The sequence below is a fragment of the Brachycentrus maculatus genome, unplaced genomic scaffold, assembly GCF_059751285.1.
Source record: "Brachycentrus maculatus isolate JH-2025_06_01 unplaced genomic scaffold, ASM5975128v1 h1tg000173l, whole genome shotgun sequence".
In the NCBI taxonomy this organism is placed as follows: Eukaryota; Metazoa; Arthropoda; class Insecta; order Trichoptera; family Brachycentridae; genus Brachycentrus; species Brachycentrus maculatus.
Window position 1 is genome coordinate 77,531 of NW_028280926.1, and position 72,089 is coordinate 149,619.

A 72,089-nucleotide genomic window follows, 5' to 3' on the forward strand; every position below is an offset into this window, starting at 1 on the left:
ATTACGGGTATGTCATTAATCACGCCATACAAGTAAACACATGTAACATTTTTTTATTTACTTAAGTATCACAAACAAATAAGCTCTGGCAACAAATGCGTTGGTAATTTGAGTCTGGCGTAGCTACCTTGCCACAAAGGCGGCAATCAGAATCCATTTTTCTTGGGGTGCTACGAAGACAGTGTGACAGAACACTCCCCTGTTCTTTGACTAAATTACTTTTATTTCTCGGGGTGGTTGCAATCATTAACACCGATTTATAAGGGTTCAGTTGTGTACAAAAGCGATATGACAAATGTGTTAATGCAAAAGCAAACAGAAATAACGATATTTACGTATTTCTGTTTATTTATATCTAATTTGATTTTTATAAAACATAATGAGTGTGTCCTAATACTTTTGAATTGAATTGATATTATTTTATATAAATTGTTGAAATTTTCTAAATAATTGTCAGACTCGCACTCCTCTATGGCTCTGAATGCTGGAGGAAGTATAACACCTACTCTAGGCAACTAGAAACAGCTGAAATGCGAATTCTAGGTGGTCAGGTAAGTCTAGTCGTTTAAGAGTGATTTAAAAGTGACAAACTTTTTAAAAACAATAAATAAATTATGTTATGTAAATTAAGCGTTATAATAATTAAGTGTGTAATAATAGTTCATATTAGTGTTATTTAAGATAATTAAATAAATAAATAAAATGACTGACCACTACACTACTAAAAATTTCGGATTTCGTATTTACCTTTTAATTGATACCTTCTTTCACATGTAAGTCCTCGGCACCATCTGTGGTTGAGTTGAGTAAGTTTTTATTTTATTTAGCAGACACCGTCTTGAAATGTGTATAAGATTCTTCTCGAATTATTTTACGTACTAGGTGACGCCCAAAATACATATTTTTTTATGAAACTTATTTTTGGTCACAATATTTGGATGTGTATAAATTGAAAAAGCCTATTTTTCTTCTTTATCAATATTGAAATATCAACGCAGATAACTCCTTTGAGATCAAACCCAGATATGTAAACAAAGATTTTGACACACTCAAAATATTGTTAAATATTTCGTTGTTCAATATCACACAAAGAATATTCTTCAATTCTCAAAAAAAAAACAATTAAACGTTGTATGGGTCTTGACCGTTGTCCTTTAGTTGATATGTTACGTATGAATTGCAACACCTGCGAACAATCATTTGTCACTTTTTATGTACCCGTTTAAATGCATCTAGGTAATAAAAGTACGGTAGGTAGATACCTAAATATATCAAATTCGGACCCTTCGCTTGACCCTAATTCGGCCCTTTCATTGACCCTATTTTTAAGTGTTTTGTCACCTTTTGTTGCCTTTTTGTACCGTTTTACCGCCAAAATAAACATGCGTGTCGTATTTAATGCCAGATATTTGATACGCTGGATATTGTACGGTTACTTTGGAATCCCCAATTAGGTACTTTGTATTGTAAGGAACGATTTTAATAACCGGTCAACATTAAATTGTCGCAATTTATACGGTGACAGCCCTTTCGATAACGCTGGTTCACATTCATGCCACAAGTCGATAAAGGTCGTAACTTTACAAGCGATTCGGAATCATATTCTTGACACTTTCTTTAAATTAAGTACATGTACCTACATTGTACATGTACCTACATGTATTAAGTACAGGGAGTAAACGTCAGAGGACGCCCACGCCGCCAATACCTAAGCGACTTATACGAAGACATGGGCTGCTCGACGTATGAGGAGCTGAAGAGGACTTCCGAAAATAGGCGAGAATGGTGAAAGAGATGTCATCTGCTGCTACAGATTAATTCGCAGGATTGAGACCAGAGAGAGGGACATGTATATTAAATAAAATAAATGAATGCTGTTTTCACCTTGTCTATAAAATATTGAATTCAATTAAACTGTGTATAAAAATCACATTTAAAAAATTATTCCTTATGTATTTCCACTAACCATCTAACTATTAGGCCGCTTCTCCACAGGGGTAGGCAGACAGAATAGAATACTACATCAATCTGCCTTTGCTAACAATCTTCGCCTGTTCCACATTCACGCTTATTCTCACACACACCCGCCGATTATTCCGACTCCTGATCTAACTACTTTTAAGTATTTAAATTACTTGATCTTGCCAAGTTTTACACGGTCTGCTTTTTCTTCTATTATCAACCACATTCGCATCATAAATTTGTTTTATTGTTCTTTCATCACTCATTCGATTCACATACCCAAACCATCTCAACATGAAGAAGAATAAAGAAGTCTGGGCATTTACGGAGCTGACGACCGTTATAGGCTGGTTTAAGTGATCACTTTACCTACGTGTAACATTCACCAATTCTACCCATTATTGACAACCACACTACTCAAATTCTTGGAAGTTCTATATATATGAACCAATTAAGAAACCTTGTTCTTGAATCACTAGAGACATATATTGGTGAGATGTAAAGAAGCTTTTTACTTAGCATAAACTCTTATATTAGTATGTGAGGTCCGAATCCTGGATTATAATCACACACATGAGAAACGCCAGAAAATAGCATTTTCATTTTTATTATTAAGCTTATAATTTGACCAGATAATTTATTTACAATATTTTGAGTGTGTCCAAATACTTGTTCACAAAATCTGGATTATCTCCAATTACAGGAGTTATTTTCATATTATTTGAAATAATATGATAATAATTTTTTTTTTAAATAACTCCTGTAACTGGAGAAAATCCAGATTTTGTGAACAAGTATTTGGACACACTCAAAATGTCGTGAATACTTTTCTTAATTTCATCGATAATGCTTATCTCAACCTCGCTTTCATTCCTTATATCACCATTCGAACACTATCATATCGTGGGTATACTGGCAAAAAACTTTAAGCATCTTTAAATCTTTGTTTTAATAATCCCTGTTATTGAAAACTAGTCTGGATAAAATACCCGCTACAAAACTTAAAGTTGAATGTACCTTTAAAACCACATAGATATGATATCAGCGAAAAAAACCTATCAGCGAAAGCCAAACTGGCAGTGCACAACGGAGTCCTGGTTCCAACTCTAATGTATGTAAGTGAAACATGGAGTTGGCAAAAGAAGGATGAAAGTAGACTGAATGCAGTCAAAATGCGATCTCTCAGAAGAATGTGCGACAAAACGATGTATGATAGATGTGCGAATACTGAAATAAGGAAGGAATGCAAAGCTGAGATAAGCATTATCGATAAAATTAAGAATGGTGTGTTGAGATGGTTTGGACATGTAGAACAAATGAGTGAGGAAAGAACGGTAAAACAAATTTATGAGGCGAATGTAAGCGGAAAAAAGAGCAGAGGAAGACCGAGAAAACATGGCACGATCAGGTATGCCAAATACTTGAAAGTGGTCAGGTTAGGAGTCGTAACAATCGGCGGGTATCTATGAAGAAATGCATGAACATGGAAGAGGCGAAGAATGTTTACAAAGACAGAGTGGTGTGGCGTTCTATTCTCTCTGCCTACCCCTGCGGGGAAGCGGCGTGATGGTTAGTTAGATATGATATTTCAAACTACTTAGTGTATTTTGCCAGTTTATAGAACGTTGAAAACTTACTAATACTGCATTGTTACTTAATATTGCATATTTTCAAGGTAACGTTTTTTACCAGTGCACCCACGACATATTGTCAAAACGAATTAACTTTTTTATTTGCTTTCAACAAACTTATATTTCTTTGTAGGTTAAATTGGGTTTTAATAAATGACAAGTTGTTTTTTAAATAATTTTTTTAAAAGTTCCATAAAAATACTACATGATATGCACCCTACCGATTATGCAAAGAAAAATTAAGTCCATTCGAACGCTAAGCGCTCACCATTGTCCGCCTTTATATCATGTTTACACAAAGATTGGTGACACCAATAAATAACATTTTCTGGTTTTATTCACTTGCTACATTAACAAGACGTTCATCTTCATTTACCTCAATTCATCCCGTGAAAAGAATTTATAAAATATTACACTTTAACTCGTAAATTTGCTTGAAATTCGAGTGCATATAAATTGTAGACATTATCTTTTGTGACTTTATTATTCGTCTAGGATTAATAGGTCAGTAAAAAAAGTGTGAGAATTTGATATGGACATTGGGTGACCGATAAAATTATTGCTTTTATAAAGAAAGAAAAAAAACGTTTAAAACATTTTATTGCTTTATTTAAATATTTTAAAAAATAAAACAACTAACCATCACACTGCCTCCCCATAGGGGTAGGCAGAGAGAATAGAAAGCCACACCAATCTATCTTTGCAAACAATCGACTCTTCCACATTCATGTATCTCCTCATACATACCCACTAATTATTCCGACTCATGATCTGACCACGCCCAAGTTATTTCGGTCTTCTTTTGCTTCTATTTCAAACCATATTCGCCACATAAATTTTTTCTACTGTTCTTTCATTATTCTATAAATATGCCCAAACCATCTCAACACATCCTCCTTTATTGATCAATACGGCTGTCCAAACTTAAAACACAGCAAGGGACATTTTTTTTAAATACTCTTTTTTTCATTTTTGGAATAAGTAGTTATCTACTTAGTCTACTTACTTGCTATTTAATCTACTTAGTCCAAAAATGCAAAGAAACGTTTTTCTTAAAAAATGTCCCTCACTGAGTTTTAAGTTCAAAATATCCCTTGCAGCCGAATAATGCTTATCTCAGTCTTGCACTATTTTTCTTATACCACAATTTAAACATCTATTATACATATTTTTGACTCACAATAAATAACGCAAAATAAATCAATTTTTTCAGTTTTCTTTTAATACATAATTTTAAATAAATAATGTTTTAATACATCGATAGCTTAAATAATCAATAAAACAAATTATGAAAAGTATTAAGTGGAACTCCATTTCAATCAACCCCTAAACTCAACGACGAATTTGATATAGGGGTGTTATTTCACTCCTGAATGGTTTCTCCGTTCGCCGATAGATGCCACTAATAGTTTCAAATCAATGAATTTAAAATTACCTTTTACAAAATGTATTTCATAGATGTGAAGAATAACAATGAAGCTAGCAGTCCTCATCACAATAGACGTATTACGGAATTGACAGATCCTCGGATGTATAATGAAGGAAGAATAAGAATTATCGATCATTTGAGATAATAACTCCGCAACTCAAAATTCTTGATAACTTTGTCATGTAAACAAGTCGCTTCTCATTTTTAGAATAATTACATGAAATTAAATACTCAAATTTATTTTGCCCCCCCTGGGAATCGAATCAGAACCTACTCAGCATGGTATACAAACATGCTAACCATTACACAGTAAACGTGATCAAAATTTGTGTATCTTTTTATTCATGCTAATATTTAAAAAAAATATATATCTCTAAGAATTATTCACTAGTTTTAGTAAAAAAACAACTTTTAAAAGTAAATTTCAGATCAAAATAAGTGTAAATATGAGATCAAACATCGGTTGCGCTTAAAGTAAATAAATCGCATATCTATAGGTAACGTACAGTCCCCCTACAAGACACCCTCCTAAATTGTATATAATAAATTCCATTACATACTTTAAAGTATTAGGGTCTAACTAAAAAATTCCCCTCTTATTTTTGGTTGCTTAAAAAAAAAAAGTGTCAGGTTATACAATGCCAAAAACTAGAAACGCAACGGACAGTGTTTTAGTCGAACTTCAGATGATTGGGGAATTTTTAACCATACATGCTTTGGTTTGTTTAATAAAAAATGTTTTTAATGAAATTTGACTTAGTAAATACCACTTATTCTTAAATCTTTTGTAACACGTGTTTTGATGCATTCCGTTTAATTTTTAACACCGTATGTGAATCTAGGTCTAAATTTTATGTTGAGTTATGTCCTTGGGACATTATTTTTTTTATTAGTGGGAATATGGCGAATATCGGCGGGTATGTATGAGGAGATGCATGAATGTGGAAGAGGCGAAGAATGGTTGCAAGGACAGAGTGGTGTGGCGCTCTATTCTCTCTGCCTACCCCTGCGGGGAAGCGGCGTGATGGTTAGTTAGTTAGTTAGTTATGGCGAATAGTGTTAAAATCATGTGTCACAAAAGATTTTCAGAAATAGTGGTATTTTACCAAATAAAATTCTAATTAAATTAGGATAGATATTACAAAACAGTGACTGCAGAACAATTGATGCGAATAAAAGTTTGTCTAAATCACACATTATTTTTTACTAAGAGACATTGTTTTTACAGCCTTATAGTTTTCTGTGTGAGCATTCCATTCACAAAGCGATAAGTCAACATTTTAGTATGACACCGTTTATTCAGAGTATCTTTAATATATTATTACATTAAAACCAATATTTTTAGCTTTTCCACTTTATTTTTATTTGACCAGCGACCGGGTTTCGTCGTTACCGGCATCATCAGACTGGTCACAGTAAAAATAAAGTGGAAAAGCTAAAAATATTGGTTTTAATCTAATAATATATTAAAATGCAATTCCATCACGAAGTGTCACTGGATAATATAAATCTATTAAAACAGTGTATCTTTATTATTACATTTAAATTCACTTTTTTAGAATCGACTTGACGTAGGTTTTTCGTCCCATGACTTGAAATATCAATGAAAATTCATAGGTTAACACAATATTAAAATAAAAATAAAATGTTTTTATCATTCAATCAGATACTTAAAAATTTATTGAAGGTGTATCAACTTGATATAAATCATTTATTGTTTTTAAACAAAAGAAGATGAAAGTCTTTTGACTCTTGACCTGACCACTTTCAAGTATTTTAAATACATATTTAACCATGTCAAGTTTTCCTCGGCAACCTCTGCTTCCATTATCAACCACAATCGCCTCATAAATTTGTTTTAATGTTATTTCTTCACTCATTCGATTCACTCTCAACACACCTTTCTTAATATAGTAGATTGGCAATTATTCTATAAGACGAGTTTCAGTAACCTACTTTTCTAAAATGTCTCATATTTTTTAAAATTATTTTTTATTTAAAACGATGTAAATGGATAACGAGAAAATGACTAAGAAAGTATATGTGGCAAATTTGAGTGGGAGAATAGAACGAGGACGGCCGAATAAGACTTGGCACTATCAGATCAATCAGAACCTAAAATCTTGCGGTGTCAAAAGTCTGCGTAATCGCGGGAGCATGTATGCCTAGATGTATGGATGTGAAGGAAGCGAAGAGTGTATGTCAGGACAGAAGAATTTGGCGTTCCATCCTCTCTGCCTATCCCTGCGGAGAAACGGCGTGATGATAGTAGTAGTAGTAGTAATAGTAGTTATTTTATTTTTTGGAAACCATAAATAACAAACTTTTCTTTACGACTTACGGCACAAAAATCATAAAGAAATACATATTAAATCAATGTATTTGAACAAAATAACATACCTGCTTTTAGTAACATTTTTTTTGGTCACACGGTAGTCAAATTAGTGGCTATTTCATTTTCAACTATTAAATGCAACTTAATAGATCCGTTATTTAAACGTTTAAAACGAACATTAAACAAACTTTGTATCTTTGTAGCGTAAGCGAACAATACAAAACATAAAAAAGTTGATTTAATATCGTGAAGTTATGACTTAACACGTACTGTAACTTGGATTTAAGTACTTGTGAAAAAACCTTGTAAATGTGACATAGTTAGTTTTTGAATTGAGTACAAATTTGAGGTGGTGATTGACCAGCACAAAAGTAAAATGTATCTTTATAGTCAAGGGTTGCCAAAGAGGAAAAAAGATACCTTTGTAACATGAATTTATTACTATGCAAATCCGTTGTGGGAATCCGTTTTTTTTTATGTCGTAAAGTACCTTTCTATGGTCGACTCATAGATCTAGTAATAAAGGGATGCGACAAACTTATCGGGTAGGCACTTGTATGTGATGCAATAATAATAATAATTAAATAAATTTCTACGTATCTGTGAGATATTTTTATTATGTTGACATCTTAAAAGGGATAAAGGAGAATATGGAAGTCTGTGTATTTGCAGGGTTTAAGTGATCACTTTATACACGTTTAAGATTCACAATTCTACCCATGATTGACAACCACACTACTCTAAATTTCTGAATTCTCTAGAACAGATTTGTGAACAAGAATTTTTACACACACAATATGTTGTAAATGAAACAACTGGTTAAATTATAAGCTGCGTAAAAATTGAATACCATGTTTTCAGGAGTCTCCCGATATATGAAATAATTTGGGAAGGATTTTGGATACATTAAAAAAAAGCTTACTCAACTCAATCATTAATGTTGCCGAGAGTTTTCTCATGAAAAGAAGTGTAAATAATATGATAGATGTAGGTAAGAACGAGGGAAAAAGGAAGGAAAGGGTGGTTAGATGAAAAATTCGAAAAATTCATTACAAACACAGAGATCAATTGGAAATAAATATTCTTTGAATTTATTTTGCACTAGGCGGAAATCGAGCCAGCAATGCCAGTTTTGCAGTCAAGTGTCTACCCAACTACGCCACGACACCTGCCTAGTTGTCTTATACAGTAAAAATGTTTCAATTTTTACTTCATAAGTACATGTAGCGCTAGATGTCGCATTGAACTTACTATATTGCAATATTGAATATATACAAGTTCCAAAAATTACTTGTCATGGATGTATAAACATGAACAGAATGATAAACGTTCCGCGTGTGATCTATTTGCCCAGTTGATGATAGATGGTAAGCCGTGTAAATGACCAAGACTTCCATACATTTAATTAAATATACCAGCCTGTATACTGTAGCCTGTATATTTCCTAAATATTATGTTAGTGCAGTTAGGGTCATTGTATGTTATTTCATTGCGCTTGTCTTTCAGCAGTGAGATGAGTATGTAAGTGAGATGTAATAAGATGCACTGAATATAAACATACGGGAATAGAACCTAAATAACTCGTCTTGATGCCGACTGCCGACGCCTCGCTCTCCCACGACGTCTCGCCTATGTCAACGTAAACAAACGTCGCGGCGCCCTTAGAACTGTCGTATGCTCGTGGAAACCAACATATGGTGGAAAACGAGATGTTGACATTACGCAATATACCTGGGTGGGTCTATGATATCCTGGTATATGATTTTTACTTTGAATCGTTATTTTTAAAATAATATTAAGGACGATTTCTTATTAATATCATGAATTCCTTTTTACAGGCTTGTCTGCAAGAATATTAAGGGTAGCAAATAATATATAATAAAGACTTCCACTAAAAGTATAATACTATAACTACCCATTACCCGTAAGTACATTGGTGCATAGGGTACTGCATCAAATTAATGGAAGATATGTATAATTCATCGGTAATTATACAAAGGCAATGTGATTGTTCAGCGCTACAAATACTATTCCAGGAATATATTTAATAAATATTAGAGTAAAAAACACTTTATATTTATTTTTAACTTCCCGTGGTAATCGAACCCGGAACCTCCAGCTACTACGCAGGATATACTTTTAAAAAAAATCAACTCATGATAAATATCAATAATCCATAAAATAATACTCAAATCGCATTAAAACACCTCCCAGCTAAATGACATACAGATCGCTAATAACACACTAAATAAAATACTTTATATCGTTATCCATAGAAACATAAAATAAAGGAATTATGTTTTAAAAAATCCTGTCAATAGTATGTAGGTAGGATAGAACACGGTGTAGTTATTATTGTTACTGCTTCATATAAACGCAGTGTTATCTCGATCGATTACACATGAAGGAAAGGTGATCAGCCCTCCACTTCAGGTACCACTCCAGTGTAATATTGAATAAATATTAGAGTGAAAAAATCACTTATATTTATTAAACCCCCCTGGGAATCGAACCCGGGACCTCCAGAACGGTAGCCGAGCATGCTGACCATTACACTACGGAGGCGGACAGGCGGAAATATACTTACGTAAGAATTCATGCAGTTGTCAGATGTCCTGATAATTAAATAAGTATTCCCTCTTATCTTGCGGTGATGTATGGAAAGATAATTGCGATATATGCGCCCCAAGGGTCACTCCATCAACCTTATTGTATTACGCAATGATCCAGTCTTCTGGAAAACGTCTGCTAATTAAATAACTCGATTTCCATTAAAGACGGCGTAAATGTATTTTTTTAGATGAAAATATATATTATTTAAAAGCATAATATTTAAATTGAATAACAATATACAAATTCAGGAGTCGGAAAAATCCGCTTGTACATATGTATGAGAAGATGTATGAATGTGGAAGAGGCGAAAATTGTGTGCAATTGCGGATTGTTGTGGCGTTCTATTCTCTCTGCCTATCTCTTCGGAGAAGTGGCGTAGTGGTTAATCAGTTTATATATTTTTTTTAAGTAAAACTAAAACTTTGTTTTTAACCACTATTGTTTTAATATACTTTTTTTAAACGGTTTTTTGATTTTTTTTGATCTGATCGTACTAAGTATTTTTCGGCGGTCGTCGTTCTGTTCTGCTCACATTCGCCAAATATACTTTCTCAGTCATTCTCTCGTTATCCATTCGTTCCACGTGTACATAACACTTTAAAGAACCTATTACTATATTGTGTATATTAATAACGATGAATGATAAGGAGAGTGTTTTTACAACATTTTGAGTGTGTCCAAATACTTGTTCACAAAATCTGGATTATCTCCAATTACAGGAGTTATTTTCATATTATTTTTATACAATAAAAAGCTTCTTTTCATCTCACCAATAGATGACTCTAGTGAAGTTCTAGTGATTCAATAACGATGTTTCAAAATTGGTTCATATATACAGAACTTCTAAGAATTTGAGTAGTGTGGTTGTCAATAATGGGTAGAATTGGTGAATGCTACACGTGTATAAAGTGATAATTTTAACCAGCCTATGACGGTAGTCAGCCCCGTAAATGCTCAGACTTCCATATTCTTCTTCATCTTCGATGAGATGTCAAAAAATAATAAGAGTGTTTTTAACTTATTATAAGCTTGTAACTGTAATTACGAAACAATAATAATAAAAAGTTCCATTATGCGAAAACGGTAAACCGCGAAACGTTGATGAAACTCAGCCATCTGTAAATTCACTCAATACGTACAGAAATTGGACAAATCTGCGATAAATTAACGAAGTACTGAAGTACCTACTTCTTAATTCCCACATTTTTATCAATTTTCTGTCCAGCGCCGGCGGTGTGTCGATAGGGTGCCAGCGCGTCAACCACCACAATGGCCATCAGAAATATGTGAAAACATGATTTATCCGAGGGTGCAACTATTTGCCAAATAATAGACTTTACCCCAAAACGAGAAAAAACGTGATTGAAAATGTATTGGCGACACTTCAAAAAACAAGAGGGGGAGATAAGTTTGATGGAAGCATTTTTAATGACACGTTTTAGACATGCCATTGTGATTTTCGACCTCTGTGACATTGCTTTAATAAACTGTACTAATAAAAGGATGTTTTTTTATAAATTATATTAAAAAAATATCCTCGCGTTGTTGAACTCATTAATTTACGATAAATGCTCTGTGGTTTTTGAGCCACCCCTTACATTTTTTTTGTATTTGAGGTAAATTTACTAGTGGTTTTTTACGGCATTTTTATGAAGTGTAGATTTATTCACTTAAACCACTTTTGTTGGATTCCTATTGTGATTTTTATAAATGATGTGATTTTTGAATGACGGAATTTAATATAAATAAAACTTTTATCTTTTTAAACTTTTTTCATCACCGGGAATATTGCCTATATTGTTATGAAGCAATATCTTCTAGCCAACAAAAAAACTGCCTTATAGTAGTAGTCAAGTTTTTACTTTATACAACGATTTGGAATTACTGGGAAGATAGCTGTTGTATATGTGAGAAGTTGTAGCATGAACCATTTTATAAAAAAATATATTTTATATTGATTAAAATGTAAATTATTGAATATAAAGAGCATATAGGGAGCAGGATCAGGTAAGAAGTTGATGAGAAGGGAGAAATTATCAAAGAAACAGATGATACAATACAGTTAGGTATTCGAGAAAGATCGTAATGATTCTGAAGATTTTTAAGGGGTTATTCGCAAACATAGAATTCAATCGCTTGCCGGACGACCACCGGAGGGGTTACACGTCTCTTCACGCCCGATTTTACTTTAATAATATAAATTGGATATTTTGTTTTTTAGAATATATATGTATATAGAAAAAATATTTTTATAATTCTTATTAACTCCTTACCTCTCAATAACTCTTTTATTTTCAAAACCATGAATTTATTTAGTAAAAATCTTGTTTTTTCAATGCATAAAAGGTGTTTTAAGAAAAAAACAATTACGTAAAATACTACTTGAATGAATTGGAGTAATGGTTATTTTTTAAATTTTATTTGATGTTAGAAAGCGTGTTTTTTTAGAGATATAAAATTATTAATATGCACGTTTCATTACTATAGTAGCCATGTTCGAATATATAATACATGGTTTCCATTTCACCCTTTACTTTTGTAACAAGTCATCGTTAATGGTAATATTGTTATTTGATCGTGAGCCCACGCGGAAACAATAGCTTAATGATAGCAATTACATTCCATGACTAGACTCCATCTCTCCGCGAGGTAAGTAAGCACTTTAGCTAATTACAGTGCGAATGTTGTACGTGTATGGAGTACTCTGTAGCGGGGAGAGTATTCCTGAAACGCATTTGTAGTATATCATATATATCTAACTCAATAATCATCTATCTAATTACATCTATGATTTAACGACCAATAAAGGTTTTTTAAATATTCAGTAATTTCATATTGTTATCCGGTCTTTTTTTTAAGTAAGGTATCAATTATTTATCTGCTTGTACTGCAACCGCAAGTTACGATGAGATATAGAAATAAGTAAATGCATATCTGAGATTGATTTGAATTTTAAACACATATATAATTGTATACGTTATATATATATATATACATATATATATATATATATATATATATATATATATATATATATATATATATATATATATATATATATATATATATATATATATATATATATATATATATATATATATATATATATATATATATATATATATATGTATATATATATTTATATAAATATACATATATATATATATATATATATATATATATATATATATATATATATATATATATATATATATAAATACATATATATATAAATATAAAAATATATATAAACGTCGTTTTATTTGTTAAATAAAAAATAAACCACTTGTTTTTTTACTATTTGAGTTTCATATTTTATTTCGACTAGTTTCGGAAGCTACAGATGCTTCCTTTGATCTATGGTTATAAATAAAAACTTAATTTATAAATTTTTAGTGACCTTTAAAATGCTGAGAATATATCGCTCACTCCTTTCAAGAACGTCATAAATCAAAAATCGTCAATTTTAAGTTGTGCATGTTTTCGGAATGCCCAGAAAATGAACTATATCCCAGCAAAAGAGGCATATTTTTAACTTAATATTTACCCGCTACAGGGCAGAAAGTGTTGTTTTTGCATTTTGAACAAAAGGTATTGTTTAATTATTTTTTTAAACACACTGAATATTTTTCAAATGCAGAAAAAACATTCAGGTTTTACCTAAAAAGATCTGATGCACAGTAAAAAGTTCATCAAGTGGCTTGATATTTATTTTTAATACATTGTATTATATTTTTAAACTTTAAAAACGTTCTCCTGAAAAATCAAGTTTTTTGATTTATGACGTTCTTGAAAGGAGTGAGCGATATGTATCGACTCGAGCATTATTGCAAAAAAGTCATTTTACCATACAAAAAATCTGAGCACTAAAACGGTTAGTATTGGAAATATTTGTTAACAAAAAAACGCTACTTCTCATTAAAAATATTAAAGGTATTACTCTCTCTTTTTCCAGGCTTTATTTGTAAAATCTATATCTACGTATCTTGATCGCGATCCGAAGAATCCGCACTCAAGCCCTTTCCTCCCTTGTTCTAGGTATTATTTACTCTACACATTTGTATTTATAACTATCAATACATTTTGCAATTTACTAAACTAACATCATTTGACATCAGGCGAAGTACATCGCATGCACTATTTAATTACACTCAAAACTATTGCTGCATTTACGGAATTACTGCATTTCTTAGAAAAGTTGGGGTAAAAGTCAAGTAGCTCTTATTGGATGTTTGATTTTATTAGTCATTAAACTAGTCACGTCAATGCTAGTTATGTTAGACCCATACAATCTTTTAGATTTTATTTTAAAAATAACTTCTTATTGAAGATAATCCAGATTTGTGAACAAGTATTTGGACACACTCAAAATGTTGTATTATAAGTTTTTAACTAATATTTCTTGTTGGAACTGCATTTTGTATGATAAAATAAAAGTATATAGAATAAAATAACAACTTTTTAATTTTCCCACATGAAATTTGACAATATCTGATGATGTCTTTTATGTTGAGACCCGGTTGTTGGTTAAATAAAATTAATGTGGAAAAAATACATCGTTGTTATTTTATTCTGTAAAATGCAGTTCCACCAAGAAATGTCAGTACAAAACTTAAATCTAATAAAACTATATACTTTTTACCACATTAATTTTATTTGACCAGCGATTGTATTTTGTCGTAACAGACATCATAATCAGACGACGACATCACAAGTCTGATGATAAATGAAGTAAATTTAATAAAAAAAACATAGTTAAATAGTTCCCATTTCCAGCAGGTACATAAATAATTATTTAGGTAAGTACCTACATTAAGGGAAAAAGACCCGAAATGTTAAGCCGATGACATTTCATTATCCTGCGTTTCGGAAGCCCTCTTCTGGTGACATCTTCACGCTCGGGCGGTCACGTGACAGAGAAACAATTTTCTATTCCACACGCGACTTATTAGTGCCGATTAGATTCGTACCCTCTCCGCTCCTGTATGCCACAATGCGCGTCCCTGATTGGTCCGAATAATGCATCACGCATTTAATTATATTTCAATATCTGCTTACAAATGACATCTGTTAAAATGTGGTTACCTATCGATTTGTGCGTCATTTATTTGATTGTGTAATTATCTTCGTAATAGGAATAATAAGTGTGTGTTCCAAAATAATTGGATGAGGATTCTCGAGGAAAAAAAATATGCAGATCATTCGATTGATTTTCTTCATTCGTGGATAATTTTATCGACAATGCTGAAATTATTTATGAATTATGGCTATAAGGAATGTAATTGAAAAGATTAGGAAGAGCTCTTTGCAGTGGTATGGACATGTGGAGCGAATGGATAGCGAGAGAATGACTAAGAAAATATATGTGGCGAATGTGAAAGGGAAAACAGAACGTGGACGACCGAAAAAGACTTGGCAAGATCAGATCAATCAGAACCTAAAAGTCTGCGTAATCGGAGGGCATGTATGACTAGATGTATGGATGTGAAGGAGGCGAGGAGTGTATGTCAGGACAGAAGAGTGTGGCGTTCCATCTTCTCTGCCTACCCCTGCGGGGAAACGGCGTGATGGTAGTAGTAGTAGTTGAAAGCATTAACTTTGTGGATCATAGTGATATATTATTTTCAGAAAGAAAAAGACTTTGTTTAATGTGAGTGGATAAAAAAAAATGTATTTTTATTTTTGAAAATAATATTTTGAATAATTATTAATTGTTTTGGGATTGTAGTAATATCCATCGATTTTTAATTCAAGTTTTACTTAGTTAATACCACTATTTCTTAAAATGTATTATAATACGCGTTTCGATGCATTTCACATCATTTTCAAACACAGTATATGAAGCTAAGTCAAAATTTTAGAGTTCTTCAAAGTCTCAAGGACACAGCTCTAAAATTTAGATTTAGCTTCATATACGGTGTTTGAAAATGATGCGGAATGCATCGAAATATGTGTCACAATGGATTTAAAGAAATAGTGGTATTTACCAAGTAATACATGAATTAAGAAGGGATATTCGATAGCCGGCAATAATAATTTCTTTAAGGCCCAGGTAACATTTAACGTTATTGAATTTTTGCATTAAAAAATCGTTTTTGTATTGTAAAAATTAGTTTTTCTTCGAAATAAATATATTGTTTTGAAAAAAGAGTTATTAAAATAATTTAAAAATGTTAAAAAAATTGAATTCTATTATATGTTCTTTAAATAAAATTCCGATGAGACACGTCTGGTTCCTCGCGCGTTCCAGTCGTGTATTGAATTGTATATTTGCGAGTACTCCTTTTACATGTAAAATAGATTTTAAGCTTGGTGAGCATATTAAAGTACTGGACTACAGCTCTGACATCGCTCACTCCTTTCAAGAACGTCATAAATAAAAAAACGTGATTTTTCAGGAGAACGTTTTTTAAGTTTGAAAATAGAATACAATTTATTAAAAATGAATATCAAGCCACTTATTGAACTTTTTACTGTGCAACAGATCTTTTTAGGTTAAACCTGAATGTTTTTTCTCCATTTTAAAAATAACTTGTTTATTTAAAAAAAATTAAACAATACCTTTTCTTCAAAATACAAAAACAACACTTTCTGCCCTGTAGCGGGTAAATGTTAAGTTAAAAATATGCCTCTCTTGCTGGAATATAGTGCATTTTTTGGGCATTTCGAAAACATGTATAACTGAAAATTCACGATTTTTGATTTATGACGTTCTTGAAAGGAGTGAGCGACATATACCCTTATGACAACACTTACTTTCAGAGTATACTTTTATTGAAATTAATATTTTGAAAATTCGAGGATAAAAAACAATATTGTTTAAATCGCCCTTAACCGATGATACAATGAAGTAACATTTGTTTCTCCTATTATTTCTGACCGGTTCATTCATTAAATCATCCCTAAAATGATATTCCCCTTGTCTCATAGTATTGTAAATGACAAGCATCACATATTAAAGACATTGAGTGGACACGAACACGGATCGCTAGAGGTCGCCCTCTCGCGCCACACACCCCGTGTCATCCCCGACAGGCCACGCGACCACACCCGCACCTAAAGGGTTAACTCATGCCGTGTAAATTCTTTTTGTATCTATTAGAACTTGCACTGTAATCTTTTGTATTTTAACTAAACAAATAAGATCTGGTCGGAATGGCAGTAAAAAGATAAAGCATTAACTTCTTTGTATAAATAACTTTAAGGCGTCATCCTATAATATTGACCATCGCAAGTTTTTGCGAATTTCACTCGCCTTACTCGCAATAATATAATTCATTACGCGTCCGGCTGCGTTGAGAGCTAGACGTCAGGTCACGCCCATTTTCTTTTTAGAATACACATTGTTGTTGGATGTTTTTGTTTGTTTTTTAGAATATGTATTGAAATAAATGTAATTATTATTTTTAACTCCTACCCATTCAATAATTCTTTGCTTTTCAAAACCACATATTTTTTTCAAAGAAAAACAAATTTCTCCAATTAAAAAAACGGTATTTTAAAGAAGAAAACACGTCAAATATAAAGAATAATTAGGTTGCTATTTAACGAATACTAGGCCCCACATACGTTAAATCGACGAATTTTCTACACCTAGGTAACATTTGATTTCACCTCCGTAGTGTAATGGTCAGCACGATCGGCTACCGTTCTGGAGGTCCCGGGTTGGATTCCCAGGGCGGGGGTCAAATAAATACAAGTGTTTTTATCACTCTCATTTTGATTCAATACTACCCCGGACTGGTACCTGAAGCAGAGGGCTAATCACCCTTCCTTCGTGAGTTAACGATCAAGATATCACTGCGATTATATGATGCAGTGCCCTATGTACATCGGGTGCGAACAAGAGCTCGAAGAAGAAGACATATAAATTCATAAAAAAACAGTGACTTATTGTGACAATAAACCTCAGTTTTTGTTGTTGTTTAGTTTCTAAAGGATATTGACTTAATATATGAATGCATTAAAAAAAAAACGATTTCACAATAATATAATTTCTTGCGAAAACTTGTATGTCGTCCACTGACCTATGCGAGCGGATGTTTGTCATATTAACGAGTGTACTTGCTAAGAAAGCTACCACCTGTTGTTGATGACTAAAGATTCAAGTTTAAACTTGAGTGGTTGCGTGTAAATTTTGCACACGCGTGCGATTAATTATATACTTTTGCAAGCCCTATTAACCTTTCCTCGGTACAAGTAATTCTTGCAGTAAAAATGCGTTAAGAAAGCAAGTTTTTACAAGTAGTGTAAGACAAACCAAACCTGTTTTGATTGTAAATATATATAAAATCCTTATCCGCACCCAAATGGTGCATAGGGCACTGTCATATAAATGCAGTGTTATCTTGATCGTTTATACATGAAGGAAAGGTGATCAGCCCTCCGCTTCAGGTACCAGTCCATGGTAATTTTGAATAAATATTACAGTGAAAAAACACTAATATTTATTGTACCCCCCTTGGGAATCGAACCCGGAACCTCCAGAACGGTAGCCGAGCGTGCTGACCATTACAGTACGGAGGCGGACTTACTTATAACTCGATATGATTGTAAATAGTATTACGAAAATCATAAATTTAAATTTGATAATTGATAAATTAATGATTGAAATGACATTTATTTTGTAAAAATCCGAAATGCATTAATATAAACATGTGAGAGTATATAAAATAAATTAAAAACTTATTTACAAACTAACACACCGCTTTTCCGCAGGGGTAAGCGGTTAGAATACAACCCCACACCATTCTGTCTTTGCAAACAATCTTCGCTTCTTCCACATTCATGCATCCCGTCATACACTCGGTCTTCCTCTTTTTCTATTACCAACCACATTCGCCTCATAAATTTGTTTAACCAATATATCTTCATATTATTATTTGACATCTCATCAAAGATGAAGAAGAATATGGAAGTCTGGGCATTTACGGGGCTGACGACCGTGATAGGCTGGTTTGAGTGATCACTTTACACACGTGTAACATTCGTTAATTCTACCCATTATTGACAACCACACTACTCAAATTCTTGGAAGTTCTATATATATGAACCAATTTTTGAAACATTATTCTTGAATCACTAGAATTTCACTAGCGACATCTATTGGTGAGATGAAAAGAAGCTTTTAATTAAGCAGAAACTTTTTTATTAGTATGTGAGGTCCGAATACTGGATTTTGTAAACAAGTATTTGGATACACTCAAAATGTTGTATCTTCACTCATTCGATTATCTTCCCCAAACTATCTCAATAAACCTTCCTTAAATTCATCGATAATGCTTATCTCAGCCTTTCATTATTTCCTTATACCAACATCCATTATACATAAAGTGACCGTATACGTCCCGTTTTGAACGGGACCGTCTAGTTTTCAAATAGCCTGTCCCGTCGTCCCCGTGACAATAAATATACGTGTTTTCTTGAATATTTTATTTTATTTACTTTTTTTAAGTTTTTTTTTTACAAAATACACGTTTAAATAATACAAAATAGTTGGTAAATAAACAATACATTTCAAATATAACGTTTCTTCCTCTCTAATAAAGTAGATACTTGTGTTTAGTGAGGGAGTTCGGTTTACATTTTTTTTATAAACATAGTAAATTTAAATTAAAATTAAAAATAAACAAGGTAAATTTAAAAAAAAATATATATTCTTTGTTGCTTGAAAGGTTCGATATTTTTTATAGATTTTAAGTTATCCGGAAGTTTATTTAAAAAAAATACCTACGTACGTATAATAGTTTGACGCTGCTGTTGGTCTACATCTGTGCAATATTAAATTATTAGAAAATCTAGGGTTACGTGAAATTTGCACGTCAATTGTTTTTCTTTAAAAGTTTGAAAGATACAGGCTTTATCAAAAATTTCTTCAATTGTTGGTACATTAAGTTCTTTGAATACTAGTTTTGAAGGGTAAGTTCTGTGCTTTTTAAGAATTATTTTTGCAACATATGTACATATGTACATACTACAAAAATTGGTAGATGTCCCCTTTTAAGGAAAAAAATAATATAAATAATAATATAAAATAATTTAAATCAGATTAAGCATGCAAAGTTTTACAGTGCATTAGATCGCATTTCGATTGCATTAAGTCTACATTCATCCTTCTTAAGCCAACTCCATGCTTCACTTCCAAACATCATGTTATGTCTCATATAAATAAGCAAATACCTACCTTTTCATCCAGGCCATATTAACCGCTCCATGAATCCTATTTACCATGGACACGTGTCTACACATATTTGTCTCTGCTGGGAACCAAACCGTGACCAAATACTTATCCAGGTATTTCAAATTTTAGGGTAGGGACCGTGTCGAGGATTAGGGTGGGATGACCACTGGTCGCCTGTCATCAATTGACCACTTCTCTAATGATGTGCGTGAGAAAAGCTTTATGATTTTGGTTGAATTTACCTTAAAGGGTGGTGAAAATTAACCCTATTTTACTGAATGCAAAATAATAAAGAAAATTTTTCTTTCTATTGTGTCATTCCACGCTGATGATTGGCAGTATGTATTTTTTCTTTGTTATGTACTAAGGTGGTGGAATATGATGAATAAGAATTGGTTGGTACTTTGCCTTAGGTTTATTATAAATAATTATTACTAGGTAGCTCTAGTAAGTGACTGGTTTTTAGAAGAGACAAATCTAGAATGCCCTTGCCAGACTTTTCGGGTATGCCCACGATTGCAGCTATGTTGTTGTTACCAAATGCCACTAACATACCCACATTTACAGTGTTTAATAATAGCTATTTCATTAGTTGATTTGGTCACTTTGTGGTAATCAGTAGTAAATACCACAATTTCCCAAAAAATTCCCCAAAATCAATTGTATTATGATACGTGTTTCGATGTATTCTACATCATTTCCAAACACCGTGCTATAGCAACTTAGTATAACATTGGAACCACATTCTTAAGTTTTTTTAGCCAGGATATATACCTTCTCCTTTAGCTGCATTTACTTTCGACTTTGTCTTTTAATATGATATGTATTTCCTAGTATCATTTAATTGTTTAAACTCATGCCTTTAACAAATTGGCTAGTGTTTTTGCCTTGAATTTTTACTTATGAATTTTACTTATGAAATTAAAGTAAATTTAAACATAAAGAGTAAACTCATTCGAAAGTAAGAAAAGGCTTTAAAATTTGTAAGTTAAAGCCTAAGTAGAGACATGATTGTTTTGTTGCATAAGCCATAATAGGTGTCTAGCCTCCCGCTAGTCTGATGAAGTCAGTAACGATGAAACTCAGTCACTGGTCGAATAAAATATACATACGTGAGAAAAAACTGTATTCTTGTTAGTTTATTTTATTCCTTTTATATGTAATAATGGTCATTTCGTAATTCCATGGGGTCAAAAGGGATCAAAAACATCTGGAAAGGACATAAATGGTAAGTCCTATGTACTACTCATAAAGAGATCCCTCTAGAATGTATTGTAGCACAGCGGATAGTGCGCCATCGTACCTGGAGGTACAAATGGACGGACAAACACTTCACGAAACACAAGTGACCGTTTATACCGGGTCACGTGCTAAATATTTGCACTGGGGTGGGACTGGTCACTGTCCGTGCTAGAATAGGGATGTTATTAAAGGGTAAATTGATATTTGTATTGTTGGTTTGTTTTTCTCAGAGAAATATTCGGACTCTATGTAATCGATTTCGTATTGATGTCTTTGCCAGAGTTTGAAGCGTGTTTCCTGCGTAATATGTTATATCGCTCACTCCTTTCAACAACGTCATAAATCAAATATCGACAATTTTCAGTTGTACGTGTTTTCAGAATGCCCAGAAAGTGTACTATATCCCAGCAAAAACGGCATATTTTTAACTTAATATTTACCCGCTACACGGCAGAAAGTGTTGTTTTTATATTTTGAAGAAAATGTATTGTTTAATTTTTTTTTAAATAAACTAACTATTTTTAAAAAAACCTTCAGGTTTTACCTAAAAAGATATGACGTACAGTAAAAAGTTCAAAAAGTGGCTTGATATTTATTTTTAATACATTTCATCAAATTTTGAAACTTTAAAAATGATCTCCTCAAAAATCAAGTTTTTTTGATATTTGACGTTGTTGAAAGGAGTGAGCGATATGTGGAATATCGTAATTAGAAAAATACTGGTAATTATTTTGTAATACTCGTATATTTGAATGACTTTATGTAACTGTTGTGAAAAATTCCCAAATAATTTGGTGACCAAACTCAATTATCGATTGCTGTGATATTAAAAGCGAAAACACTGCCATTTTTCTCACGATCGTAAGTTTATTACCGCGTAATAGGATAAAAGAATCCCTCTAAAATACACACTTATTTCCTGTAATTGCTTGTGGGAAAGTCCAGAATACATCATAGTCAGGATAACGCCACTAATGCCATTTATTAGAGGCACGTTTCACCCACGACCCTACAAACTCCATGGATAACGGATTGTCCTTAGTCCTTGCATTCTGTTTATTCTTTGCCTCCACTTTCTCGGTAAACACTGGATGAAAGGATAAAATAAGAGATCAAAGGGTATGTATTGGCTCAGGTAGAAAAAATATTGTTTTTTTTCTGTGATTCTTTACTTAGTGTCACATTATTGGTTTGTGGATTGTATTTTGAAAGCAAAAATAATCGTTCTCATATCACACAAAACATGTTGGTAAAATTAAGTCATTAAATTCATATATCTTAAATTATTTTCAATAAAAATACATATTTGTTTAAAATATAATCCTTTAAATGAGGCGTACATGGCCATTTTTCTTCTGTGACAATCGTCTAAAAAAAATTGTTTGATGACATTTCAACATAGATGAAAAAAAATAAAAAGATTTGGGAATTTAAAGGACTAACGACATGTAATAAGCTGATTGGAGTGATCGCTTTATAGAAGTGTAACATTTGATCATTGTACCTGTGAATGACAACCAGACTACTCAATTTTCTTAATTTATAATTATGCTTCAATTGACACCTTCTTTCACATGATACTTCTCGGCTCCATCTATGGTTGAGTTGAGTTAGATTTTATTGTAGCAACCACCTTCATGAAATGCATGTAAGATTTTCCGCTAATGAAGATCTCTTTTTTTAATGAAATGAAATTCAATTTTCTCAATTTTTTTAAACTTATACTTTATCCAGTATTTATTGAGAGTGTTGTTACATTTAACAGGTGGCGCTGCCATAAAGATAAGAAAACCAGTTTAAAAATCATATTTTTATCTGTCATAGGTAACTTACGCACGGGCGTATTCGAATGCAACGTTGGTTCAAATTTTCTAATCAATCGGTGAATTACTTTGGAAATTTATGATTTTGAACAAACAACAAATTAATTTTTTTAATTTAGATTTGGAAATAATATTTTTGAAAATTGACATTTACGGTCGCAGTTATTAATTTGAAATTTTATCCGAATGGGTAGGTACGACTATTAGAAAAATATCACCTTTGTCTTTACCAATATCATAAGAATGATAATAAAAATGAAAAATTAAATTTGGTTGTTTTATTCTTATATAAAATGCAGTTTCACTAATTTTATATACTAAGGTGGTGGAAGATGATATTGGAAGATTATAAGTGTGTGATTAGTTTCTGGAATAATCAAATCTAGAATGTCCTTGCCAGACTATACGGGTATCCACACGATTGCGACTATGTTGTAGTCACCAATGTGTCACCATCATTCCCACATTCCTTACAAAAAATAAAAATAAAATCATAAAATTAATTCATGTTGACATTTCACAAACATGCTCTTAGTTTACTAGTGTCTAAAAAACACCATTCGTTGTTTAAATTTCTCATATCAAACAAATATCTGCAAAAAATCGCAATGGCATGTTATAATTGAAGGAAGTAGACACCACTCAAAAATATCGCTAGCAAAATGTGCGATAAAAACTTCCCTTCAAATTAAACTCATATCGGATTTTATTAGATGGCTACATGTTGATAGGAACGACTGGGGAGGGGGATGCTAGTTAAAAAAAGTTGTTTGAATTTTGTAATAGGATCCAATTTGGTTTGCCTAATAGCAGGTGTCACGTTATACCGCAAACTTGTATTCATAATGGGCGAAAAAAATGGAAACAATAAAAAGCAAGTGAAATTCTCGTACGGTAATAGAAACCCGGTTTTACGTTGTGGATTGGTGAAATTATTGTGAACGGCAGAATTTAGCTGCGATTCTCAAACTATCAAAAATGGTAAAATGTTAATTTTTGTTTACATTTTTGACATCTCAAAATAGATGAAGAAAAATATGGAAGTATTTTCTTAAAAACTTACGTAGGTTGTCAAAGGTTGTTTAATTGATCACTTAACACGCGTGTAACATTTACATTTCCACCCATGATTGACAACCATAATACTCTAATTTTGGAAGTCATAAATATAAGTTAAAAAAAAAAGAGTAGTGTCGTTGTCAATCATGGGTAGAATGGTGAATGTTTCACGTGTGTAAAATTATCACTTAACCGACCCATAATGATCGTAGCCCTGTAAATACTCAAACATCCGTATCCTTCTTCATCTATGTTGAGATGTTATACAACTTTCAAATAAAGGCTCTTAAACTTATGATGTTAGATCCTATGTAGGCACTTGATGAGTGGTGTTGTATAAGCCGTGACTAAGACATGATGTAATTCCGAAAAAACTTTTTTGTATTTTTACCTGTTGATAAGAACATATGTAATATAACCAATGTGACGTTGTATACCAGCAGTCGTCACACTTTTCTGGTCAAGGGCCACATGGGACAATGTGAGGTATCACTGCGGGCCGCACACTTATGAATTGGGCATTATGTACGATAGCCGACTGTTACATGCTAGGTTCCAGCTCGAAGCTCCTATACATACTCCTAGCCAACCCCTACCCCTATATAGGCATTTACAGGGCTTATGACCTGTCATTGGCTGGTTTAAGTGGCCAATTGATGCTATTCCCTGAAATAATTAAAAAATATTCTTTGTCTCTATCGAGATTTTAATTACTCAAAATATTGTAAAAATAAAGTTAGTCGCAGTGTTAAAACAGTCAAAGATAATCTCTGTCTTAACTCCAAACAAATATTAATATCGGGTCATGTCAATTGAAAATGTAATTAAGAGTAACATCCGCAATTATCCGAATCATTTTTTATATCGAATTCGGATACGGATATTTTTTTTATTTCGGATATCCGAAAGATTTGGATATGGATAAAGATATCTATATCATCATATTTTTTATGTATTTTTTATACGTAGTTTATAATATCATATTTAATCTACTAAAATTGTTTGCTATATCGCGGGCCGCACAAATATCTGCCGCGGGCCGCAGTTTGACGACCAAGGTTGTATATGATAGAAGGACCTACAACCTGAGAATAAGGAGAGCTGACGCTAACAGTCTACAAAGACGATGAGTTGGGATGGAGCAAGGAAGAAGATGATGAGAACATTTTCTCGAAACTAATCGATTTGAAACTGATAACTTAAATGCCGTCAAATACCAGTGTTTTATTTTTAAAATCAAGTTTTAAATTATTATATTTGTAAGTTGTACGTATGTATGAGTATATATAATTTTGTATAATTTAAATACTTTAGAATCTCTGGGTTGAAATGTAAATAATTTTTGATAAGTTAAATTTTCTTTTATGTCATCTTAAACCTTCTCACATAACTACATCTCACCCATCCCTTGCAATATATACGCTGCTTGTTAAGGGTAGAAAAAATCCGACGTAAAAAATTACAAGGGAAGAGGGTGTCTTTGAAATTAAAAGATTTTACTGACATTTATAGCTTTCTATCGCGATTTTGGGGTTCATAATTTGTTCACATTGAGGGGAAATTGTAATCTTATGCATATTTTTTCATTGCATGCTTTTGCTTTAGTAAGGATAGACTAGTTTTTATATCGTGATCGTTGTAATAATGTCGTAAAAATAATTACTTCAATAATAACAAACAAAAAATATCGTTTTTAATAAAAAATAGTTTTTTTTGTTGTGCATATTTTATAAAGGTGAGTTTATTTATTTTATTTTTCAAATAAAAGGGTCTGTGCTTGACAAAGACATTCTTTATCCAACATAAATGGCTATTGTGAACTCATATTCGTATGTACTGATCACGAGATTATAATATATCACGAGATTATATAAACGAGATCATAATATATCTAGGAGTTCCAAAAATTTGAGTAGTGTAGTTGTCAATCATGGATAGAATGGTGAATGTTGCATGTGTGTAAAGTGATCACATAACCAGCTTATAACAGATCATAGGCCCTGTAAATACCCAGACCATATTCTCTTCATTTATGTTGAGATGGCCAAAAAATGTAAATTAAATTGGTTCTATGAACGAATGAAATATATATGAAATTTTATTAAAAACCGATAACTTTTCAGTAATTGATTCAACATTATGGTAATTAATATATGTATGTCTATTTTAAATTAAATTCTAATACTCGGTTAATACTACTTTTTCTTAAGATCTACTGTGACACGAGTTTCGAAGCATTCTGAATTTTTTTACAGGAATAATTTATATAATATATCTCCAAAGCCAATACGGCGACTTTGTTGATTCGTGACCATCCTCTCAAACAATCGCGAATTTGCGGTCGCTGTGAAACCCTTGGCATTTTTATCGTCAACATAATTCAGGAGTGGCACAATGCGGACACCGCAGCAAGAAGTATCTAAGGACCGCATTATCTGACTGCCCCGAACGCGAGACGTGATAAGTTATCGAAACGTCAGTGTGATCTGCTCGCTCGTAATGTGAGCGAATGAACCACACACTTTCGAGCGTCGTTTGTGGTCAGTTTGAGAAATTTTACGAGGAAAATTTTACGAACTCCTTTCTTATATGAAATTATTATTTGATTAAGTACCGTTGTTAAAATTTACAATCGATAATATTTTATTACTATAAGCAATAATTTTCACGAATATTTCGGGCACCTTAATTCAATGTTACAATAAACTGTTACATTGTATTACGACAACTTCAAATCTACAAGTACATTGTATTTGAACTTTCAACTTATTTCACGTTAATTAAAAAAAAATCTATATACGAGTTTGTAACAATGTTCATATACTGATGTATTTTTTTTTAATTTGTAGCATCTACTTTGTCGTTAGACATTTAATCAAAATGCTGGTCATATTAACCTCTTACCGAAATATTAGTCTACAGGTTTCGAAAGTTACCTGTCTCTTCGGCAGCTCGTTTTGCTTGTATAGTTATTGTCCTGACGAAAAGATGATTATGTCTTGAAATCGGTAGTCTAAAATTTCTGTGTTTTGAGTGTTTATTTAACTAACATTACAAATATTTTGTAAAAATATTAATATTCATTCGTTAAATATCTTAAATCAAGTAAAAGTTTTTCACCAATTATTTTGTTTTTTTTTCAGTACGTTGCATTTAAATACGGGTGTGTTTTATATACATCTTTACTTTCTTTTTCCATTTAATAAGACTGACTCACAGCAATGTTTGGCGGCGTACAGCTAGTTTTATAAAAATATGTAATTTTTTTCTTCATAAAGTACGTAAATAATATCGAAATATTTTAATTAGTTCGATATTAAACGTTTTTCCAATAATTGAGCAAAAAAATAAGAAAACTCAAATCCTTTGACATTTTTTTTACTGAGATTAAAAACACATGTTTAGACTCATAAATAATAAAGATGAGAATCTCGAAACGAGATTTTTAAAGACTGATGGAAAAATTTAAATAAGTTACAGATGCTGTGGGGATGAATGAAGAGTATTAGACTAAAAAAAGAAAAATCAATAAATAATACGTGTTAAATATGTACAACGAAATTGAGAAAAGAAATGGAGTGTTACTAGTACGTAGAAAATTAAGAATAACAGTTTAAACTAAGGAACTCTGGGTTGCATAGCTGGTAATGTATGCAAGTCCTTGAAAGCAAAATAATGATAAGCAGCAAATATTTTTTTAATATTCACTCATGAATTACACAGCATTATAGTAACTTTAAACATAAATAATAAATCCACTCATAAGTATGTAAAGGCTATTAAACTTATAAAGTCTAAGTAAGGTAATAATAAAAAAATACGTAATAATAATTACAAGAAAAAAGTATCAATCAGAGGTTTTCGAAACATTTAATTTAAAATGTAACATCAAATCATTATACAGAATTGTGATTATAAATAGTGCTCGGTAGAATACCATACAAATGGTTTTCACGATTCCCATCCATCAAGCACTTTAGAGCTTTGAGCTTGAGCTTTAAGTTGCGTCAAGTGGTTCACCACATCATTGTCCAGCAGCCAGAAGTAGGTTCTCAATAGTCTGCCACCAATCTGGTAGCCCATTGATAGCTACCGGATTTACGTCCGCGGGCTTCCGCCGAAAGGGCGACCGCAAAAAGCTCATTGTCAGCAAAGCTCAAATTTATGGACTCGACTGGTCTTATTGTGTTCTGAAGGAAATAATATTGCTCCGCTACTGAATGGCAGCCTGAAACATCATCGGGATACCGCACTGAGTTATACCAAAGTATTATTACCTGTTAAAGTTAGACTGATTTTAAATAATGTAATAACTTATATTTATGAAACAGTGGCGTTTAAAGCGCTTACATTTCATCGTGCGATGTAACATATTACAGATTAGATTTTAAATATATACCTTTGTATTTTATAATAAGAATATATTATTTCGAGAAATAGAAATACTTTGTGTTCTGATCCACTCACATTTTTATGAACCAACTAGTTTCGGCAACAACCTGTTGCCCTCTTCAGGGTTACATTTATTACTTATTACATTTATTACAAAGTATTTTTATTTCTCGAAATAATATATCAATATGATCCACAAAGTTAATGCTTTCAAAATTCAAAACAAAAGAATATATAGGGTTACTTGTTGATTTAAAATGCTGCGATTTTCATTCTTAAAATCATTCAAAAGGCTCAGCATTTTCTCATAATGGATTATTTGGTTTGCAAGTAAAAAATAAAACAGTTTTGGTTCAAAATGGAAATACACCAAATATTTATTTTATTTAATTTTTACCCATATTTGTTTATGGAATTGCTTTTAAAACATGAGAATAAAACAACAAAAGACAGCCCTTTTCTCTTGTATTTTATTTTACTAGCGACCGGGTTTCATCGTTAGCGACAACACCAGACCGGTCTGATGATGTCGGCAATTTGACATGTTGACAATGATTTATATTAAAACTATAAAATAATGAAATACCTGTGAAAAATAAGTATTTGAATGTAATGTAAATTTTATACGATACTGTAAAATCGGTTTGCCTTGCCAAAGGCTTCCTGGTAAAGAGCAATAAATCTCCGACCAGACGACATAAGCGGTGTCTTGATGACTCTCGGTATTATCCGTTGAGACCGAAGCGAATTGACCCCCTTGACTTATGACCCACAAACACTTAATGCTTTTTAATATCGAGTGCAAGGATATAGCGGTCATTGAACGTTACATTTAGGTATTCCATACACATATCCAATTTATGAGTATAGATACTTATTTCTTATATTGGCAATCATTTATAATGAAAACGATAAATTATATGTAAATGAAAATATAAAAACTGTTTTTCTTGAATGATTTTCGAAAATTATTTGTGGCATGTTTTATAAACGTTATAAAATAAAACTAGAAATTTGTTTTTAACCACTTTTTAATTAGTACTTTTGTCCAACCGGTTACGACAAGAACTTTGTTATCTTCAGGGTTAAACACGTACAGGTTTAATCCTAATGATGACTAAGTTCTTGTTGAAATCGGTTGGAAAAAAGTACCAATAAAAAAGTGGTAAAAAACAAAGTTCTAATTTCATTTTATAAAGTAGGTATGTAAAAACGGGTAAATAGAAATTGTTTATCATTATTATATCTGTCTTAACATACTAGACGCTTAAAATCATATGGGTTCATGTGTGAAATTTGTTTTATCTAATAAATTTGTTATCTATCATTTTTCGTTCATTCGAGTGTAAAATTAAAATTGTTAATATGTGTAAAATGAAAAAAAAAGTACATTGATAAATTATTGAACTGGCTTCACCAATGTATTTGCTATTAACCAATTATATCACATGCCCTTACATCTAAAATCTAACTATTAGCGGTGTCGCTTTGACACTAATTTGCGCGCGAAAGTGCGACGAATTTTCGTGCCAATAACGAGAGTAGAAATATTCAAAGGGTTAAAGTATGTTATAATAAAGTTTTTAATTAATGTATCGCATAAAGGGGTCTTTTGTGTGAAGGGCTCATTGTTTGGCGCCATTTTTACCAAGGCAATATGCTTTTAGCGAGGTCTCGAGGGACGTTCCTTTGATGTTTGAACTGAGGTTCTTAGGATTATAAAAAATCCTTTGAATTGAAACATTTGAAAGTATGAAATTGTCGTCAGAATTATTGTAAAAATGGCTGCATTCAGATATGTACTCAAAAAACAGGAACAAATCTACAAAAAGAATAAGAATTTAGTTTTTGCAAACATTGTTATCAATATTTTAACTAAAGTTAACCTATTAAAAAGACAGTTTTTTGTTTCTTGAATATTTTTTGGAGATATTTTGTGGTACATTTATAAAATTTTATGAAATAAAACTAAAATTTTATATTTTACCATTTTTATTTTTGGTACTTTTTTCCAAACCGTTTCGACAAGAGCCCTGTCATCTTCAGGAATATTCAGTATATTTCCATCCCTGAAAATGACAAGGTTCTTGTCAAAACCAATTGAAAAAAAGCACCGAAAATAAAAGTGGTAAACAAGTTCATGTTTTATTTTATAAATTAGTAAATTGTTTCAAAAAATTACAATTTTTTGCCTCAATGACAAGTGAGTGAATAAAATCAATTTTGTACGAATTAAATAACTAACTAATTGTCACGCCACTTCCCCGTAGGGGTAGATACAGAGAATATAACGCCACACCAAACTGTTTATGCAATAAATCTTTGCTTCTTCCACAATCATGCTCTCCTGATACATACTCGCCGATCTGAAGCCAAGAATGTTTGCAAAGACAGATAGGTATGGCGTTCTATCCTTCTATCTACCCAAAACTGGACTCAACCAATAACAAGATCGACCAAAAATGCATATTATGTTATTAATATTTTGTGTAGTTGTGAGTACGTGAAAAGTTCTATGGAAGTGACGTGTAGTATTGTTTGCATGCTGGTGTAGTGTTTGTCTTGACAAAGAAACGAGTACGTCTCGAAACCAGTAGACGTAAATCTCAGTGACTGGTTATATACTAACATTACTTACATTTTTGTAAAAAAAACGTAAAAAAGTAAAAACGACTAACCACAGAGCAAATGCCGTAAATATTGATAATAAGTTTCATTTACTTACTTATTTTCTCTTTTCATGAATGTTTTTCGCAGATACTTTGTGGCACATTTTATAAACTTTATAAAATTAAACAACCTTGTTTTAACCACTTTTTTTATTATTAGTACACTTTAACCTACCAGTTTCGACAAAAACCTTGTCATCATCAGGGTTTATTAAATTCTAAATTATTAAAAACATAACAATTTAGAATTAAAAATACTCATATTTAATTACATTCCCTTACCAAAAACTTCCACACACTCCTCGTAAGAATCCTAAATGTTATTTTTGTTGTGGATTGCTTAGCAACTCTAAATAACTATGAATGGAATCACCCAAAACAGTATGAAGCCGCGCACGCATACGTAAAATGGAGCACACACATAACAATCTTATTACTTATTTTCTCTTTTACAAACATGTTGTATTTGCACTTAGACGAATGGAAAAATAAATGACCTATAATTCTATGCGTGTTTAATGAATTATTTGTATACATTAATCAAAAACGATCACTCGTAAATAGATCGACCTTTTCCCTCTGACCGACGTCATAGGGCTGTCAGGTTTGAAGGGTTTGACCTTTCGGTACGATGAAATGTCACAAAATCAATTTTATACAAAGGTTCACCTTTTAATATGGCGTGAGTCGTACTATACCTGCTCTGTCTCTGCAGCTCTGGTAACATTATATTATACTGTAGAGATTGTGAGATGTTGAAATGGAGTTAAAGGGTTATTATCAACATAATATGTTTTTCAGAATGTATCAAGTGATATCTCTGTTTTAAAAAAATGTTTATTTATTTGAAAAAAGTTAAATTAAAAGAGAGAACAAGCATACTAAAAAATCAAATGAGTTAATGAAGAATTTGAAAAGATGAACGCCCATAAGGTAGTTGATATTCTGCAGTGGGTAGCAAGAAATGAATAATTTTCTTTGATATTTTTGCTGATACTTTGTGGCACTTTTTATAAACTTTACAAAACAAAATCGAACTTTGCTTTTAGCCACTTTAATTTTTTAAAATCTTGAAAAGGTATATATCACATTTTGGTATTTCAAATGATTATATCTTAAATACATATTGTAAAATACATATTGACATATCATCGGTAAGGTGAATAAAAGATGCTTATAAATGAATAAACCAAAACCACTAAATTTTTATTTAAAAAAATGATAAGTTAAAAATATTTACTGGTCAATGTAGTCTGATAACTAAAGATGACTAATTGATTTAAAAAAATTTAAATCGTACTAGATATCGTACTAGACTGTTTCAAAAACGAAGTATGAAGTTTTGTAGAGTATTCATTCCTTCTATAATTCCCAAAATTAATTTTTAATTCTCCTATTAGATTCTAGGTTATAGATAATTTTACTTTTTTATTAATTATTTTCTTCACAGGCCGTTCTCTTCATGGTGTTTCTCCCCTACCATTATTTCTTAAAACCCATTATGATACACCTTTAATGCACTCCACATCTTTTTTGAACACCGCATTTGAAAAATATACAAATAGATAGATATTACCACAAAGTGACTGCCGAATCAATTAATAATAATCAATTAATTACGACTAAACCCTATAATATTATGTCAATCATTAGAAATAACCGAAAATGTACACTACTTACTACACATCTTAAAACTGAAAACCTAAATAAACAATATTTTAGGTCAATTTATTAAATAATCAATTCACAGTATTTATAGTATCCTAAAATAATAACGAAAGATTATTTGTCTTGTGGGTGAGGATTATAAACTAGTTAGCACTCCGGTCGGAGTGACACCTAATAATTCCACGAGTAATTAAAGTGGAACTCTTAACACCTCTTCATTAGGGAGTGCGACTCTTCATTGTGGACGCAGCATCCATACTAATAGGGGAGATTATATTGTGGAACTGCGAGGAGTATCCTAAAAGTAACATTATTTTTATTTTATTTTATTTGGGACTTTACAAAACAATTACATCAAGTTACAGGTAAACACTTATACAGGTATTACGAAACATATACTTTTACTTTTTTTTACAAAATCAGCATTTGTAAAAATTTCCGTAAGAGAAAAAATATGTATATGAATTCGTACAACGTAGATATGTTTTTAAATATTTTTTGAGGTTATATGTAGTACAACTATGCATCTTACGTTTGAAAATAATGATCATGGTTATGTGTTCAATTTGTTAAAATCAATGAAAAATTAGCGAATATCTTAAGAATTAATCATATTCTCAGACGAACATGATGCAAAACAATGTATGATACATGTTCAAATGTTAAAAGAAAATAATAAAAGCCTGAGATAAGCATTATCGATAAAATTAAGAAAAATGTGTTAAGATGTATAAACCATATGTTAATCGAATGAGTAAAGAAATGACAGTAAAAAATATTGGGCGATTCCAATGGGGAATAGAAGCAGATGAAGACTGAGGGTATCTTGGCAAGGTCAAGAATTTCAATACTTTAAAGTAGTCAGGTCAAGAACCGGAACAATCGGTGGGTATGTATGAGGAGATGCATGAATGTGGAAGAAGCGAAGATTGTTTGCAAATACAGATTGGTACGGCTTTATATCCTCTTTGGCTACCCCTACAGGAAAGCGGAATGATGGTTAGTTAGTTGAAAATGTCATGAAATTGATTTACCTATTAAATTATATGATAAATAAGCAGAAAGTGTGGTTAAAAAATTTTTATACATACTTTTCTTAAAAATGTTTTTTTTTAATTAATTTAAAAAAACGCATAGTAAATATGATAAAATTTACAAAATATATTGTATTCATTATGATCTAAATATTTTTCCCTACTTTTCATTTAACTTGATGCAAAGTTGGTTATATTAATACTCAAATAAATATATTTTTTTGTTTGGTGATGATTGATATTGCAAGTTATAAAGATTTTCAAGTACACGTTTAATACCTTCATACTCGTTTATATCTGATAATAATTATTGTAAGCTCAAAAAATGAAAGCTCTTAATTTAAGGAACTTTTCAAACAAGCCTCATGTTAAATTTGGATGCTGTGTAAGAGTTATCTCGAAGATGTTTCGTCTCATCGTATCAATTTATTCTGGTGTTAAATATTTATTTGAGTATTAATACCTTCATTACTTTTGTAGCAAGAATGACGAAAATATATTTTTCATTTCAACTAAATATCGATGTAACCCGTTTTTCAGTATACGCATCCGTAAAGATCAATTTTAAGAGTAACATTTCCATTTCTGTTTTATTATAAAGGAAATAATAATGTGAATAAATGCAAAATAGCAATCATAATACAAAATGCAAAATAACTATTATGTAATACAAAAATTCAATATATCGTAGTCATACAGGAGAAAGTTACCAAGTGCATTTTTTACAGAAAACGTGATTATTGACTATTTGATATCTTATTAGCTTAATATTGCTCTGAGAAAAATCCCAAATTATTTAAAACTTGGTAGTATTATATAGACTTGTTAAAAATGGCCCTCCTGAACATTTTACTTTTTGTTTTTGGTCACTTTCTCCTGTACGACTACGATATGTGTAAACTTGTATGCGATCCATCATGACATATGGGATCAAAAGTAGAGCGGATACCGTAGTCACAAAAAACGCGCTTAAAGTGTCAGAAATAAAGACTGTAAGGAGCATATCTGTTAAGAGTCAACATCTAGTTTTTGTATTGGAAAAAAAAATTTTTCTTCGAAATATATAAATGGTTTTGAAAAGAAAAGAGTTATTTAAAGTTAAGAAGTTGAAAATAATAAATATGTTTTTTTTTAAATATATATTCTTAAACAAAATGTCGAATTCCGATATATATATTTTTTAAACTGGCGCGCGTAGACTGTTTTTTATTTATCTGAAAATTTGAGATCATTTGAGATCTCAGGATTAAGGGTATGTCCCTGCAGTGACAGCTGTATCGCTTCATTAAAACACGGAAACCACAGTTAAAAGTAGCAAACAAATTGCAGGATTCCACCCTCTGCAGCTGAAAACTAATTTCTACAAAGATAGCTGAGATAAAATAAAATAATTACTCTTATTAATCAACCCCCATTTTGACACTTGCTCTAGCGGTGGTGTCGCTAGATGGCGCTGGTAATTATAAACGACAACGGCGCCACAAATCACCTAGCGTTTGGGGGTGGAACTACATCACTTTTTGTTAATCACCACTATTGTATAATATGGCTCGGTATTAAGGATTACGGTGATACTTGCTCAGCTCGTTCTCCGCTTCATTAAATTAAGGGATCTACTATCCCATAATTACAACATCCATTTTTGCAGAAAAAAGGTAGGTAGGTAGGTACTAAAGACTATTATTTTAAATATACTAGAGTACCATATTTCTTGTTTGAACATAATCATAAAATTGTAAAACATTATTACCCATTGAGGTTAATATTATTTTTATCAATTGACAAACGTATTTCATTAAAAAAAATCTTCAGTTAGCTAACATTACGTTAAGTACATACTATTATTTACACTAAATTTACATCACGTACATATATTTACATCTTCCTACACAAAACATTTATTTTAAATCATTTCAGTATTTTTATTCTTCATGCGTTCCAGCATCTCATCATACATTTTCAAACCCTTAATATAAATATAGGTGCCTATGTAGATCAACGAATTACTCGTATATCGCTTTTGTTTTCTTGTATGTCTATACATAATATATGTATGAGTACATATGTTACAAAATTACGTTATTTACCACTCACCGAGATTTTTATGTCTACCGGTTTCGAGACGTACCCGTCTCTTCGTCAGGACAATCACTTTGAACAGTATGCAAACAATACTACCCGTCACCACTAAAGCACTCTCTCTGAAAATCTCGGTGAGTTCTCGGTGATATCTTGGTTATATACCAATATAACCAACATTTTTGTCAAAAAAAGTTGGTTATATTGTCTTATTAAAAGTTGGTTATACCAGTCTAATGATGTCGGTAACGATGAAACCCGGTAGCTGGTCAAATAAAAATAAAGCGGAAAAGCTAAAAATATTGGTTTTAATCTAATAATATATTAAAAATGCAATTCCATCACGAAGTGTCAGTGGATAATATAAATCTATTAAAAAAATATAAAATTTTGAGTGTGTCCAAATACTTGTTCACAAAATCTGGATTATCTCCAATTACAGGAGTTATTTTCATATTATTTTTTGACATCTCATCAAAGATGAAGAAGAATATGGAAGTCTGGGCATTTACGGGGCTTACGACCGTCATAGGCTGGTTTAAGTGATCACTATTGGTGAGATGTATCTATTGATAGATGTCTCTAGTGAAGTTCTAGTGATTCAAGAACAAGGTTTCTAAATTGGTTCATATATATATATATGGAACTTCCAAGAATTTGAGTAGTGTGGTTGTCAATAATGGGTAGAATTGGTGAATGTTACACGTGTGTAAAGTGATCACTTAAACCAGCCTATGACGGTCGTAAGCCCCGTAAATGCCCAGACTTCCATATTCTTCTTCATCTTTGATGAGATGTCAAAAAATATTGTAATATAAAAAAATATAAAAGTTAAAATTACTAACCATAAAGTAAATGCTTTTAATTTTTAATAAGTTTGAGAATACGATAAATATTTTCTAATATCTGTATTCCTGGTATATCGTCTTGGCGATAATAATGGAAATCATACAATTTGTAGATCAATAAGTTCTAAATATTATTATTGCACGGTACAATCAATTCATAACACATTTTTCTCAAAATGCACTTATTTTAACCTACCAAAGTTTGAGAATTCTTTCACATTAAGAGGATTAATCTCGCGTCGCATCCAAATTGAAGCTTAAACATTATTATTACCAATGCAGGAATTTAATTTCGCACCCTTTTAGAGGCAATTTTGATTGAGATGTCTGGAATCTGTTATACTAATTGTTTATTGGATATTCAAAGTGATTCATCTGGAAATTTCGAATAGTTTTTTTTTATGTTTAAATATTAATGTAAAAGGATTTTTTTAAATAATATTTTGAGCTGTAGAGAATTTACGCCCTACTAGTAAGTTTAAAATAATTTATTTAAAGTCCATTTAATCATCACAGTAGTTTGAAAATTCCAAAAAAAGACGAACTATATTGTTACAATTTTTTACTTTTTAAAAATAAAATACAATTTAGTAGACTCTAAAAATCAGTGTTTGATTTTAACATTTAATATATAAATTATCATCATTTATACACTTATGATAAAAAACATCTAGATTTATAATAATCTTTATATATATATATATATATATATATATATATATATATATATATATATATATATATATATATATATATATATATATATATTTATATTTATACATAAACATATTTATGCAAATATATTTTTTTCGTTTGATCCGGCAGCACTGTGTAGTGAAAAATGCCACTTCTTAAAATCTCAGACGACACATGTTTCGATGCATTAAATATAATGCAATGTTTGATAATAATGTTGATTGCGTCGAAACACGTGTCACAATTGATGGTTAAGAAAAAACGGTATTTATCAAGTGAAATTTAAAATAAAAATCGTTAATATTTCTTTTCTAAACTTTTATTACCTTCCCGTTTCTTGGTTGGAATAATAAATATTTAAACAATATTTGTAATTATAATGATATAAAAGCAGTTGTTTATTACCAGAATTTTACGGGAGAAACACATTAATCTGCTAACATGGACATAGTACAAGGTTACCCAAAAAGATGTTACCACATTTATTGGGATGACATTAGTCAACTTTTTAAAAGGAAACCATGTACAATATTATAAGTTTCTTGTATGTAACTTGAAATGAAACATCTATCGTTTTTATGAAAGAAAATGGAATGTAAAAGCATGAGCATTCCAGAACTTACTACCTGACATTTGGCTGGCTTAAGTGATCACTTAATATACAACATTTCAGCCCACTATTGAATATCCAAATCGCGTATATTTTATGCATATACGAGTACATATATAAAAGACACAAAATTCATCAATGATTTTTCTCATACTCTCTACGCGAAAAAACTCAATGAGGGTACAATATTGTAATGTTTGTTATGTATATGATGAAATATATGTATAAATAGTTTAATCGATTTGAACATAGTCAAATATATTACGAATTTTTTTCACATACATTTTTTATGAAGTAACATTGAAATAACATTTAATTTAATCACTTTTTTTGCCAACCATTTTTTTGACGTACATTTTTCTCCAACCGGTTTCGATCGGTATCAGAATTAAACATGTACGATGATGACTAGGTTTTTATCGAAATTGGTTGGAAAAATAATGTACTACTTTTGTTAGTTGTTTTATTTTATAATGTTTATAAAATGTACCACAAAGTATCGAAAAACATTTATGAAAATATTTAATTTCTATAAATACTAATACTTCAGTTATTGGTCACATACCCGGTATGCACAAATTTGTCATGCAGTCGACGGATAGTGAGGATTCGTATGAAACCATTGTTGTTGTTTTTATAGCTATTATAGGTGCAAATAATGATATGAGTGTAAAATATTTTAGGATAACCCTGTGCAACAAAACACATAACACATAAGCGAGCTTTAACCGCTTAAACGGGACATAAACAGAATGGCCATAAACCAGGAACACTAAAACACACACGTGACGTGGAACAAATAAGTCTATTTTTAATTATCGTTGACGTTCTGTTTGTACGAGACCATATTTGTATTATTATGCAGTTGTAATAACCCCTTTTGACTTTTAGTTTTTAATCATAATGAAATTCTGACAATTCCAAAAATGATACCGCTAAATCTATGGAATAGGGAAATATCAAAATGTGAAGTGTTTCAATAAATGATGATTAATTTATTGCAAAAATGAATATAAATTTATGAGGGTTTTTTTTGGAAATTGCAAAAATGTTTATTTTTCAATATATACCATATATGCATGCCACTAAAAATGTAGATTGTTAGGGAGAGTTGACATTACCCAGTAAGAGTAAATTACTAAATGTATGAATAAAAGTAGATTTAAAGTAAACAAGTCCACTTTTTCTAGGAAGAGTTAAATATGCCTGCTGTGATTAAGAATTTTTTTTTCGAAAGCCAACCCCACAACGGTTGATTCTAGTATTTTGGTTGCTCTGTACATTCAACTGCGCGTGGTAAGGTAAGATTTTGTTAGGTTAGGTAAGGTACGGTTTTAGGATGGCTTAGAATAGGCAAAAAGTCAACATTTATTAACTCAAGGTAATAAAAATATTCTTTCCCTATGTGCTATTAACTCTGACTTGTACGTATTGATCTTGAAAGTATAAATTATTCCAATTATTTTGTATATTCATAACCTATAATTATTCATAACTTTTCTTGTTTAATCAACTTTTACAGAAAATATCGATAAGAGTCGACTTTACCTACGCCGTCCGTCTCCGTAGTGTTTTGGTCAGCACGCTCGGCTACCGTTTTGGACGTCCCGGGTTCGATTCAAAATAAATAAAAGTGATTTTTTCACTCTAATATTTATTCAATATTACCCTAGACTGGTACCTTAAGCGGAGGGCTGATCACCTTACTTTCGTGTGTTAACGTACAAGATAACACTACATTTATGTAATGCAGTGCCATATGCACCGTTGGGGTGCGGATAAGGGTTTAAATTTTACCTAGGCAGAGTCAACTCTTGTGATAATTTTTTTTTAAAATTATTATTTTGTAAACGTCATTACTTTCTTTGAACTCAGGCTTAATTTAATTTTAATCTTTAATTTAATTATCGCTACTTTAAAATTTGTATACTTGCAAGCAAAGATCGGACACGCTCAAAATATTGTGAGAAAAATGTAATGTTTTAGGAATAGAAATAAAAAGATAACGGCTAAGAATAAAAAAGGCAAAAGGAGATCGGGAGCAACAACACGAAAGCGATGTGGTGAGTTTAATTATAAATAAACCGTTCTGGATCTGATGCAATCCGCCATTTTGTCACGTGACGCCCATTTAATATGGGTTAAATATTCGACTCCCGCCAAGAAGCGTAAAGTGTGTAATTCTACAAGTCATATGTGTAAATATAATAATAAACGAATAAATAAGTCGTTAACAGAAGCACACCGCTTGTGATTTAAAATACTATCTAATAAATTTAACATTTGGATTTTTAGCTTAAAATGAATGTTTTGGCGAAGTAACGTCAGTTTTGACACAGACTTAATATCTTGAAATGTCGCTTCTTTGTTTTTTCAAAGCAACACGACAATATTGAGTCTAATATTGTAAAAGTATTATTTGTTATTATTTTCAAGTCAAAGTATTATAAATGTGTGACTAAGTAAAACTGTTTCCGTGAATTTATTTTTACGAGTATACTCGTATAATAAATAAATAAATATATATATATATATATATATATATATATATATTATATATATATATATATATATATATATATATATATATATATATATATATATATATATATATATATATACATGTTTACACACACACATATTCGCCTTTATTCGCACCTTTTTAGTATTGACATTTGTTTGCCAGTTTTCAGTCAAGCGTCTACCCGACTATGCTACTAGCGCCTGACTATATTAATTATTTTAAAAATATTTTTCTACGTACATAAATAATATTATCACGTTATTCACCCATTACTTAAAGCAGCAATACGTCTTGTAGATGTGCATTTACCAGTCAATATCTTACCATCACACATCATGCTTAAATCTTAAACTGCAGTGTACACATTCATTCTTCCTAAAATAAGTTAACAGCCCCCTCTATTATCCCATCTTTTCTACCATAACTCTAGTCTGTGTTTCCAGTGGTGAAAAACAACCGACATTAAACCTTCAAATAAAATTAATAACGCCATTTTATGTCTTACAAAGCACTGGAATGGCGCTCAGTATGGTTTGTGTAGGCTTAACATATTATATCGGGGAGTAAAAAAGCTCTTTAAAGTAATTTAAAGCCCCAATATGGCAGCTTAGCGAGTGGCCATTCGAGTGATTTGATGTATCTCGCTGACAATTTTATTGATTTGGTTTTATGACAAGTGTGATAGATTTTATGGTTAAGTGGTTATAAATAATATATCGTTTACCTTTAAAAATATACGCTGGATAAGAAAATGGAGTTTACACGGTAATATTACAGTTTGATAGATTTTTCATACGAAAACAAGAAAAAACATATGTATATTTCCGATGATTGCTTCCTTGATACATCGAAATACATATACATATACCTACACATGCACGTATACATATAAAAGTATTTGCATATACATGCATTCACATTCACACACATATACACGCATATTCACACATATCTTCATTCATATGCCTTGAAAAAGTAAACGCGAAAGATTGTTTTATTTTTTTAATTTTGATTTATTAATCACCCAGTGAAAGGATGTTGCTGCTCTAGTGTCAAGTCATTATAAAAAAAAATTATTATAAAAATCATGGTTTCTCATTTCACCGTACATGTGAGTTCATGGGAGCCATCTACGGTTGGACTAGGAAAGCGTTTAATTAGTAAAGACCCTTTCATTCGGATGTATGCAAGATCCTAACCGGATTATTTTACATACTGGAAAACGCTTGAAAACATGATTTTTAATTTTATGTCCGCCTCCGTAGTGTAATGGTCAGCATGCTCGCCTACCGTTCTGGAGGTCCCGGGTTCGATTCCCAGGAGGGTTTAATAAATAAAAGTGATTTTTTCACTCTAATATTTATTCAATATTACACTGGACTGGTGCCTGAAGTGGAGGGCTGATCACCTTTCCTTCACGTGTAATCGATCGAGATAACACTGCGTTTATATGAAGCAGTGCCCTATGCACCATTGGGGTGCGGTAAGGGATTTATTATTATTATTATTAATTTTATGCAGTTTTGAATTTGCCCAGTTATTTTATACACAACATTTTGAGTGTGTCCAAATACTTATTCGCAAATTTAGGTTTTCCACACTCAGGAGTTATTTTATTTTATTTCTTTCTTTATTAAACTAAATAAGAGTTTTAATTTATACGTATAATAAATGTATATATGAAATGAATAAGTATATTGAATGTATCTATGTATTATGAAATAAATAAATGAATAAAAATAAAAATAAGTATTTTTTGGCATTTTTTAAAGTATGAATATGAACTACATTATATTTAAATCATGTTTTGTATTTTCATATATTAAAAATTGATTTTAAGTAGGCATTACACTTGTTAAAATTCGAGTAATAAAAACAAATATTAACATGTAATAAATATAGGTGCTAGGTTCCAATTTCATCATTTTTAGTGCCGTAAAAACAATATTACAACTTGCCAAAGCTATTCACCCTCGTAAGGGTAAAGTTCCAATATTTTTCCAACATAGATGAGGTGACAGAAGAAATGTAAGGACTCCCATAATCTGTTTTATAGCCTCAACACAAATAGATCACATGTCACGTGCCGCGAGACCTTTGTGATGCTGGTGTGATGAGATTTATCTAACCACATACATGTGCAATATATTTATTTTAGAAATATTTATATTTTTGTTGTTGAATAAAATCACATTTAATGTATGGAAGTGAAGCATGGAGATGATAGGGCACTGTATCAAATTGATGGAATATTAATTTGATCGTTTGGTATATAAAGGTAAGGTGATCTGTCCTGCACTTTAGGTGCAAGACCAGGGTAATATGAAATAAGTGTTAGAGTAAAAAATCGCTTATATGCATTTTGTCTCACCTGGAAATTGAAACCGGGACCTCCAATACAGTAGCTTAAAGCACAAACCATTACAATTTAGAGGCGGACAACAGGGTTTAAGTACGTGCATAAATTAAAATGGTGTTGGAGTTAAAATAAAACGCAATAGGGTTGGAGTCTCGGTAATATGGATTTAGACTACCGATGACCCGATTCCCTTTGGGGGAAGTGTTGTTTTTTTCACAAATTTCGAATGCACGTACGAAATGACGGAGTGTTATTATCTAGGAGTGTGTGTGTCAGGGTAGAAGGCTGTGGCGTTCTATCCTCTCTGCCTCCCTGCAGAGAAACGGCGTGATGATAGTAGTAGTATTATAATAAAATAAGGAAGGGAAAAAAATACGACTCCCATGTAAAAAAATAAAGCCAGCAATGATTTTTGCTTATAACCTATTACCGACGAAACTCATTTCAAATCCTCTGAAATATGTGACGTGTGGTATGCGTTTTTTCGTCGTGATCGTTTCAATTTACAATACTCGTCGGCGAGGGGGTGGTTCCGTTACGTCACGGAAGTTACGACTCTATATAGCACCACGGGGCGGGTGCGGTATGCGAAGCATTCCACTAACTCCTATACGGTGTCTTTTACGCGTGTATTTTTAAGGATTGTAAAGTACTCACATAAAAATATCGCCGGTAAACGGGAGAAAGTATTGTTTTTATACCGTTTTATGTGACACTGTTAGGGAAACATATTACTACGGCTGTAAAAAATAACTGTTAAATATATTTTTTTAATTTAATGGAATTTTTGTGTATCGTGACAGCTTGTGGGCTGTTTGCATATTGTAAAATGAGAAGCATTTTTATTGTGAGTTTTTATTATCAATTAAGGCAAATTAACGTTAAAAGCAAACACATAATAACCTTTTAGGGTTTTATAGTTACTTTATTATAAAAGTAGTTGACATTTTAGTTCTCTTATATACATTATTACATACATATATTTAAGCATTAAACATATTTTTTTGAAAAAGATAAATAATTGTGTTTTTATTATTTACAAAAAATACTTCAATTTCGCACTGTTTTCGTGAGCCTAAGTGGCTCATTAGCAAAAATAGGTATCAAACTGTTGTAGACTGGGTTCGACCCTAAAAACTCTGACTCAAGACTCTGCGATACAAACCACGGGACCACAGTCCGACACATTTGAGACGCATTTGGCTACTGTACTGGAGGTCCCAGATTCGTTCATAGGGGGGTCAAATTAAATTCAAGTGTTTTTAATCCCTTACATATACATATATATATATATATATATATATATATATATATATATATATATATATATATATATATATATATATATATATATATATATATATATATATATATATATATATATATATATATATATATTATATATATAAATATATATATATATATATATATATATATATATATATATATATATATATATATATATATATATATATATATATATATATATTATATATATATATATATATATATATATAAAAATATATATATATATATATATATATATATATATATATATATATATATATATATATATATATATATATATATATATATATATATATATATATATATATATATATATATATATATATATATATATATATATATATATATATATATATATATATATATATATATATATATATATATATATATATATATATATATATATATATATATATATATATATATATATATTATTCGTGACTGATGGATACCTGAGTGCAGTACTGATCATGTTAAGGAAGGGTGAAGGAAGATGACAAAGAAAAAAAGAGTATATAAGTTGTGAGTATAACAGTCATCGACCACTAAATTAATTAAAACACGAACGCTGAAAATGCAACAATACAAATATTTATTTCAAAGAAATTCAATTCCTTCAAACTTCCAATTTGTCCAGAGTTTCTTAACAATGCGATTGTGAAAAAGGTAAACTGGCATAAAGAGGAACATTGGAAATAAGTTCTTACGGAGGGGGTCGTAAGGGCCGTAATGCAATTAGCAAGTCGCATCTGAGACGGCGACAAGGGTGACACAACACGACAGTATTGCAAATCAACTTAACCCTTTAATGGCAGGCTGCCGAATAATGGCACAGATTTTCTCGCGACTAAATACGTTTAATTACAATGAAAGGGTTGAAAACTTCAATCAAGCGAAACGATCCTTTTAAGAAAATTTTACTAGGTTTTAAATTAAATCAGTTAAATTTGATAAAGAATATTGTATTATTATTTTTTGTTAAACAAATACTGCAGCTTTTATTAAATCTCACAATTTCAAAAAATTAAAAAAAAAGTTTAATCACTTAAAAAAATGTTTAGAAATAACCATCATATTGTATTTAAAAAAAAATCTTATTTGTGAATTTCAGCAGCTTTTTTTGGTATTTATCTTTAATAAAAAAATCATATTACTTGAGTCGGCAGTCACTTTGTGGTAAAACCATTTTTTATTTAAAGTGCGGTGTTTGAAAATGATGTGGAATGCTTTGAAATACGTATTTAATATATAATGGTATATAACAAGAAAAGTTGAATGTAAAAAAATTCTAATAAATATTTAATTTTTTTTTATTTTTCTTTTAAAATGGGGGTAAAAATCTTCTCTTCTTCTTTTAATATCCTCTTTAAAATATTTTAAATAAATCGTAAAAAAAAAACAATAAAAAATCATTGCATCCAAAAAATCCATAAACATTTTCAATTTATGTGAAAAAATACAATAGATTCTTTTTCTTAAATATTGGTGGGTTTTATCATACAGGTTTTATCATTTGATATTTTTTACCCTACTTCAGTCAAAATATTATTTCGTAATTTTTTATAATTCATCGTTTTTTGTTTTTAATATGACACGTTTTGTGGCCCTCTAACTTCAATCTTCAGTCCTATAAACCGTTCAATAATGGTGAAACGCTACTAACTACATTTGAGGACATATCGTAACTTAGACTTAATATCCTCTTATTAATCCCAGGACCCTGTTTGCGGGGGGTAGAATGGCTCCGCACCCCCCCGGCCTACCCCGTTAAATAAAACGAGCGCCACCTTAAACCCTAACTACCCTATTAACCCTTTGTTAGGAGAAAAATTAAAAATTTTCACCACCAGATAGCGCTTGAGGAGAGGGTAGCAGGTGCTAAGGTTTTCCGAATTCGAAAGTAATCACAGTTAATGAGAAAAGGTTTAAATTGTGATAATTTGGTAAAGTACCTACCACGTATAAAATATTTTATCCCACTTTGAAATGAATTATTAATTATTTTAAATGATTTGAATGAAAATTAAGGGGTTATATTTTAAATATATTAATAATGCGATACTTATTTTTTTTAAAAAAACGTATGTTAAAGTTATTGCGAACAAAGAGTAAATTACAGGATTTTTTTTTCATTCCATACACATAAAGTTTTGTGAGTAAAATAAACTGGTTGAAATAAAAGTTGAATAAAAATTTAATATCGTATTTCAATAAAATAATTCGGTAAAAATCTAACATACATTTTGTAGAGGTTTCTGCTAATTAAAAAAATATTCAACTCCACCATAAATGCTGGTTAGAGCTCGCGTATAAAAGAAGGTGTCAATAGAAGAAATTTCGAAATTTGTATAGTGTGGATGTCAATCATGGGTAAGATGGATGCGATCACTTAGCTCAACTAGCTTATGTATGGTCGTAAGCCCTGTAAATACCTAGACTTTCTTCGTCTATGTTAAGATTTAAATTTTTAAGAAAATATCGATAAAACCCAAATTCCTGAACAAAGATTTGGAGATACTCATAACATTTTGAATAAAATAACTGGTGTTTTCAAAGCGTCTCTGAGTTTGATTTTTTTTTAAATTACCTATCGTCCAAGTGACTCTAAAATCTAGCTACGCCTTATGCAACACCGCTTGTCATGACCCTACTCAGGCTTCAACTTTTTAAGTTTCATGGCCTATGCCTACTCGTGAGTAGATTTACTCTTTATGTTTAAAGTTACAATAATTTCATGTAATTCATGAGTGAAAATTCTAGGCAAAAACACTCGCTTAGCATAAAAAATAAGTCGAGATGAATCTTATAAACATTTCATAGAGGTCTCTGCCAATTAAAAACTTACTTAACCCAACCATAGATGCCGCCGATAACTTAAATATGAAAGGTGATAGATGAAGATGAATATATGTACAACTTCCGAAACATTAAAAATTGAATTGAAATTTTAAAAAATGTGTGGTTGCCAATCATGAGTAGAATGGTGAATGTTACCAACCTTTAAGGTAAGCCTTGTAAATAGACAGACTTCCATTTTTTTCATCATGTTGAGATATTAATATAACAAAAACAGATTGTAGTCGATTTTTACATAATCTATTTTTATGATTAAATGTTTAAAATTTAACCATATGGCATCATATTCGTTAATCCCATCACTAAATCACTTTCCCCACTGACAAGTGATTCCAGTTACATTTCTGTCAGTCAAATGGAAGCTGCCCCTCACGGGATACGGATTAAAAAATCCGCACTCGTCAATAAACTGCCACATAAACATTGATTAGGAAGGGTGTTATGGGGTTAAATTGTTAAAAACATCCCCGATACGCGACTCGCCCCCATTCTGAAGAATTTCATTGAATTTTTATTTGTCTTGGCATATTTTCTTGTACAGTTTACATAATTCGCCCGTTCATTTTTATGGTCTAAGCTTTGTGTCTGATATTTGGAGGGTGGCTGAGGGCGAGAATGGAGTGTAACTAGTGTTTACTGGAAGGATCTCATCGATAAATGCACATATTTACAGTAACTTTACAGTTCGATGCGGTTTATGTTCAACGAAACTCCGAGAATTTCAGAATCACATATCCGAAACTATTTTCACAGCCTTGACAATTACTTAAAATTTATATTTTGTACTGACATTTCTTGGTGGAACTGCATTTTATATAATAAAATAACAACTAATTATTTTTTCCCATATATGTTTTATTTGAAATAAAATAAATGTAAAAAAACTGAATAATAGTCATTTTAATAAATAAAATAATAAGATTACGACAATATGCATAAGTATTGAAATGAGTTCTATTTCTTTCAAATGTGTGTGGTGTACTTTTTAAATTTAAGATGAAAATAGACTATTTTATATTCTTTACTTCCTATTTTTGGAATTTATTATTTTTAAGGTCCTTACCTTTCAATGACTCTTTTCTTTTCAAAACTTATTTCTTTACTTGGAAGAAAAACCAATGTTTTCAATACAAAAACTGTATTTTAAGCAAAAAATTTAATTACGTTAATGTTACCAGGGTTTGAAGAAAATTAAGCTGCGAGCTACTGATTATCCTGCCGTAACACCGATCGTAGTCTGTTTTATTGTTTGATAGACCAGTGTATAAACGATATGTTTGATTTATGCAGTGAGAGGCGCCGTGGAGTAGTTGGGTAGACGTTCAACTGCGAAACTGACGTCGCGGGTACGATTAACACCTTTTACAAAATAAATTATTCTTTTTCTTCAAACCCTCATCCGCACCCGATGGTACATAAGGCACTGCATCATATAAACGCAGTAATCAATAACACATGAAGGAAATGTGATCAGCCCTCCACTTCAGGTACCAGTCCAGGGAAGAAACTGAATAAATATTAGACTGAAAAGAAACCACTTTTATTTATTTGAAAATAAACAAAATAAATAAATAAAAATATGTAAATTAAAGAAAGATTTATTTTCAACTGGTCTGGGTATTGGTGATGTATTTTTCTCATTTACCTTCCCTATCCTTACTATCACCTGCAGACAAGCCTATAAAAGTATATGCTTCGTGGGTTACTCCCTTAAAAATATGTTTGATTTATACGGGTTCTCAAAGATATAATAAAAAAAATTGCCAATATGTAAATGATGAAAAAACCATGTCCATTGTAGTTTATATTACATGTAACCTGATAATCCCTTTTACTTTAACCCTTATAAGTCCTTTCTTGGTTTATACCTCATCCCTTTATCTGTCCTTAGTGACACTAAGTCACTAGCCGTACACAGAGTGCAGATCGGACCGCACCAATTTTATGAAATTCCCTTTACGAGGTCATAAAGGCGCTGATACCAGCTGAGCAGCACCAATCTGGGGTGACATGGCAGTCCTTAGGGCAGGAATGGCCAACTGTCGGGGTATGAATCCAAATATTTACTATTATTTTTTATCTATTTTATTGTATATTATAAAATATCATCTGAGCTTTACAATTCAATGGTTAAAACGCCAAACTTTCTACATTTTATTATTATTAAAAAAAATAATGCTGTACAAGCATTTTCAACAAAATTACATATATTTAGGAAACAAGTTCTTATTTATATGTACAAACCCTGTAAGCGAACTCCCTCTCTAAACACGAGCGATCTGCTCTCTTAGTGAGGTAGCACGTAAAAAAAAATATGTAACTATGTTGATTATTTTGCCATACAATGTATCGATGATTAAAAAAAAAAAAAAAGTATTTTAAAAGCCTCCCTTAAAACTTAATGTTGTACTATTCTTTCTTTGTAAACATTCTTCACGTCTTCTACATTTATGCATCTCCTTATAACATACACTCATACCAATTATTTCGACTCTCACCTGACCGGTTTCAAGTATTTAACATACTCGATCTTGTCAAGTTTTTCTCGGACTTCGTCGTGTACTGCCTCCCTACGGATATTAAATGCCTTTTATAAATAATAAATAAAAAAAATAAAACAAAATGATATATGAAGTGCAATAAATAAATATTGAGTATGAGTCCCATTTCTAGTTGATAAATTCAAATCTAACAATTTTTGTAACAACATTAAACCATTCAAAAAAAGACTCGAGGAGACAGTTATTTTTGTTCTTCTTCAATTTTCTTCTAACCCTTATCCGCACTCAATAGTGCATGAGACGCTGCATCTTATAGAAACAGTGTTATCTTAATTATTAAATACACAAAGTAAAATGATCAATGCTCCGTTTCACGTACTAGTCTAGGGTAATATTAAATAAATATTAGATTGAAAAGTGTGACACTCAAATGATAGCAATGGTACGTTTTTTTTTTTTTTACCACAATGGCACAGTCATCCGTTGAACCTTATAGCAACTCAAGCAATACTAAACTATTCTTAAAGTGGAGAGCATGCTTCTGGACATCTTCATTTGAAATATTTTTGATTGCATTGTTGTTCATTGATTCAAAATAATAAAATCGAGATTTAAAATAAAGATGAAGAAGAATATGGAAGTCTGGAAATTAACAGGGGTCATTAATTTGGACATACTCAAAATGTTGTGAAAAAAAAATCAGTATTGTCATTTATCTAACAGTTAAAGAAAGGTTGTCGACAGCTTCCCTTGTGTTGCAGCCCATACGGGCCCAGGGCGTACCAAATGGTCCATCGTAAATATGGGATTAAAATCCAAGGTTCTGGTCGCATCACACTCCTGACACTTGTGTGCCCCTGGTACGTTATCAGATTGGACGTTTTATTACGGCGCTTAGCATTTTATTTACTTTTATATACGACCCGAACCACCCCTTTCAAAAGTGATTGAATGGTAGCGAACTGATTTTTCTATGCGTTCAAATTTTACTTGTGATAGCGATATGTTTATGATTTTTTATTCCTTCTGTTTTCCTGGTGTGGATTTTATCAGTTTACATATAAAAATATTAATTTTAAACTTTAATAATCAAAATAAAAAAAATAAAAAAATATTTTTTCTTCTGACTACATTCCGAATTAATACATATGTCCCCAAAAATATATTTTTTAAAATAATCCGAAAATTAACATTTTGCCTCTAAAAGTTTATTACGAAAAAAAATTCTAATCCATAATGAAATATGAGAATTTTAGCTGAAAAAATAACAATCCATGCACATACCAGTGCATCAATGTTTAAAAAAAATACAAAATAAATGGTCGAAGTTATTTAATTTATTGGATAAAAAATATGTTTTTAATATTTATCTTCATTCAAAATCTTTTAGTGAAGTATGCGAGCCTCTGTGGTTAAATCCGATTTACGTTATATAAACAAACGAAAAAAAAGTAAGACGCAGACGCTTGAATATATATGAGTACATACACATACATACATATAATAATTGCCAAATTGAAAATCATGTTTTTAGGCGACTTCCAGTAAAATAATTCGGTAAGGATGTTGCATACATTTAAAAAGATCTCTGCAAAAAAGAGCCTACCCAAATCAACCACAGATACTTCCCGTGAACTCGCACATAATACGAAATAGGAATCGTTTCATATACTCGTATGTGTATTAGTTCCTAAATTTGAGTAGTGCGGTTGACAATCATGGATAGAATGGTGAATGTCACACGTGTATAAAGCGATCACATAAACCGGCCTATGACAGGTAGTAAGCCCTGTAAATACTCAGTGTTCCATATTCTTATTCAACTATGTTGAGATATGAAAATAACATATAACAATGTATTTTTCTCGAGTTTGTGATGTATTGTTCTATTGTTCAGTCAAATCCAGTTGACCTATATTAAACATGCATTAATTTAATAACGATGAATAATTATAGAAAGAATCCTTCTCAGAAATGCATAATTTTTCTAATTAGTTGATTTAAACGTAAAACATATTTGTTAACCCTTTTCACCGTAATCGAGTTGTTATTCTTCAATTCTTCTATTGTAAATATTAGGTACCTGTCTTCAAGGAAGCCTATAATTTGGTTAGGAGGCAATACATTGTGCGAAATCTGTTCCCACGAACTGTTGAACGCTTTTAATAAAAGAAATATACGTTTTACTCACTTCAGAGAACTGATTTAACAAAACAAAAAAGCAGCCCTGCTTCCTTTCATTGACATAGCAGATTATTTATTTTCCATATAAAATATTTAAACGTATTAGGGTTGTCAAAAGTATTTGAGCACAACTACAAAAAGTAAATTTAAATACGAATGAATTAATAAATTCATTACTTAATATGTAGCATCCTAAATACAAAAAACCGCATCATTCAGCCATGCCATATTTGATTGCGCGTAAACAATTTTCTTACATTATAATAATTTTTTTTTTAATTTGCCTTTGACACGTGAAATCTCAATGGGGAACTATTAGTAATTTGTAATTATGTATATGATGAAATAAATAAATACATACATTAACATGTTAGATCCTTACATAAGATATAAGAATAAGAAGGTAGAGGAAAGACAATGGAGATGGTATGGGCGTATAGGACGCAGAGAACCCGAACATGTAGTTAAAAAGGCAATAGAAATGGATCTTCCTCGAAAGTTATCTAGAATTCATGGGTGATGCAGAACGATAACATGATTCGAAGGCATGGCCCAAGTGACATTGTCCAGGACAGAAGGACCTATAACCTGAGGACGAGGAAAGCTGACCTCAGCGGTCTACAAGGACAATAAGCTGGGATATAGCCAAGAAGAAGACTTCAAGATCCTTCGATATACGATGAATTATGTTGAAAACCATGAAGATTATTTTAAAAAATTAAACACTTGTATAAAACCACTTGTGTTTTATTTCATAACATATGACTAGTTTCGAAAAGTACAGCTGTTTTTATCGACAGGTGATTAGTAAAACTGACCTTTTTTTATTCACGTATATAAAGAAAACAATGTTTTTTTTTGAGCGAAACCCCATTCAATAATTCCATACCTTGGAATAGACTGACAAAAAGAGTAGTAAATAATTACTTATTATTTTGTATTGAGGATATATAACTTTTAGTTTTAAATATGTAAGTAATTTTATCAGTTTGCAATATTCTCAGTTAACAAATCTCATTTTATGTTTTTGTCTTTTTGCTTACCTAAAAATTTTATGTTGTCTTCATTTGTTATTTTCTTATTAATTAGTTTATGCTTTTGTGTTTATTTTCTATGATTTTGTATGAGAGTAGTGTATCGACCCTATATCGTGAAAGGTCATATATCATAATTCGCTCTCGATTTCTTGGCGTACCAACTACCAACCCTGTATGGAAAGTTCGCCGCGCCATATGGCAGGCGCTGCGGCTAATTGCGTCACATTATCTGTATTATCTACTCGGGCCACTAGGATTGTACAATAGTAATTCCACACCGGGCGACTAGTGTTTCAAACTTTTTACTTCTCCCTCATTTCGTTTCCCCCTCCCTACGCCAGCCGCGACTCGCCCCCACTCAAGGTAATCTAATTGCTCTAGCTTGGCACTGTTTGTCACCGATCAATCTATGAACTATTCTTGTATACTTCGTTCACACTTTTTTTTATTTATTTTGTAGTTGCATTTTTTATTTTATTTTTATTTTAAGGAATAGCTCGCAAAGCTTTAGAGGCTTGTCTGCATATAGGATAGTAAAAATAGGGAATTGAATTTTTCTGAAACTTTGAATTCTTCTTACTCTGGAATACCCATAGGACAAATGTGTCCCCTACTTTCAAAATCTACCAGATTCAATTTTATAAGATTTAAAAATAAATACCAATCCGTGCCAATTGTGGGTTTTATTGTTTAAAAGATTTATATACTTGAAAACCCTGTTAACAATACTTGAAAACAGCTTTGTTTTTCAAATTCCGCTATATTCATGGAACTTGCCTTCTAATCCATATCGGCCAATCAGAGAGCGGGGATAGGTCAAAAGTTAAGATGACGTCATTATCGGTTTGTGCCTCATGTTTTTTTTTAAATACTGATAAAAATCTAATAAACTGTTAGAATTCTCTATTTCATAATATTTTATCTCATGATAGACAAATCTTTTAAACATAAATGTTACCCGGAGAATTTTGCATTTTTTGGATAATCGACTTACATGGACCTGGCGGATTTCAAAAGTAGGCGATACAAATGTCAATGATATGATTACACGGGATGATTAAGTGGAAAATCTCTTTATAACAATTCTTAGTTAATAACGAAATTTGGATGGTTATTTTGTTTTTAGAATCAGAGAGCAACCCAAAGTGAACTTTTGAAAGTTCAAACTGGGTTACTTTGTAAAAACATCAATAAAAATACAAGTTCTTTTATAATTTAAATTGTAAAAAGAAAATAACCAATTAAGTTTTTTTTCGCTCTTATTTTATTTGACCAGTGACAGTTTTATTGGCACTGATATGCGCAGACCGATTATTTTATTTATAATGTAAAATGCAGTTCCATCAGGAAATGTTAGTAAAAAACTTTAATCCCTTAAATTGTACACATACCCTATGAAATTCATTGAACAGACTTTACAAAACAGATGCAACATATGCGAAAGGTAATTTGAAGTAAATTAATCTAATATAAGGATCGTGTCACTGATAAATAACAACATATTGTCCGACAATTTGCCGGATAAATAATTTAAATTGGTTTTTTATTGCCTGAGGGATTTGATTTCGGGAGCAGATTTTCAAAATTAAATCGATCCGGTTACAATTTTCATTAAATTTTCTAAATGAAAGTATGTTATGGGATTACCGAATTGCAACCACTCAAAATCAACGATGAGTGCTGCAAAGAAAAGCGGGAAGAACTAGATAGCAATTTCAATTTTGTGTATTTTATTTGATCAGCGACTGGGTTTTATAATATTTATGGTCTTATGGGAATAAACAACATTTTGATTGTGTCCAAATACTTACAAATACAAATCTGGGTTTTCTATACATAGGCTTTTTTTCGTTTTTTGACATCTCAATAGAGATAAAGAAGAATATGGAAGTTTGGTTACTTACAGGGCTGTCATAGGCTGAGTGTTAAATCACTTTACACACGTGCAACATTCACCATACCATCTACCCTTGATTGAAAACCACACTACTAATATTTTTGGAAATCCTAGATATATTGATCAATCTCGTGACACAGGACATACGAGTTTAAAACAGTTTAATGTTGGATTTAGAAAGCTTTTTTTTAATTGTCGGAGACTTTCTTTATTTGTTTGCAAGATCCGAACCCGGAATTATTTTTACATACTGGCAAATGCCTGAAAAAACATGAATCAGAGCTCCTAGATATATGACCAATCTAAAAGAAATACGTAGTGTGGTGTTTTCAATCATGGGTAGATTCGTGAATCTCGTATGGAAAGTGATCACTTACCAAAATTAAATAGGTCATAAGCTCAGTAAATACCCATACTTCCATATACTTCTTCATTTATGTTACTACACCGATATGACACGAAAGGTAGTTTGGTGGGTCTCTGTAAAAAATCCTAATTACCTATGTTTGTTAATTCATAAATGAATTATAAATATGTATTTTACTTTTTTTTTAATGTCACAAAATGTAACAATAAATACTACTGAAAAATTTCTATGAACGAGAGGGGGAAAAAATCACATCAGGCATTGTGTATATTATTAGCTCTTATTATCCTGATATTAAAAAAAAAACAAATAAACGAATAATGAACTTTGTGTCAACTTTATATTTACCCACTTTGAACGTTTTCCCATACATTTTTTATCGATAAAATGTCTCTGATACTCTAGTTGGCTGTCAACGTGTCATTATATGCTGCAAGTAATTGCTCCAATGTTTTTTAATGATTCCTCGAGATATGTAATTATGTTTTTAAGAAGTTTAAAAGCAATTATGTCTCGAGGAATAATACGGAAAGCGTTTACCGTTTTTTTTTATCAACTCAAAGACGTCTTTAAAAAAGATCTTATATGGATCTACTCACTGCTACAGATATTATTAACAAACCGTACAATCTACTGTTTGTCCACTTATGTAATGTTTGACCAATTTAAATAACTGATTTTAAAGTTTCTCGCGAGTAATTATAGATCTAGGATTGAGGTTTTTAAAATGTACAAACTCAATTTATCATTATTTATTCTGTATGCCACTGTATTATTCTCCCTACGAATGTTATATCTATATCAAAGGATAATATTATTGATCCTAAACATATATATATATATATATATATATATATATATATATATATATATATATATATATATATATATATATATATATATATATATATATATATATATATATATATATATATATATATATATATATATATATATATATATATATATATATATATATATATATATATATATATATATATATAAATATGTATATATATATATATATATATATATATATATATATATATATATATATATATATATATATAATATATATATATATATATATATATATATATATATATATATATATATACATATTTATATTTATACAAATAAGGTGTAGCTTATTTAATATTATATAATTTTATTAATTTAGTAAATATGGAGAGGCCGAATAAATTTGTGATTTTTTCACTATAATATTTACTCGATATTACCCTAGACTGTTACCTGAAGCGGAGGGTTGATCACATTTCCTTCATGTGTTAACTATCAAGATAACACTGCGTTTATATGATGCAGTGTCCTATTTACTTTCGGGTGTGGATGAGGGTTTCAAGTAAACATGGGTTAACATTTTAACGTAGTGTAGTATTTATTGCTTTATCTACGATCATGAAAGTCTGGGCTCGATTCCCAGGGGGGTAATAATATTATATATAACTAAATAACTGATTTGCCATTACGACCCTTCCCAGTACAGGTAGGCAGATATAATAGGACGCCATACCAATCTATCTTTGCAAACAATTTTCAGATCTTCCATATTCATGCACCTCCTCATACATACCCGCTTATCATTCCGATTCCTGATCTGACCACTTCCAAGTATTTAAAATACTTGGTCATGTTTTCCTCTGCTTCTATTATCAACCATATTTGCCTTATAAGTTTGTTTCATTATTCTTAATTTTATCGATAATATTGTGTAAAACTTGGGATAATGAAGTGTTTTAAATACTTCAAAGCGGTCAGGTCTGTAGTCGGAGTAATTGGAGGGTATGTATGAGGAGATGCATAAATGTGTAAGAGGCGAATATTGTTTTCTATAGCTGGTTGGTGTGGCGTTCTATTCTCTCTGCCTACCCCTTCGGGAAGGGACGTGATGGTTAGTTAGATGACACCGATACGCCTCCCACGGTCGTTAACTTACATCGATTAACAATATCATACAAATTTAAAAATAAACTTTTAATAATTATCATTCACGTCATTAAGTACGGTATTGTACCCTGATTTACAAAAGCTGTTGAAACGTCCTCATCAGTAAACCACGCTCCATTTCAAAATCATCCAAGTCCATTGTAAATTATTGTTATTCAATAAATCATTGCTGAAATCACTCCCTCGCTCGATGACAAAACTCTTGTTTGGTTTATCATCTTCCAGTGCTTCTCAATTATTTTTTATTTTTTATCCTCTGACCGGTAGTGCCTAGCATTGGCATACAGCAATAAATATAGCATTCCCGATAAGATTCTTAGAGGGGTCAAAAAAATCTTTTTAAACAATTTTAAATAAACCTTATTGGTATAATAATATTATATCATCTGTTTATGCCATCTGAAGACGAAAAAGTAAATAATTACTGAATAGATTTGATCAACCTTAATTGAAAATCTACACTGTCTAAGTATTTGTATATATATATATATATATATATATATATATATATATATATATATATATATATATATATATATATATATATATTTATATGTAAATATAAATATACATATATGTATATATATATATATATATATATTTATATATATATATATATATATATATATATATATTTATATATATATATATATATATATATATATATATATATATATATATATATATATATATATATATATATATATATATATATATATATAATATTTATATATTCGTCCGCCTCCGTAGTGTAATGGTCACCATGCTCGGCTACCGTTCTGGAGGTCCCGGGTTCGATTCCCAGGGGGTTTAATAAATATGAGTGATTTTTTCACTCTAATATTTATTCAATATTACACTGGACTGGTACCTGAAGTGGAGGGCAGATCACCTTTCCTTCATGTGTAATCGCTCGAGATAACACTGCGTTTATATGAAGCAGTGCCCTATGCACCATTTGGGTGCGGTAAGGGATTTATTATATTATATATATATATATATATATATATATATATATATATATATATATATATATATATATATATATATATATATATGTATATATATATATATATATATATATATATATATATATATATATATATATATATATATATATATATATAAATATATATATATATATATTTATATATATATATATATATATATATATAAATATATATATTTATATATATATATATATATATATATATATATATATATATATAAATATATATATATATATATATATATATATATATATATATATATATATATATATATATATATATATATATATATATAAACATTGTATAAAAAACTAATGAGTGAGGCGAATATATATTGCAAAATACTGTATAAATATGGCAAAGGTATGATCTGTACTCTGTACTGGAGAAAAAAATGAACCTTTAGGAGATCAAATTACATTATTGACTCTTCACTGTCAATGAATTTCAAAGCATCAATGTATAAGTTTTTTTGTGATGGAATTGCGGTCAGGATAGGTAAAAACACCATCATTTTAAACTCGTTAAATTTTCTTTTATAACTGATATTTCATTTGCGTTTATTATTAAATAGTTATAACAATTATACCACCAATATAATAGTTTGAGAGTCTTTCATTCAACACTTTAACACCGGTACCAAATTTAAGATGGCACAATTAACCCCGTCGAATCGAATAGACTCACACGGCTAAAAGCGTGCAAACTCTTTGTTATAACTTTAAAGCACATTTCCATCTCTGATTTATGTTCCGGGCTCTATACAACCACTCCACACATATCCTGGGGACATATTTGAAAACATTTTAATAAATAAATTGATTTGACAAGAGTGTTTATTCGATTATAGAAAGAGTCGAACTCAGTAAAAAAAAAAACATAAATTTAATTATTGATTTTTGTATTTTTATTTTGATTTGCATGATTTTTCTTACTGTTTCTGTCTATTTTGATGTATTGCATTGGTTCAAATATTTTTTCTTATTCTGTGATAAGTCTTAATAAATAAATAAAAAACTTAGTAACTGAAGAATTGAATTGGAAACGGATTATTTTTATGTAGCCTTACGTATACTGTTTAAAATGAATAAATAACATTATATGATAAACCTTTAATTATATGATAAATGTTATAATACATCTTTTAAAAATATACTGAAAAAATAATAATAAAAAAAAAATAATGTAAATTTTTTACCATATAATTAAAAATATAAGATCATTAAATTATTACAATCCATATTTGAAGCATTCACTTTATTTTCCCTTTTACAACTTATAATTTAATTGTTTTTGTATAAAATTACCATATACAATACATTATTATAATTTCACAGTATTGTCAACCGGTTTCGAAGGTATCAGCTTCTTCCTCAATACTAATTAGTATTGAGGAAGAAGCTGTTTGCTTCGAAACCGGTAGACATTATCTTTAAGTTATAAAACATAAAACCACAAAGTTATTTTTTAAGTTATTAAAATAAAATTTTTATCAGATTTTATAATATGCGCATAAACATATATCGTGTTATTAATATAAAGATGATAATTAGAATTTTTTATACAAATCTTGTTATTTAAAAAAAAGTTTACAAAAAGTATTCAATCATTTATACCGCATATAATTGAACCTTGAAATAGTTTTGTATAATGAAACATTCACATAATAATATTATTGAAATAACCTCCCAGTACGCCCTCCGGTAGTTTGATTAGGGTTAAAATCATTCAATGGAATCGATATTAACATTAAAAACTGATAATTGACTCTCTAAGGGTGGGCCACGTGTCCACATAACATCATTTTTTACTCCACATATCCCGAAGCGATGTTTGATTTGATCACAACACGTTTCTCCTCTACATGTTGCCAGTTGTTTGTTTTGTTTGCCGAAATGTCTCCGTGTTTGACGTTTGTCGGACATGTTTTTTTTCTTCTTTGGCGCTCTTTTGTCTTGCGCGTGCGCTTTTGTTTGTGCCGCCCTTTCAGCTGTGGAGCTGATTTTCTATTGTTTGTTCGTAATTATTGGCGCGATTGGATAAAGGTGAAGAGCACGCGACAAAGTTTAACGTTCAGCGGATTATGAAAAAGCTTGTGGGAAAAGCGGGCAAATTAACATTTGCGACAATGTTATAATAACTGGCTTATAAAAACATTTATAATTCGAATTATATAAACATTTTTAAACCCTTAAAAAAATACACTGTCTTCTTCTAGCCCTTATCTGCATCCAATAATGCATAAGGCACTGTATTTTATCACAGCATTTTTCCATTGTACTATATTGCATTGCAGTAGCCTATGTACCTTCAAATGATGGTTTTTACGGAACTCCTGAAATATTACTATCTTTGGAACCCTAACTGTCCATCGTATCATTCTTCCCCTAAATCTCTCTCCTCAACTCGTTACTTGTTCCAACTTCCTTTGCCTCCCTTTCCTTTACCGATTTACAGTTGATTTAATACTTAATGTTGAAATTATTTATTTTTTCGTATTATGCAATTAATATTTGTTTATATTTTTTTCGTTGAAACTTATATACAAGCACTGTCTGCCCATAAGGCTTAAACTTTTGAACAGTATCACTAGTTTTTAATTTAAGTTTTACTAAGTACCACTATTTGTTAAAATCTATTGTGACACGTGTTTCGATGTATTCGAAATAGATTTTTTATAAATAGTGATATCTACTAAGTAATACTTAAATTCAAAATCGATAGATTTTACCATAAACTGCCTTATCAATTAATGAAAGTATCAGTAATCTCAATTTTGGTTTGTGGGAAGATATAAATTTTTATCAAAATGCCCGTCAATGTACATATTATATTTTGGATAAGTTTAATTAAAAAATACAGTAAAAAAGAAGAATATTAAAAATAAAATATCCTTACAAAAATTATCATTAGATACGTGATAATACGTGTTAAAATTGTAATTAAAAAACAATTATGAGTCCATTCTTATCGCTGGTGTTGTCACACGCATTAAAAAATCATTTGAAACCGTTTCATTGACAAAAGTGTGAAAAGTCCCGCGTCACGGGATATGCCGGACTTATCGCCGATGATGATGATAGTGGCGTTCGCTGTTTAAAAAGAAGCATCAATCATCCACCACGCTAATGATCAAGGGTCAATTTTTTCATCATTAAATATGAACGCCAACATCATCAAATCTCATTATTATTCTAATTAGAACGGGGGCAACTCAATGTTATTTTCATGGGAAGAATTATGGATTGGGGTGGTTCAAAAGTAGCCCACTTAAAAATGATTTGCTTGATATTGAATAATATTTAATAATAATAGTGTCCATATAATGCCGTGCTCTATGTACCATCGGGTGCGGAAAATGGTTTGAGGATGAAGAAGAATTTACTAATTGAAGTTTACGCAAGCAATAATAATTTTTTTTTCAATGTAGTAGGGGAGAGTGCCCATGTGTGGGACAGAGGATGAATGGGACAATCGTCCTCCAGCCCAAACTGTTATTACAAAAAAAAATTAAAAATTACCGAACATGAACGCTACGATATTAGACAGATTAATCTTCAAACCTCAGTTCTCGACTGACAGTGAAGCGAGTAAGACGTGTTACAATTTTTTTGCGTCAAAAAGTAAATTATATACTGCAATTTGATTTTGTTTGTACATATAGGTTATGATAAGTGCTGCAATTGATATATACAATTATTTAAGTTGGTTCTCTCAGGATATTATAAAGTATGTTTCATCAAATTTACTTTAGTATAAATGTATCGATTTATCTATTTTTCTAAAAATCACGCATTTCCTTAAATGGGACGCGCGCAGTGATCATGAATGGGACGGGCCCACTCAAGGGAAAATTGTCCCATTTATGGCGAATACTTTTAATTTATATTAAAAATCGTTTGTACTCGTTTGTATTACACGCATTGTAAACATTATATTGTTTTTAGGTTATAATGCCAAAAACACGCCATCGTTCACCAACCATCAATCACCAACGTTCTAATTGAAGCAGCTGTAGAAGAGGTTTTAAATAAAAGCAAAATATTAGGTCAGTTGCAAAGACATATGCAATAGGAAAATCTTCTCTTTATAGACATGTCAAACAAGTAAAGGCTGATAGGAAATAAAAGAGCCTATCAGCGGAAGCTAAACTGACAGTGCATAACGGAGTCCTGGTTCTAACTCTAATGTATGGAAGTGAAACATGGAGTTGGCAAAATAAGGATGAAAGTAGACTGAATGAAGTCAAAATGCGATCTCTCAGAAGAATGTGCGACAAAACGATGTATGATAGATGTTCGAATAGTGAAATAAGGAAGGAATGCAAGCTGAGATAAGCATAATCGATAAAATTAAGAAAAATGTGTTGAGATGGTTTGGACATGTAGAACGAATGAATGAGGATAGAACGGTTAAACAAATTTACTAGGCGAATGTTATTGGAAAAAGGAGCAGAGGAAGACCGAGAAAAACATGGCACGATCAGGTAAGCCAAATAGTTGAAAGTGGTCAGGTTAGGAGTCGTAACAATCGGCGGGTATGTATGAGGAGATGCATGAACGTGGAAGAGGCGAAAAGAATGTTTGTAAAGACAGAGTGGTGTGGCATTCTATTCTTTCTACCTATCCCTGCGGGGAAGCGGCGTGATGGTAAGTTAGTTTTTTTAGTTAGTTAGTTTAGTCTGAACCGAGAAGAAATACTTTCCACGTATTTAAATTCAGCTGGAAGAATATGTTCTACAATTATTAAAGAATGGAAAATGAAAACCTATAGATAGACCAAAAAATAAGCCTAACGCTAAAAGAGTTTTAAAAAAACTCAGTTTTCAACAAAATATTTCAATGAGTGATGACAGAGATCAGTTCAGATAAATCAGTTGAAATAGAAGGTGTATCACTGACAAAAAACAAAAGGAAAGGAAGATAATAAGTGTCACATATGTGAAGGAGAATATCAATATAGTTTTATGCAATGGCTTAAATGTAAATTTCGTGGCCCATGAAAATTGTGGAATATATAAGATATCTGAACTTTTTTTTGCCAAAAATGTTGCAAAAATGTTTAATAAAATTTATTTTACATGTGTCTACGTATTATACGAAAGTGTCTACAGATGATTTTTGTTTTAAAATATAATTATTCCATCAATCTAGCATTTTAATTAATGTCCCATTCATGGTATACTGGTGTCCCTCTCATGGGAGGGTGTTTATGAATGGGACATTTTAGGACATTATTTGAAATCGATTTTTCAGGCAGTTAGGTTAATTTTTTTAGAAAACAAAGTATTGCATATTTGTAGCTAAAAGATTGAATAAAGGAAAACCACGTTTACTTTTTGTAATTTATTTTACATAGAAGAACTAGAGAGGCAAAATCAAAAACGTCCCATCCATGGGCACTCTCCCCTACTCTGCCGATATGTTTTTATATTTATCTTCTCAATAAAAACATAGGAAACACCCTGAATGATAGGTGCGATGAGCATTAAGCATAATTTTTAATATTCAGGGGTATTATAAATGTGATTGTCAAAATTAAATCCCCCTAAATGTGTCATACGCCCATCATTTCGTCGTTGGGTACCTACGCAGTCCGCCCAAATCGGTTGCATCAATCACAACACTGGTCGGCCATGTTGTGTCGCGCGGTTCCAGATTCAAATTTGACGCTTGCATCGCTCACGAAAGCGGGAAAACGGAACGACGCTCCTAATTCAAATTGAAAACAAATGTCAAACATCAATACAAAGATGCCATACATATAAAGGGCAGGGGTGGATTTTTCAATATTTTTCATGAAAATAAAAAAAATATTTATAAAAAAAGTCTGTTAGGAGCTCATATCGCTCACTCCTTTTCACAACGTCATATATAAAAAAAGTTGATTTTTAAGGAGATCGTTTTTAAAGTCTTTAAAATTTATTAAAATGTTATAAAAATAAATATCAAGCCACCTATTGAACTTTTTTACTACGCAACAGATCTTTTTAGGTAAAACCTGAATGTTTTTTCTCCATTTGAAAAATATAAAGTACCTATATTTAAAAAAATACTAAACAATACCTTTTCTTCAAAATGCAAAAACAAAACTTTCTGCCCTGTAGCGGGTAAATATTAAGTTAAAAATATGCCGCCATTGCTGGGATATAGTACATTTTTTGGGCATTCCGATCATGCAATCATGCTCAACTGAAAATTGACGACTTTTGATATTTGAAAGAAGTGAGCGATATCTCACTTGTACATAACATATCTGTTTTGACATGGAAGAAGGGCACAAGTCCTATAGTATATATTAGAGACTTGTGCCCCTCTTCCGTTACACCATAGATATGCGTCCTTGAGGTAGTATTTTGCAAAAAAGGCGCTATATAAATTATCCATTTTTTGTATTATTTTACACTCTAATATTTATTTAACATAACCCTAGACTGGTCTCTGAAGTGCATGAGTGATCACTTTGCCTTCATTTAAGTAACACTGCGTCAATACGATGCAGTTCCCTATGCACCATTGGGTGCCGATAGGGTTAGAAGAATTATTAAATATAGATTTGGTATGTACACATTTTTGTCCGCCTCCCTGGTGAAATGGTCAGCACGTTCGGCTACCGTACCGTACCGGGTTCGATTCCCAAGGGGGGGGGGCAAATAAATATGATATGAGTGATTTTTCACTCTAATATTGATTCAATACTACCCTGGACTGGTCCCTGAAGCGGAAGGCTGATCATCTTTCCCTTATGTGTCAAGATAATACTGCGTTTATATGATGCAGTACCCTATGCAGCATCGGGTGCGGATGACGGTTTGAAAAAAAATCATTTATTGATTTGATTGGTTATGAAGACAATCACAAATATCATTTTGAAAAAAAAAACTGAATCCATCCCTATTACCGATGTTTATACTTTCTCTGTAGTAACCTCTGATGCACCCTTCCAGCGCCACGCGTCCCATAGACTACTACAGACTACATACACACTGGTCACGTGTCACCCCCCCCCATCAGCCGCAGTGGTGCAGCCGGGGGCAGAATTAAATTAAAGAAACAAGAATAACATTAATGTGTTGAAAATGTTTAAGCGGGATGCGGTGGACTGAAGGTGATTTAAAAAAAAATCTTCAATTAATTAAATTGTTTAATTTTCGTAGCGTTTTGTATATAGTGCCATACTTCGCATACTGTACTATTTAATCAGAATAATTCAATAACTAACCAATAATCCTATTTTTGTTCATCTAAGTACCTACTCGCATTATGGAATAATAAAAATTAATATTATTACCTACAAACTTAAACAATATAAAATACAATTTTTGACATCTCATCAAAGATGAAGAAGAATATGGAAGTCTAGGTATTTACGAGGCTGACGACCGTCATGGGCTGGTTTAAGTGATCACTTTACACACGTGTAACATTCACCAATTCTACCCATTATTGACAACCACACTACTCAAATCCTTGGAAGTTCTATATATATGAACCAATTTAGAAACCTTGTTCTTGAATCACTAGAACTTCACTAGAGACATCTATTGGTGGCACTAAGAAATGTTATGTTCATGTAAAATGTCTTAAAAAAGTCTATTATACATATTTTTTATAATTAAATTATACAATTTGTTTTAAAATCACTTTAAATATTTTATTATAACTTAATTATAATGTCTACCGGTTTCGAAGCTAACCGGTAGACATTAAGTTATAATAAAATATTTATAGTGATTTTAAAACAAAGTTATATTTAAATTATAAAATGGAAAATCACGTTAGTGCTTCAAATATAAATTACATATTTTCTTCTTTAAAAGTTCTATTTAGAAACCCCCATTTTGACATTTTAAATAAAATAAAAATTATTTACTAGATAACTTTCTACAGTTTGTTAAAAACTATATAACCAGAAAAAAAAATCTTTCTGTTTTTCTTTGAGAAAATTAATGATTTGAAACCTTTGAATTATTTTATTACGTTTAAAAAAGAGGACGGAACGGATGTTTTATGTTCCCCCGTCATTATAAAAATATTATATTTTTCTCAAAAGTCTAAAATTATAATCAAAATAAATATGTTTTTAGTTCTTCGGTCTTCTTTTATTCCGGAACTGTGTAAAAGCAAACTACGTTTTAAAAGTATTTAAATCCAGGTTTTTGCAGTTTTACGGAATTTAAAATAGGCGCAATAAATCGTATTGTAATAAGTAGAATCTACAAATGACGCTATCAAATGTCGACTAATTGCGCCCTCATTCGCGATAAATTCAAAAAGCACGTAATAAATTACAGCATTTCCCTTGAAGCTTTCTTTTGAACGTGGAGAAATTCCCACAACTCTCCAAAAGAAAGAAAACATTTGGCATTGCATTGCCAGTCGCAAAAAAACTCCTCATTTGCAATTTTATTGCTCTGGCAAGTTTTCTTGTCGCCATTTTGAATTAGTTGAATAACACGGGTTTTCTTGGCGATTTTTCCAATTATTACGGAGAATATAGCTCGGATTTCCCCGTAAAATGTGATTGATAGCATGAATTTTAATGCACTAGGTTATATGAAATGGTATTTTATTTGCTTCTAATGCTGATTGTCGTACAAATGTATTATTATCAGCACCCTACTGTAGAGCTTGTATTACACTGCAGGTATTTTCGTTATCACAAGGCACATTAATTCCATCAAATCTGTAACTTAATGTACTCGTCTATATTATTTTTGACATCTCATCAAAGATGAAGAAGAATATGGAAGTCTGGGCATTTACGTGTCTGACGACCGTCATAGGCTGGTTTAAGTGATCACTTTACACACGTGTAACATTCACCAATTCTACCCATTATTGACAACCACACTACTCAAATTCTTGGAAGTTCTGTATATATGAACCAATTTAGAAACCTTGTTCTCGAATCAATAGAACTACACTAGAGACATCTATTGGTGAGATGTAAAGATGTAAAGACATCTATTGGTGAGATGTCTCTACATCTAGATATGTACTTGCAGTCACTTCTCGTCATGATATAGGCCTGATAACATGATTGATGTGAATCGAATATTATAATGATTAAATGTATCATTTGTAGGTATGTGCTACGGATCAAATTGTTTTTCTTGAATGTTTTTTGCAAATAACATACCTCGTGGCACATTTTACAAACATTATAAAATAAAACTTGATCGTTGTTTTTTTATTCACTTTTTTATTGGTACTTTTCTCCAATCGAAATCAACAAGAACATTGTCATCATCAGGTTTAAACATAAATCTAAATCATTGAAATAAAATTTAGAAAAACCTAACTTTTCACCAAAACCCATTTCTTAATCCCGCATACTTACCTAATTATGAATATTTCAATGTTTTTAATTTAGTACCTACATGTTTAACCCTGATTATGACAAAGTTCTCGTCGAAACCAGTTGGAGTACCAAAAAGTGGTTAAAAAAAGTTCTAGTTTTTTTTTAATAATTGTTTTTCCTCATAGTCAAAAACATAAATATAAAAAAATATATTACAACATTTTTCTGTTGGTATAAATATTGGAATTTGATCTAGGTTGTGGTAATATCTTTGTATGAATTACATATAGCTAATGATATAACCAGTATTATATTAAAATACTATTTCAGGACACAATTCTAATTAAATACAATACTGCGACAATTGTCGTATAATGTTTACCGCAGAATAGCATATATGTACATGAATATTAAAATACTATTCATCCAATATTTTTTATGTTTTTCTAGTCGAAAATTGAACCCAAGATATTAATTAATCAATCAGCTCGTTATATAATGAAAATACTTCGATTTTATTAGAACCTATATGAAAATATTTATTTAATGCATGGCTTTACGATGTACAAAGTTTATTTAAGGACAAACTGTTTAATGTAAATCCAATTTATCGCTTTTCTTGATAAATTCGTCATTTTTATGGGAGCTGTAGTACAAGGTAGACAAATGCCATAAATCATTTATTAAAATAATACATTGACCATCGCGTGACGTGTAGTTAGGTCTCATTAATTTGCATTGAAAGTCTATAAGACATTTTGCCGTAAATGCATTTAACAACATGCTTGCAAAGGAAATGTGAAATGCTTTACTAATTTATTGGCATTCCTTGTGCTCGCCTTTCATTACCATATTTCTCCTTAATGCTCGTTATTGACCCCTGACACGGAATAATGATTAATATTCTGAGATTCGTAGCAGACTAATAATGCCTCTGTAAATATTTTGTGGTCAAGCATTCAATTTATTAGCACCGTTATGTAAATTAATAAATTATATTTGCCGAAAAGTGCTCATTACGAATGACGCGACAGGAAATCGTAAAATGGCGTTTTTATCTTTTCTTTTACTGGTGAACAATATCGTATACATATACGTACGTGTCCGTCAATGTCAAAACTCGCCAAATAGCATTCCTGAATCCGTTCCTGTATTACATTTAAATCAATCTTTCAAATTCGTTTAAAGTGTTTGTTTTTTTACTATATTATTTTGAAATAATATGCGTTTGAATCAAATTTCTTTAACGACTTAACGGTTTAAAGAAATTCGCTAAAAGTAAACAGTTAGATGAAACTCGTTCAGTTAAGAAGCATGGGAAAAGTAAACAATATTTTTATAAAACTCCTTTAAAATCTAATCGTTATCAACTCTGACTCTTAAATTGATCAATAAATTGTATAAAATGGGATTTCACATGTTTTCTGCAAACAATCATAGGAATTTTATTTGATTCTCTAGACAAAATGGTATTTAAAACAAGTTTTCGGATTAATCCTTGATTTAGGATATATATTTGTAAAAAGGGATTTGTTGACTAATGGTGGGTACCTTCATTTTTTTACCCCTTGCAATGAAACTATAACCCTAATAAATAAATGAAACTTTGATATGATATTTTAAGACATAAAAAACACGTTTTTTAGTAATATTTGAAACGAAACACGTATTTTAAAGTTTCAACGTACTTATGTATGAAAAAATAACAGACAAAAATATTTTCAGTATACATTCATTTGTGATTGTCTTTATCCAATATGAATTTTGTAATAAAAACAGCAATACAAAAAATAAATATTTTTTTCATTATTTCAAATGATTTTTAATTTTATTTATAAAATTCTGTTTTTTTTTCTTTAGTATTTCTTCATCTGTGTAGTAGTAAAAACGTTATGATTTACAGTAGCATATTGAACGTGTTCGGTTTAATTTTCGGCTGGGGAACCAAAATAATTATAATATCGAAAAATGTCTTTACTTGTAAAATACAAGAGTTGTCAACGGAAAATTCGGTTAGCTAATGACACTGGGCTGCCTACATTTTTAAACAGGCAAGATACAAGATACATTTATAAGATGCATATAAAATACAAAGCGATAATTGTCGAGATAAAAAATACTTTTAACTTGATGTGGGTAAGGTACATGAGGTGGGGATCGTCATTTTTTATATATTGAGTTTTCGTTACAAAGCTATATTAATGGATTTCTATATATGGATACTTTTGTTCATTCAAATATTATTTATTTATTATTTTCAAAGAGTGTGCAGAATTGAATAGGAAAATTTGATTTAATTATAGTAAATGCAGTTGGGAGAATTCCATTTTTACGCGTTTCGTCTTATCAAGACATTATCAAACGCGTTTGAGATAAAACGCGTCTCATTATACCAACCATATCATTGTATATATTAAAATAAAAGTGGAATTCGATCCAAATATATATTTTTTGGAACAAAAAAATTAAAAATGGCAAATATAGGTGTTTGTATTTTTTTTTAGAAAATTCCGTGATAACTAATTATACATTTTACAAAAAAAAATTGTTTTTAAAAAAATGAGAAAATATTCTCCCTTTTACGATGCATTTCAAAAAATGAGCACTCCCCTTTCTGATTATTACAAATTTCAATATTTTACTCCGCCAAAGACTCGAATCGGCGTCCTGTCACTCACAGGGCCGCTTTATTTCTGAGATTCGTTCAAATTGGTCGTAAATTGCGCCGAAATGAAGGATATTTAGGCGGGAATTGAAACTGAGTCCGGGTTCAAATCCCGGCCGCAATAACTGTCGCTGTAAGTTAGAGCTGCTATTGCTGCCGACCCGCCCATGGTGCATATTATTGGCAGGCATAATCAGGGACTGCGGTGTACAAAGGGTTAACTATTAACACCATGGTATTGCCATACAGTAAAATTACTCCAATATAATCAAAAGCGTAAAATTTGGATTATACCATTTTTTATAGAGTGGAAATAATCGGAGGGTAAGTATGATGAGACGCATGAATGTGGAAGAGGCGAAGAATGTTTGCAAAATCAAGGTGGTATGGAGTTATTATTATATTAAAAAGCGTAAAAGTTGGATATTACCGTTTATTAGAGTCCAAATAATCGGCGGGTGTGTATGAGGAGACGCATGAATGTGGATGAGGCGAATTATTTTTGCAAAGACAAGGTAGTATGGCGTTCTATTCTCTCTGCCTATCCCTGCTGGGAAGCGGTGTGATAGTTGATTGGTTAGTTGGTTTATGTTGTTTAGAAATACCTACTTCGGCTGGATTTTGTTCACTAGAAAATGTTTTGACATTCTCCCAACAAATGAGATTACAAATACAATGCTACAAGTAATATTTAAAATGATTCACAGCAACACCAAACCGATTTTTAACATAGAAGTTCATCATTTTAATAAGCGAGGATATAATAAAATACATGTGGAGCCGATAAACACAACTATGTTTGTGTTTATCTGCTCCACGTGTATATATTTCATCATACACAAATTTTGTGCATGATGAAATATAAATAAATATTTCTTTTGCTTATTTGTATGGTGCAAAAAATAACAGTAAATAAAATTATAAAAATATATCTAGATTTTCAGGCAGATTGGAAATAAAACCGTCAATTATGCTTAAAAATTTGTATTATAATGAAGTAAATATTACATATTTTTAAAATCGGATATCCTTAATCAAGGATGTCGGATTAAAAAATAAAAATTAAAGTTATTATTTATTTATTACGATGGGTACTTTAAAAATAAGTAAAAAATTGTTTAAAATTATTATGATTAATATTCTATAAAAATGAACATGATTTCTGTAGTGATTCCCCCTTATCAATCTCGAACTGATTTGGTTGGGTTCGTGGTGAATCACAACATGTAATCCCATGTTACTTGTGACGTCACCGGGGGGATGTACCATACTACATGGGTAATGTTAGACTACACATGTTACATCCGTAGACTTGCACGTGTACCTACACATGTAATCTAAAGGTACATGTTATTTGAATATTAAAATATGGTTACATTTCAAATAAAGCTTTTTGGAATAATATGAAATCCTTGTCTCAATATCAAAATCGTTTATGAATCAATAAACTATGCGTTTTCATAAAAAATCGTTACTGATTTATTTATTTTATTTTATTATTTATTTTAAAAAAGCAACAAATTTGCTGTCCCAATTATCAATGTGAATAAGTACATATTTATACTGATGACAGTTAATTGAAACTGAGTTTAAAATAAATATTGGAAACACATACAACTTTATTTTCCATTTTACAAATTACAAAATAACTTTGATTTAAAATCAATGTATTTCTTTTTATAAGTTCATTACAACACCGACCGGTTTCGACGATAACTGTCACTTCCTCAAGACTTTGTGTAATATGCAACAGCATTTCGAAGCGGAAATGTTTGCTAGATAATAAAGTTGTAATAAGACATTCAGAGATAAAATTTTGATTGTTTTAAATTATATCCTA